Source organism: Eretmochelys imbricata, chromosome 5 (genome assembly GCF_965152235.1).
Source record: "Eretmochelys imbricata isolate rEreImb1 chromosome 5, rEreImb1.hap1, whole genome shotgun sequence".
Classification (NCBI taxonomy): Eukaryota; Metazoa; Chordata; order Testudines; family Cheloniidae; genus Eretmochelys; species Eretmochelys imbricata.
The window spans coordinates 63,123,436-63,195,524 of NC_135576.1; positions in this window are offsets into that span (position 1 = coordinate 63,123,436).

Below are 72,089 nucleotides of genomic sequence, written 5' to 3' on the forward strand. Positions count from 1 at the left end.
CTGATGTGATTAGGTCCTATAATGGTGTCCCTTGAATAGATATATGGACAGAGTTGGCAACGGGCTTTGTTGCAAGGATAGGTTCCTGGGTAAGTGTTTTTGTTGTATGGTGTGTGGTTGCAGGTGAGTATTTGCTTCAGGTTGGGGGGGCTGTCTGTATGCGAGGACTAGCCTGTCTCCCAAGATCTGTGAGAGTGGTGGGTCGTCCTTCAGGATAGGTTGTAGATCCTTGATGATGCGTTGGAGAGGTTTAAGTTGGGGGCTGACGGTGATGGCTAGTGGCGTTCTGTTACTTTCTTTGTTGGGCCTGCCCTGGAGTAGGTGATATCTGGGTATTCTTCTGGCTCTGTCAATCTGTTTCTTCACTTCAGCAGGTGGGTATTGTAGTTGTAAGAATGCTTGATAGAGATCTTGTAGGTGTTTGTCTCTGTCTGAGGGATTGGATCAAATACAGTTGTATCTTAGAGCTTGGCTGTAGACAATGGATCATGTGATGTGGACTGGAGGCATGTAGGGAAGTATAGCGGTCAGCAAATTTCCGGTATAGGGTGGTGTTTATGTGACCATCGCTTGTTAGCACTGTAATGTCCAAGAAGTGGATCTCTTGTGTGGACTGGACCAGGCTGAGGTTGATGGTGGGATGGAAATTGTTGAAATCATGGTGGAATTCCTCAAGGGCTTCTTTTCCATGGGTCCAGATGATGAAGACTGATCCAGACTAACATGGCTACCACTCTGAAATCTCTCAGGAAGAAAACCCATGTTTCTGTTTGTGAAATAAAACTGGGGTTAAGCAGATTGTCCTTTTGTATATTATCCACTTGTTTCCCCCCTTGAACTAGCTAGTGGCCTTGAGTATTCCGGTCTCTTCTTTCAAAAACTAGGAATATGGAAGTAAGACCAATCTATGTAGGTTAGCCTATTGGGATTTCAAAAGTACTTAGGGTGACCAGATAGTAAGTGTGAAAAATTGGGACACTTTTTTTCAGGGGGTAGTTGCACATATAAGACAAAGCCCCTAATATTGGGATGGTCCCGATAATATGTAGATGTTTGGTCACCCTAAAAGTACTCAGCATTGGCCTAACTCTACCCCCATTCAAGTCAATGATAAAACTCCTATTGACTTTAACAGGGACAGAATTAGGCTAGCACTGAGCACTTTTGAAGCTTCCACCCCCTTAGTCGATACCACATAAACCATTAGCAGGTGGATAAATTAAATGAGTTTGGCAGTCTCCAACCAGCTCCTAATGAACAGGTGTCCAAAGCGCAAAACCTGTATCCAAACTGACACTTATTAGTTCCTTTTATTGGCAGCCTCAACAGTGGAGCATGCAGATGGAACTGAATGGTCCATGAAGAATGAACTAGCCTCTCAGTCCTTCAGACGTGAGGTGCATCAGCAGGAATGTGTGGAAATGGAGCCCTGATTCTGATGCACAGCTTGTGCTGTATCTGCTCTGTGGACAGAGCACTTAATTCTTCTTCTCTATCAGTTCATCACCCTTCACATGTAGCACAGAAACAAAACCATTGACTAAACCAAGCATTTCCTAGTAGACAGAAGCCTATGCGTACTGATGAACATGGTAGAACAGTTACTGGGATGATTATTTATTCTTAAAGGAAAAAAATCTTCAATATACTTCCTTATCTCTAGGCTGAACAACTGCAATGCACTAACTAACGAACTGTGGTGCATCCGTCACACAGCAGTCCACTTTCTAAGGGGGAGAAGCTAAACACAGTCCATCTTGCCACTGCTCCCTACCATCCATTGAAACTCTACTCCATGCTGGTGGATGGCTTGCAGTCCTTCTGCACCGTCTGCTGCCAGCCAAAGATGTAGAAGATAGATGGAGTGGATCAAAACAAGAAATAGACCAAATTTGTTTTGTATTCATTTCCTCCCCCCTCTCTCTCTCCCTCCCTCCCTCCATGAAGTCCTGCCTGAAATACCAGAGGGAGGGATAGCTTAGTGGGTTGAGCATTGGCCTGCTAAACCCAGGGTTTTGAGTTCAATCCTTCAGGGGGCCATTCTGTGTGACAGTTGTTTTTGTTTCTCCTTGATGTAAAGCCACCTCCTTTGTCGATTTTAATTCCCTATAAGCCAATCCTGTAAGCCATGTCGTCAGTCACCCCTCCCTCCATCAGAGCAACGGCAGACAATTGTTCAGCGCCTTTTTTCTGTGTTGACGCCATACCACAGCAAGCATGGAGCCCGCTCAGATCACTTTGGCAATTAGGAGCACATTAAACACCACACACATTATCCAGCAGTATATGCAGCACCAGAACCTGGCAAAGTGAAACCGGGCGAGTAGGCGACGTCAGTGCGGTGACAAGAGTGATGTGGACATGGACACAGACTTCTCTCAAAGCACGGGCCCTGGCAATGCGGGCATCCTGGTGCTAATGGGGCAGGTTCATCCAGTGGAACACCGATTCTGGGCCCGGGAAACAAGCACAGATTGGTGGGACAGCATAGTGTTGCAGGTCTGGGATGATTCCCAGTGGCTGCGAAACTTTCGCATGCGTAAGGGCACTTCCATGGAACTTTGTGACTTGCTTTCCCCTGCCCTGAAGCGCATGAATACCAAGATGAGAGCAGCCCTCACAGTTGAGAAGCGAGTGGCGATAGCCCTGTGGAAGCTTGCAACTCCAGACAGCTACTGGTCAGTTGGGAATCAATTTGGAGTGGGCAAATCTACTGTGGGGGCTGCTGTGATGCAAGTAGCCAACGCAATCAAAGATCTGCTGATATCAAGGGTAGTGACCCTGGGAAATGTGCAGGTCATAGTGGATGGCTTTCCTGCAATGGGATTCTCTAACTGTGGTGGGGCCATAGACGGAACCCATATCCCTATCTTGGCACCGGAGCACCAAGCCGCCGAGTACATAAACCGCAAGGGGGACTTTTCAATAGTGCTGCAAGCCCTGGTGGATCACAAGGGGTGTTTCACCAACATCAACGTGGGATGGCCAGGAAAGGTACATGACGCTCGCATCTTCAGGAACTCTGGTCTGTTTCAAAAGCTGCAGGAAGGGACTTTATTCCCAGACCAGAAAATAACTGTTGGAGATGTTGAAATGCCTATAGTTATCCTTGGGGACCCAGCCTACCTCTTAATGCCATGGCTCATGAACCCAGACACAGGCAGCCTGGACAGTAGTCAGGAGCTGTTCAACTACAGGCTGAGCAAGTGCAGAATGGTGGTAGAATGTGCATTTGGACATTTAAAAGCGCGCTGGGGCAGTTTACTGACTCACTTAGACCTCAGCGAAACCAATATTCCCACGGTTATTACTGCTTGCTGTGCACTCCACAATATCTGTGAGAGTAAGGGGGAGACACTTATGGCAGAGTGGGAGGTTGAGGCAAATCACCTGGCCACTGGTTATGCACAGCCAGACACCAGGGCTGTTAGAAGAGCACAGAAGGGCGCGGTGTGCATCAGAGAAGCTTTGAAAACCAGTTTCGTGACTGGCCAGTTTCATGACTGGCTACGGTGTGAAAGTTCGGTTTGTTTCTCCTTGATGAACCCCGCCCCCCCCCGCCCCTTGGTTCACTATACTTCCCTGTAAGCTAACCACTCTCCCCTCCTCCCTTCGAACACCATTTGCTGAGGCAATAAAGTCATTGTTGCTTCACATTCATGCATGCTTTATTAATTCATCACACAAATAGGGGGATAACTGCCAAGGTAGCCCAGGAGGGTGGTGGAAGAGAGAAGCACTGGGAGAAGTGGTGGAGGAGGGAAGGACAAGGCCACACAGCACTTTAAAAGTTTAAAACTTTAAAACATATTGAATGCCAGCCTTCTGTTGCTTGGGCAATCCTCTGGGGTGGAGTGGCTGGGTGGCCGGAGGCCCCCCCACCATGTTCTTGGGTGACTGGGTGAGGAGGCTATGGAACTTGGGGAGGAGGGCGGTTGGTTACACAGGGGCTGTAGCGGCAGTCTGTGGTCCAGCTGCCTTTCCTGCAGCTCATCCATATGCTGGAGCGTATAAGTTTGATCCTCCAGCAGCCTCAGCATTGAATCCTGCCTCCTCTCATCACACTGTTGCCACCTTTCAGCTCCAGCCCTCTCTTCAGCCCACCACTTACTCTCCTCAGCCCGCCACCTCTCCTCCCGGTCATTTTGTGCTTTCCTGCACTCTGACATTGTCTGCCTCCACGCATTCGTCTGTGCTATGTCAGTGTGGGAGGACAGCATGAGCTCAGAGAACATTTAATCGCGAGTGTGTTTTTTTCGTCTTCTAATCTTCACTAGCCTCTGGGAAGGAGAAGATCCTGTGATCCTTGAAACACATGAAGCTGGTGGAGGAAAAAAAAGGGACAGTGGTATTTAAAAAGACACATTTTACAGAACAATGGGTACACTCTTTCAGGGTAAACCTTGCTGTTAACATTACATACATAGCACATGTGCTTTCATTCCAAGGTCGAATTTTACCTCCCCGTGGCTAACAGCGGGGAACATTTCTGTCCAGCCACAGGCAAACAGCCCAGCAGGAACGGGCACCTCTGAATGTCCCCTTAAGAAAAGCCCCCTATTTCAACCAGGTGACCATGAATGATATCACTCTCCTGAGGATAACACAGAGAGATAAAGAACGGATGTTGTTTGAATGCCAGCAAACATGCACTGCAATGCTTTGTTCTACAATGATTCTCGAGTACGTGCTACTGGCCTGGAGTGGTAAAGTGTCCTACCATGGTGGGTGGAATAAGGCTGCCCTCCACAGAAACCTTTTGCAAAGGCTTTGGGAGTACATCCAGGAGAGCCGCAAAAGCCAGGGCAAATTAATCATTAAACATGCTTGCTTTTAAACCATGTATAGTATTTTAAAAGGTACAATCACCAGAGGTCCCTTCTCTGCCTGGCGGGTCCGGGATGCAGTCTTGGGTGGGTTTGGGGGGTACTGGCTCCAGGTCCAGGGTGAGAAACAGTTCCTGGCTGTTGGGAAAACCGGTTTCTCCCCTTCCTTGCTGTGAGCTTTCTACAACTTCATCATCATCATCTTCCTCGTCCTGAAAGCCTGATTCCGTGTTGCCTCCATCTCCATTGAAGGAGTCAAACAACACGGCTGGGGTAGTGGTGGCTGAACCCCCTAAAATGGCATGCAGCTTATCATAGAAGTGACATGTTTGGGGCTCTGACCCGGAGCGGCTGTTTGCCTCTCTGGTTTTCTGGTAGGCTTGCCTCAGCTCCTTAAGTTTCACGCGGCACTGCTTTGGGTCCCTGTTATGACCTCTGTCCTTCATGCCCTGGGAGATTTTGACAAATGTTTTGGCATTTTGAAAACTGGAACAAAGTTCTGATAGCACGGATTCCTCTCTCCATACAGCGATCAGATCCCGTACCTCCCGTTTGGTCCATGCTGGAGCTCTTTTGAGATTCTGGGACTCCATCATGGTCACCTCTGCTGATGAGCTCTGCATGGTCACCTGCAGCTTGCCGCGCTGGCCAAACAGGAAATTGAAATTCAAAAGTTCGCGGGCCTTTTCCTGTCTACCTGGCCAGTGCATCTGAGTTGAGAGTGCTGTCCAGAGCGGTCACAATGGAGCACTCTGGGATAGCTCCCGGAGGCCAATACTGTCTAATTGCATCCACAGTACCCCAAATTCGAACCAGCAAGGCCGATTTCAGCGCTAATCCCCTTGTTGGGGGTAGAGTAAGGAAATCGATTTTAGGAGCCCTTTAAGTCGAAAAAAAGGGTTTCGTCCTGTGGACAGATGCAGGATTAAATTGATTTAACGCTGCTAAGTTCGACCTCAACTCCTAGTGTAGACCAGGGCTGAGTAAAAAACAGAGTAAGAGACTCTAGATTTGGCCCTTTTCTGCTCTTGGTTATACCCAGGTTACCCTACTGAAGTCGGTTTCCATGTGGAGATTTGTGGGGTTACACAGGTATAACCAGGAACAGATCTTACCCTTTTATGAAATTATTTTACTAGCAGGACCTATTACTAGGCTTACTCCTTTTAGAGTGAAAAGAACAGGAGTACTTGTGGCACCTTAGAGACTAACAAATTTATTAGAGCATAAGCTTTTGTGGGCTACATACAGCTCACTTCATCGGATTCACAGAATGGAACAATATAGTAAGATAGATAGATAGATGATAGATACACACATGCAGATAAGTTGGAAGTTACCATACAAACTGTGAGAGGCTAATTAGTTAAGATGAGCTATTATCATCAGGAGAAAAAAACTTTTGTAGTGATAATTAAGATGGCCCATTTAGACAGTTGACAAGAAGGTGTGAGGATATTTAACTTAAGGAAATAGATTCAATATGTGTAATGACCCAGCCACTCCCAGTCTCTGTTCAAACCCAAGTTAATGGTATCTAGTTTGCATATTAATTCAAGCTCAGCAGTCCCTTGTTGGAGTCTGTTTTCGAAGCTTTTCCATTGCAAAATTGTTACCCTTAAATCTTTTACTGAGTGGGCACAGAGGTTGAAGTGTTCTCCTGTCAGTTTTTGAATGTTATGATTCCTGATGTCAGATTTGTGTCCATTTATTCTTTTGTGTAGCGACTGTCCGGTTTGGCCAATGTACATGGCAGAGGGGCATTGCTGGTACATGATGGCATATATCACATTGGTAGATGTGCAGGTGAACGAGCCCCTGATAGCATGGCTAATGTGATTAGGTCCTGTGATGGTGTCACTTGAATAAATATGTGGACAGAGCTGTCTAAATGGGCCATCTTGATTATCACTACAAAAGTTGTTTTTTTTCTCCTGCTGATAATAGCTCATCTTAACTAATTAGCCTCTCACAGTTTGTATGGTTTCAGAGTAGCAGCCGTGTTAGTCTGTATCCGCAAAAAGAAAAGGAGGACTTGTGGCACCTTAGAGACTAACAAATTTATTTGAGCATAAGCTTTTGTGAGCTATAGCTCACTTCATCAGATAGCTCATGAAAGTTCATGCTCAAATAAATTTGTTAGTCTCTAAGGTGCCACAAGTACTCCTTTTCTTTTTACAGTTTGTATGGTAACTTCCAACTTATCTGTATGTGTGTGTAATTAATATATATATATATATATATATATATATATCTTACTATATGTTCTATTCTATGCATCTGATGAAGTGAGCTGTAGCTCATGAAAGCTTATGCTCTAATAAATTTGTGAGTCTCTAAGGTGCCACAAGTCCTCCTGTTCTTTTTGTGGATACAGACTAACACAACTGCTACTCTGAAACCTCCTTTTAGAGTGGTGGTTGCTACTGCGACTGTATTGCTATTCTGTTCCAGCTCTTATTGTTTGACACTTTCCCATGAAAGAGGCCAAGACAGTTGGAGATGAATGATAGATCAGTGTAGTAGCCCAGTGAAAGATTACGTGAAGACTGCTGTCAGGATGGGTGCTCTCATCCAGAGACTGAAAACTATCTGAAGGCAACTCACTTCACTTGGCTAGAAGTGGCTCTCCCAGAAGGGTGATGGCTGGGGGTAGGAGGGAAAAGGGTTGTCTTTTGCTCTTCATTTTGCTCACTTCTCTGTCACTCCTATTCTTTATTCTGCCTGCTCACTTCTGCTGCATGAAGCCCCCTGATGCAGGAGCACCTACTTCTCTGAGTAATAGGATACATACTTCCGGTGGCATGGTTCAGAACCACAGCATGTGACAACCACACCTGTAAGAGAGGTTCAGTCAGGTTGGAATGGGTGTTTTGTGAGTTACACTGGACTAGAACTCAGGAGAGCTACATTTTGTTCCTGACTGTTTCACAGACTTGGCACATCAAGTAACCATTTTGGACTTCAGTTTCCTAGTTTGTAAAATGGGTATATTTGTACAGGATTCTATGAGACTTGATTAATGTTTGCACTTTTCACCCCAGGAACTGAATGTGTTATGCAATTTCAGGATAACCTACTCAGCCAAACACACATGTTAAAGACATGAAGGTCGCTATCTTAAAACAAAAAAACTTCAAATCCAGACTCCAGCGAGAAACTGCTGAATTGGAATTCATTTGCAAATTGGATACTATTAATTTAGGCTTAAATAGAGACTGGGAGTGGCTAAGTCATTATGCAAGGTAGCCTATTTCCTCTTGTTTTTTCCTACCCCCCCCTCCCCCGATGTTCTGGTTTAACTTGGATTTAAACTTGGAGAGTGGTCAGTTTGGATGAGCTATTACCAGCAGGAGAGTGAGTTTGTGTGTGTATGGGGGTGGGTTTTTGGAGGGGGGTGAGGGAGTGAGAGAACCTGGATTTGTGCAGGAGATGGCCTAACTTGATTATCATGCACATTGTGTAAAGAGTTGTCACTTTGGATGGGCTATCACCAGCAGGAGAGTGAATTTGTGTGGGGGGGTGGAGGGTGAGAAAACCTGGATTTGTGCTGGAAATGGCTTTTAGATAAGCTATTACCAGCAGGACAGTGGGGTGGGAGGAGGTATTGTTTCATATTCTCTGTGTATATATAAAGTCTGCTGCAGTTTCCACGGTATGCATCTGATGAAGTGAGCTGTAGCTCACGAAAGCTCATGCTCAAATAAATTGGTTAGTCTCTAAGGTGCCACAAGTATTCCTTTTCTTTTTGCGAATACAGACTAACACGGCTGTTACTCTGAATTCTGAACATGGTCGTATTCACCCTCTTTGCTGTGGTATTGGAGCATCTTCTAGTAGTTCCATAAGCATAGTGACTAACTTCGTATGTGATTCATTCCCTCTCATCTTCTCTCCGGGGGGGTTGGGGGGGGATATGCATGGGCAATGGAGTGTTTTGTTTTGGCAGGGATTTCATTTGGGGTTTTTCACTTTTTTTTTTAATGTACATGTGTCCATTTAAACTACTACACAACAACGTGTAAAATGAGATGTTAGAATATCAGGAATTGGAATACCAGCTCCCTGCTACTAAAAGGAGGCGACTTTTATCATGGAAGCTTCTATGCCCAGTGTCAGTTGGTCACCGGCTCTAGATGTATGAGGTTGTCCTGTGCCATGGTATCTGTATTGTGAGTGTGCGGGATATTCCCTGCCCCTCATAACCGAAACATTGATCTCTGTGCAGGATAGAACCACTTTTGGAAAAAAATAAAAAATGTAATCAGAGCCTAATATATAATATAGGTACTATGTGTCGGCCCCGGGAACAGTGCTGGGACTCATGCGATAAATGCAACCATCTACATGCACAGGGTGCACTGTGCAAGGTACGCTAAGTGAAGAAGCAGAGCAGCGCTGCACCTGAAACAGGATGGCTAGTGTGGATGGATGTAGTGTACCACTGCAAGTGCAAGCAGCAATTGTGCAGTCGATGGGTGAATGCCCATTAGAATACCCACTAAATATTCCCCTTTTCACCTAGGAGCTGCTTGTTTTGAGAACCCATGAGGCTAACCATAGATTTCAGTGATAGGTATAAAATAGCCACCATTAATATGTCAGAATTTTTCAACAGTTCCTACACATTGGACTGACGTTATCATCTACCTTTCTAAGCAGAGAGGGAAAACTGCAGTAGCTGTTATCTTTTGGAAAATGTTGACTTTTTAATAGCGACCACTTTACGACAGAAAATTGAAAATTGTATACAGAAAGGTGGTTATCCTTCCCTTTATATTTATGGCACGGCTTGATGCAGGAGTAAGTGTAAAGTTCTAAAAAGACTGGTGTTATGCAAGAGGTCACACTAGATGGTTTCTCCTAGCCTTAAAATCTGTGAAACACAGTTTCTGCAGGGTTGAAAACAGAGGCATTTACAACAACTAAATTGTGCTCTCAGTTATGAATACAATCTCACACTGAAATCAGGGGGCAAGAGAGTGTGTTAGCCCTTAGGCAAGGAAGCAAAGTGAATAATCATTGTTTGTAGAAGGCTATCAAGACCTCAGCACACTCACATGCACCCAGAAGTGTCTTTCCACCCAGGTGTTCCCATACAGATAGTTGTTTTGAATGCCCTTGAGGCTGGCCCTTTTTTTAAGCCATAGATGCATTATTGAAAATTGGAGTTTTGTCTGTCAAATTATTTTTGGAGGCTTTGGGGATGCTTTGCAGAGAGAGAGAGAGAGAGAGAGAGAGAGAGAAAGCAAGATTACACAATTTTATTTTAGTAAAAAGAAAAGGAGGACTTGTGGCACCTTAGAGACTAACCAATTTATTTGAGCATAAGCTTTCGTGAGCTACTGCTCACTTCATCGGATGCATTCAGTGGAAAATCTGAAACCTTTCATTTTAGTACAACTTGAAAGGTCAGAAATGGAAGGTTAAAAGTCGGGGGGGGGGGGAAGAGGTGGACGAAGAGCTTCAGCAGCAAGATCTAACAGATAGCAGGATGCCATAATAATATAGATGGAAATGTACATAATCCCTTCTGAATTAGTGACCAATATTGATCATTTCTTTTTAAACAGCATTTGTACTGTTTGATGCAACTGGATTCAAGTTACTGAAAGGAACTTTATTCATCCCAAAATGCCAGAACGGTATCAAAATTTAAAACTAAATAAAAAGGGAGTTTCTTTAGATTATTTAAATCCAGGTGCATTGAACAGTAAAAGATGACCGAAATAAATAAATTTATAAAGTGACCCATTGGTCATTTAGTCAAACTGATTTCAGGAGGGAATATCTATGTTTCCTTCAATATTACTCTGACACTCTGCTAATCTGGTAGCTATCACCGCTACAATTCAAAGACCCACCCCCACCCATGCATACCCCACACCCATGCTTTGGCCTTCCGTTTCTGACCTTTAAAGTTCTGAAATTAAACTGCAAAAATTTCTCTCTCACCAAAGCATCCTCCAAAGGTCCAAACATCATTGCTAAGGACACATATGCTGCCACCACCAAATGATTTAGACAAAGAACAGGGAAAGGACCACTTGGAGTTCCTATTTCCCCAAAATATTCCCCCAAGCCCTTACACCCCCTTTCCTGGGGAGGCTTGAGAATAAACAAGATGAGCACAAACCAGCCTTGGGTTTTTAAGACCCAAAAAACCCAATCAGATTCTTAAAAAACAGAACTTTATTAGAAGAACAAAAAAAGATAAGAGAACAACTCTGTAAGATCAGAATGGAAGATAATCTTACAGGCAGTCAAATTCAAAACAGAGAATCTCTCTAGGCAAAACCTTAAGTTACAAAAAGACACAAAAACAGGAATACACATTTCCTCAAGCACAACGAATTTCACAAGCCAAAACAAAGAACACCTAATGTATTTTCTAGTTACTTACTAACTTTACAGGAGTTGGAGGGCTTGCATCCTGGATCTGTTCCCAGCAAAGGTATCACACAGACAGACAAAAGCTTTTCCCCCGCCTCCAGATTTGAAAGTATCTTGTCCCCTCATTGGTCATTTTGGGTCAGGTGCCAGCCAGGTTACCTGAGCTTCTTAACCCTTTACAGGTAAAAGGACTTTGCCTCTGGCCAGGAGGGATTTTACAGCACTGTATACAGAAAGGTAGTTACCCTTCCCTTTATATTTATGACAAGCCCAACAGCCTGTATTTAATCTAGGGCACATCTTTTAGAAAGATCTTGATTTTTGCATACTTCCAGTGATAGAGCATTTGCCATTTCTGTTGGTAACCAAGTACAGTGGTTAATCACCCTCAATGTTTAATATTTGTTCCTTATTTCCAGTCTGCCAAGTAGCGCTCTGATGCAACTAATGATTGCCCAGGGATCGGCAACCTTTGGCATGCGGCCCATCAGGGAAAGCCACTGGCATAGAATCATAGAATCATAGAATATCAGGGTTGAAAGGGACCTCAGGAGGTCATCTAGTCCAACCCCCTGCTGAAAAGCAGGACCCATCCCCAATTAAATCATCCCAGCCAGGGCTTTGTCAAGCCTGACCTTAAAAACTTCTAAGGAAGGAGATTCCACCACCTCCTTAGGCAACGCATTCCAGTGTTTCACCACCCTCCTAGTGAAAAAGTTTTTCCTAATATCCAACCTAAACCTCCCCCACTTCAACTTGAGACCATTACTCCTTGTCCTGTCCTCTTCCACCACCGAGAATAGTCTAGAACCATCCTCTCTGGAATCACCTCCAGGTAGTTGAAAGCAGCTATCAAATCCCCCCTCATTCTTCTCTTCCGCAGACTAAACAATCCCAGTTCCCTCAGCCTCTCCTCATAAGTCATGTGTTCCAGACCCCTAATCATTTTTGTTGCCCTTCACTGGACTCTTTCCAATTTATCCACATCCTTCTTGTAGTGTGGGGCCCAAAACTGGACACAGTACTCCAGATGAGGCCTCACCAATGTTGAATAGAGGGGGATGATCACGTCCCTCGATCTGCTCGCTATGCCCCTACTTATACATCCCAAAATGCCATTGGCCTTCTTGGCAACAAGGGCACACTGCTGACTCATATCCAGCTTCTCGTCCACTGTCACCCCTAGGTCCTTTTCTGCAGAACTGCTGCCTAGCCATTCGGTCCCTAGTCTGTAGCTGTGCATTGGGTTCTTCCGTCCTAAGTGCAGGACCCTGCACTTATCCTTATTGAACCTCATCAGATTTCTTTTGGCCCAATCCTCCAATTTGTCTAAGTCCCTCTGTATCCCATCCCTGCCCTCCAGTGTATCTACCACTCCTCCCACTTTAGTATCATCCACAAATTTGCTGAGAGTGCAATCCACACCATCCTCCAGATCATTTATGAAGATATTGAACAAAACCGGCCCCAGGACTGATCCCTGGGGCACTCCACTTGACAAGTGCAAGTTCAACTGATTGCAGCTCCCACTGGCCCCAGTTCACCATTCCAGGCCATTGGGGGATGCGGGAAGTGGTGGCCAGCACATCCCTTGGCCCACGCCGCTTCCCGCAGCCCCCATTGGCCTGGAATGGTGAACAGCCAAACAGTGCGATCGGCCAAACCAGCGGATTTCCCTGATGGGCCGCGTGCCAAAGGTTGCCAATCCCTGATCTAGCCCAATGGGGAAAGGTGTCTTATTGGCATCTTCTCTTTGTACTGAAGTGAAACCTTAAAACTTTAATTTTATTAGTGAAAATCTCTGCTTAAAAATCCCCCCTATAATTGGCTGCCTTCTCTTTCAGGTGCTCTAATCTAGTCTCATTTGAGCTCTCAGATGCTCTGAAAAGTCTTCATTAAAAGGTATAATAGAATCCCTTTTATTTCTGCAGTGCCACTAAGTCAGTGGGTTAACAACAATAAACCATGAGTTCACCCGTATCATAAACAGTCTTCAGAGATCATTAGTCTACCACAACCTTTAGAAGCTGGCCAACCCTGAAGCTGAATCATTTAGTATTGAGGATCATGTACAGCTTCATTGAATTCAACCTCAGCATTTACCAGGCCCTGGGATAGAAAGTACTACAGTATATAGCATATTAAAATCTCAGTAGAGGAGGAATATTTTGGAAATAGTGCTGATTTACACCTGGAAGCTAAATGTTTATTCTAATAAAGACCTTGATGTTTCTAGTATAACTGAGAATTTTTTCAGTTCAAATCATTTTTGTTTTCTTCTAAAATAGATGGGATTTTAACAGCAAACCACCAAGGCTTTGATCCTGGGAATCATTGTATCGTATGGAGGAGGCAGAGCAAGGTGGTTGCACTCCAGGGTAAGTGTGAATGGAAGCTGTTTGTTTGGGTGCAATTAAACTAAAGTGCTAGGGCCTGATCCTGCACCCACTGAAGTGTGTGTTTTAAAAAAAAAAACAAATCCCTTCCAGTGGGCAGTTTTCAGGGCTGAGCAGAAATATGCCCCAAGGTCCTGGCACACCCATTTCCTCTCTCTAAGAGCACAGGGTAAAAAAAGGGGAGGGTGTGCCTGAAGAGACAGGGGCTTACATGTGAGTGTCAGCTTGCAAATGGAGGGCCCTGTTGTAAATCAGTGACTCATTCCTTTCCGTGGAGCTACATCAATTTATACCAGCTGAGAATATGATTCTCTTTTATTACACTCCTGCCCTGTAACAGGGGAATAACTTGGTGGCCATGCAGCAAAACGCTCATCATTGCACTCCCTGTCTTGCTCATCACTTTTTACCTTGCATTTATATGTACAGTGCTCTGTACCAGCACAATGCCAGTCACTTCCATGATATGAAGCATTTTGCTTTGTGTGCTGTGTGTATACTATGCATATTCTCCATGTTTCTGACTACCTAGGTTGAATCAGCTATGTACATTCCAAGAATGTAGGCATGCAATACTCTATTAATTTCCTCTTGGCCAGAGCAGCTTTCTTTGTCTTACCAAAACAGTATCAATTATTGTAAAGGTCTTTGAACAGATGTAACAATATTCCCTAATGTCCCCTGAATGAAAGGCTTAACAAAGGCAATACAGTTGCACTGTGTGTCTGTTTTTTCCCTTCCTCCAATCTAATGAGTAATTTTCTTCCCTCTCCATCTGGGTGCCCGGCCGCAATCAATGCAGATAATGATGGGCGCATGTAACATACAATTTTTTAAATAAGTAGCTCTGTGCATCTCAGCTGTCATGTAACAGACAGCACAAGAGTCTGAAAATGCCAGTTTGGACCCTTTTCCTGAAAACATGCAGTCAACAGTCAAAACAGCAGCAATAACCCCCTCTGGCTCCCTACCGTTTGATATTCATTTCATGTCACAAGATTTCTTTATAGCCACAGCGAGTTCCTCCAGATTTATAAATAAAACAAAAATAAAATACACGTCTGCAAAAGAAAAAAATCCGTTGGGCTGTTTCTTACCTACACGTTACAAAAGAAGAGTCCTCTACCTGGTGGTTGCTGTGGCATTTGCAGCTCTGAAAGGCAATACATAGATATGGCCTTAAGAGATGAAATATTCCTTTCTTATGAAAGGCTTGAAAATAGCTACTTGGTTGGCTAGAAGATTAGTAGATCAGATTTTTTTAAAGGTTAAGCAGCTGAAATTGGAGATTGTATGATAATCGTAGCTTTCTGATGTTGGTAGTTCTGCTGGAAATCCCTGGTGTTTTGAAGATGCTTGATTCAATATAATACTGTAATTTCTAAAAGCTTAAGTTTTACTTTAAATATGTCTTGACAGATAAACCTTCAGGATGCTTGGTTTAATGGTATAGCATGTCAGAAAATCTTATCAAGCACTCATCATGGTCTGAGGTGTGCGATATGTATTTAGTGGGACCAGTCAGCAGAGCACTAGTCTGCAGAGTTAAGTTATTTAACTTGTCAGTAGCCAATGCCTTGAACCCATAAAAAGACAACAGTGCTTGTGCTAAATCTTTGAATAAACTTTACTTACCTACAGTATACCGTATTCCGCTTCTTTTAGTGGCTTTTATTACATTGTTATTAATTCAAAACAAAAAAAAACCCACTTCATCTCTTCCTATTAAGAAAGGATTTATTTTCAGTTTTCTTCCTTCAAAGTCTATGTAATGAACTTCAAATACTTTGTAATATTTTTAGTGCAGAAAACAATTAAAAATTAAACCAGCACAAACAATGAAATACTTCGTCAGAGCAGCAGCAGGTATTTGGCTCTGTAGGGTAGCAAAAAGGTAGTACCATAATAGAATAGTGTTCCTTTGGCGATGAACTCTTTTGGTTCTGCATAAGCTATGGTGTGCTCCTCCAACCCATAGTAATGCAAGGAATTCTTACTCAAATATATGGTGCTATTGACTTTAATGGTACTACTTGCTTGATTGCTCACCGTTTTAAAGCTGGAAAGAGTAGAGGAATCATGTTCATCAGTGATCTGTTTGGTTTGCCTGAGATCATGTTCAGACAGACTGAGTGGAGTTCTAATAAACACTGTGCTCTCTGCTAAAAGCCCCTCCAACATGGGAACCACTGAACCTTATCCCTCTGTACAGCCTTTAGCCTTCAGGATCTCGTTTCCCTACACTCGGAATCTGCTGTTACAGCTGGTCAACCTTTTTCATTCAAGATCTTTTTTCCTAAGAAAACTGACTTTTTTGTCTTAATGGAAACTTCCATGGGAAATCTCTGCTTTAGATGAAATTGCCGGGCTTTTGTCGAACTCAAACTTTTGAAGGAAAAAACTTCAGTGAAAATAAAAATGTTTTTGTATTTGTCAAAAATTTTAATAGGAACAAATACCCTTTCCTAACCAGCTCTGTATGCTACATTTATTCTGCAAATCAATGTGCCCAGCCCTCTGGTGCCACCACCACTTTGGTAACTGCTCGAGTGGAGCCCTGGGAGTCAATGGGCTCTGCAGGAGTCAGGCAAGCAGATGTCATTCAGGAATGAGGCCTAGGAAGTAGAAGAAAAGGAGCACTGTCTGTGTGAAATTGATGGGCCAGGTTCTCAGCTGGTGTAAATTGGCATAGCTCCATTGACTTCAATGATGTTACAGTGATTTACACCAACTATGGATCTGACCCACTATTTTTCTAAATGTTCATTTTAGTGGTGCTGTTAATGTATTAGTTGTAGTAATCTTAAGGGGTTTTTAAATTACAGCTAATGCACTTCTTTGGTTTGTTTCCTTTTCACATTTCAATCACTTTGGACAATTATACTTGATTGAGTTTCACTTTTGTTTTGTCATCAGTTTCACGTTTGAACTTCAGTGTTCCAACGCTTGTGGGAAATGTTCAAAGTAAATCATAATAAGTCTGTTGTCACTGAAACTTTAATGAAAATATTATAATTTATGTAGGGCCCAACTTTGTCATGCTTACTCATGTTGAGTAGTACCTTACTGTGGTGGCTTATGTAGGTAAGGATGGCCGAATCAAGGCCCATTATGTTCTGTAAAACCTTCTTCTTAAACATCAGCATGTTGGCCGATTGTCTATATTACTGTTGCACCCAGAAGCACATTGTACTATTTGTATACAAAACTAAAATAAAGACAGCGCCTGCCCCCAAAGAGTTTACAAACTAAATATTTGAGGTTATACCTTTCATGAGGTCACTGAGGACACAAGTGAAATAAACCGTGGATTGATTTCTATCCTTATCAGAGATATCTGTCTGCCCTGTATCTTTAAAGTCATTGGGATAATTTCAGAAATGTGATATCTTGGCATCTTCTTGCAGTCCTTGGCCGTTTGACCATCCAGTTCTAATCTGTGATATGTGCAGTCTTCAAAAAGAGGGTGGAGAAGCAGGTCATGTTGCTGATCTTTGTGATGAAGTTCTAAAGATCCTTTCTGGAAATAACCTGGGATGATTCTTTCCCTGTCATAATTTGCTAGTGTTTTCTCTCTCAACTGTTTAAGGCCTGTAATACTACGCAGTACAATAGCAACTGGAGTAGCTTGAAATGATATAATCCCATTAGAGAAGGAAGGCTAACAAAAAAAAAGTAGTCAAGTATCTGAATGTGTCAGGAAGAACCTTCAGCATCTTTCAACTGAGGTTTTAGAAATCTTTTTTTTTTCTCCCCTGGAGAGAGGCCCTTTGCACTATTGAATAGTAAAGACTGATGATATTAAAGAGATTCTGAGTATTAAAAATATCAAATGTTCATCTTCAAAGTTACCACAAAAAAAAAAAAATCAGATCCACATCTCCTTACAGCTTTCTTAGGCTAGGAAGGCTCACTCAGTAGTGTAACAAATAGCCTTTGCTAGGGGACAAGGGCTTGAGACACTACATTTGTATTCCTTAGTGGCTTCCTGACAACATAGTACTAGCTTTAGCTTGTCAACATTGGTTTCTACTAAGTAATACAAAGAAGATTGCATGATATTCTCCTCCTTCAGTAGATCTGATTCTTATTGCTGTTTAATGCCCCGTTTTGTACTTCTGTATTCACCACTCTTTAATGTGTGATGATTTCAAGAGAGTAATACCAAAATAAACTTGAAATAGCAATAAATAAAAGCTAGACTCTTTGACTTCCTCATATGGGGACTGAGATAAATGGATATGACAGTTCTAAATTATTTTTCTTTAATATTTCCGGATGCTAGCCTAGACTGTAAGAAATTTCATGAGCATTAAACTCATGCAAAAATTAATAGATGTGGGGAGGGAGAAGAAATTTATGGTACGGAAATGAAAAGCATTCAAACATTTTTGAGGGGTGTAAGTGTGCAACCCATAGGTGTAGTTTGATGCTTTTTGTTAACTCTTGCTCACAAATGTTTGAACATTTTGTTAACAACAGTATTTCACTGACTAATAACCCAGAAGATAAGAAATTGTTCACCTTGTTTATGAGCTTGGGGAAACTGAAATGTGCAGATACCTGAATTCCTGAAAACATCTGAAACATCTTTCTTTGACCCATATATCATTTTATTTCAGTGATATTGTGATTCACTGTAAAGGCTCACATGCAGATGTGGAGGACAGAAGGAACTACTGGACAACAAAAGGCCATTTGGTCCAACATACTATTTATTCTATTCATATTTACTGTAATCCCTTTTCTCTTCTCCTTTTTCAATGTACCTTCAGTTCTCTCTCTCTCTCTTCCCCATAAAATGTCTTGCTACCTTTAAACTCACGTATGTTATTTTCTTTCATGGTCTTCCTTGACAACTAATTTCATATGTTCCTTTATGAACACCATGTTGATTTTTCACATGTCTGACAATAATAAACAATGGCAATTATATTTTTCAATTAAATGTAAGTGTCCCTCTGGCCTTCCTGGTGTTGTCTGAATGTCAGCTAGAAGAGGTGGGATAAACATTAATTGCCTGAAGGTAAATCCTTGAGAGACAGAAGCTTTTGCAATTGGGCTCATCCGCTGGTAACGTTTTTTTGTTCCTATTGCTTAGTTTTCTTGAACTCAATTAAAAGTATTGCAATTCTTATTCAGAATTCAGACCTGATTCTTAAACCTAATCAGCTTTGAATACATCACATTTTACTTAGAAATATAGTAAGACCAATCCTGCAATCCCTTACTAAAGTACATGGTCTTTACACTCATGAGTCACTGAGGTTACTTACATGAGAAAGGGGCTACTTGTGTGATTAGGAGTTTGAACGACTGAGTCATTGTCTCTTTATGTGATACTGTAAGCCACCTTCATGGTTGTGTTCAGGTCCGTTTATCCCATATTAAGGAAAGTTTACGCCAGTAAACTTCATTTAGCAGCTTGGCGGTGATAAGTGTGTGCTGAATCAATCTCCACCTCTATAGACCACCCTTAGTATGGTCTACATGATGGGGCAGTGCAGCAGATAGAGCTGCTGAGAAAAGGGGCGTGGCCAAAGGGAAAGGAGACATCACAAGCAGGGCCAACCCTGGACCAAATGGCACCCCAGGCAAGGAGTGTCTTCAGCACCTTCCCTCCATTTGTTAAACTTTTGAATGCCTTAATTTATTGCATTTGAAGCCCATTTCATTACTTTGATGCACAATTTGCATGCATGATTTAACCCTGTCAAATAAGACAATAAATTTGCATGCTAGGATCTGTGCATCTGTATTTATCCATGCCATATATAAGCAAATAAAAAAACAAAGTTTCCTCTAAGCTTATGGAAACTTTTTAAATTTTAAGAATAATTGAAATGTACTAACATCAAGACGTTGAACTGTGCACCAATATTGGGTGGACCAGTATTAAATAGCATTACAGTAGGTGACAACCTTAGAATGTTAAGCCTAGTCCTTCAGTTCAAAAGGTCGCTTTTCTCGCCTTTGCCCTTGCGAACTGAAGCACAGCATCAGACAGATCCAAAGACTGGTCTTTATCATTGATGTCCAAACATTTCCCATGTGTCAGCATCTGGTAAAGGTCCATACAATTGTTCTGGAGTGTTTTCCCGTCCTCCGGCAGTTTACTAAGGTCATACAAAAAACCCCAGGTCTTTTCGTGGTGCTTCATTTGTCCGAACCTTTCTTTGATGGACACTTGAGCAGTGTCAATGAGCAAGCAAAAAGCCCACCCTCTTGAATTTTTCTTCTGAACTTCCCATCACCTCATCTTCCCCTCATAACCAAACTGTCTCTTCTTCCAATGACTGAGTTTCATTGAAGACAGACTCAACTCTTAAATTTTCCATCATTTCTTTGGCAACAGTGATGGCATCTTCAAATCTGCTGTCTCTATAGGCCACAACAAAATCAAGGCAGCTTTTCATCAAAGTTGTAGTGGTTGCAATGTCCATCCACTGAGTTTGTAATGCCTTGCTTACAATGTTTACGTAGAACAGGTTATCATGCCAAACTACAATTGAGACCAGAAATCTGAAGTCAGCAGGCTTTGCACCTCATGTCGAATTCCGGCCTTGGTATTGCCCAAGTCCAGCACCCAGGTGGTTGCCTGGGTCGCCTGCTCCTAAATCCGGCCCTGATTGCCAGGGTATTGCTTAAGTTATGGAAAACCTTGTCATTGATCTGCCCATAATCAAGGTGTAGAATAGAGTGCCCGAAAGCTTCTCTGTGTGGCTACAGAGCAGGCTCCGAAGGAAGGCAGTCAGACAGATAGGCAGTGAGCACCCATAACATAAGAAAATTGTTATTCCTTTTTTTACCTGAATGGCTAGTCAAAGTTTGGGGCCTTGAGGGTGTTCCAATTGGTGGTACAAATTGATAATGGAGTCTGGTATTTTCTTTGACGCAAAGTTGTCTATATACAAGGACTGTACAAAGACCTACTTCTCAGAATGCAGGGGAAATCAAAACAAAATGAGATGTATTTCCTTATAGCTGCATGCCTGTTCAGCCAGCAGCAGATCCAAACACTCCATCGCTAGCTTTTTCCAGAATCATGCACCATGCTTGTCTAGTCTGTCTCAGCCTGTCCCTCTCAGTATATCTTGTTTCAGTTTGTCTGTCCCTGTATCTCTCCTTGTGCTCTTTGCACTTCAGCTGTCTCACTTGCACATGCACCCTGATCAAACTCTACCTAAATGACGCTAGTTTCTGGGAAGACTGCATTTTGCTTTGTTTTAAATGAGCTCCTTAACTGTCCTACAGCTATTGTAAATGAAGGTCATGTTCACACCCATCAATTTCAATGAGGTTTTAACCCAAACCATAACAATACAATGGAGGTGGAGTGAGTTGCCTATCACTTCATGGTGACAAAGCACATTTAAAGCCTTGCCGAGGGTTGACCATGATCAACTACACATTTTTAAAGGTCTTAGAGCCTGTTTACACTAGGTACTAAGCTTTTAAATAGCACATAAATAAAACACGTTAGCTAATACTTCTTTTTTCTTTTTTTGGTAGTCTGGACTAGCCTTAAAAAGGGGAAATGAGACAAGATGAGACTGGAGGGAGGAATTTTTCCATGCATGAAGAAGTGGCTGATGGCTAAGAGAGCATGACTGGGGAGTAAAATTAAGCAGAACTCCCCATTCAAGACCACTTGCTATCAGAGGCCAGTGAAGGAGTGATGTAGCAACACACATTTGAAAATGGGGTTGATTCTTTGTCTGTGTCCTACCCTGCATGCTGTTCTGGAATATAGAAGTGAACAGGAGACTCCAGTGTCTGACTGGGTAGAAATGAAGGGAAATTCTTGTTATACAGATTAGAAGAAAGCTAGAGGGAAAATTTTAATCAGTGCTGTAATGGAGAAATCTTCTTTGGAAAGGGACTGTGGCATTGCGTAAGAGCTATGCAGGCACCAAGTATCTACTATACAGATATAGGGTGAAATTCACCTAGGCTTGGTTTATTCGAGAAGTCCTCACATTGATTATGTGCCATTGGGAGCCAGTACTACCGAAAATGTGGGTAGCATTGACCAGGAGTGAAGCATAGCCAGGTTAATTGAAGTATGGTTCAGCACGTCCCTTTAGCAACCTCCTCTGGCAGGACTCTTCTGGAGCCCCTTCTGCAATCTCAAGATGCACCTGTCCAGCAAGAACCCTGATGAAGGGCAGCCATGGAAACACCTCTTGCCTTCTGTGTGGATCAACCACCAAGCTGTGCAAGGGGCCTCAACAGTGAAGGGAGGTGGAGAGCTCGAAAGGGGACTGACTGGCTTTCCCTGAATTCCAAACTTCTGCAGCTTAGTTTGACCCGAGGAAATAAAGTAGTAAGAAGAGGGAAAAAAGGGAACTTAGTATCCAGGGCATCAGGATCACTTTGTTAAACCAGTAAGGTACTGTCTCTGTCATTTCTTGAATGCCACAGATGTCTTTATAAAATAATGGCAGCTGGAAGCCCAGAAAGCATAGATCAGTGCTGGTGGAAGGGTTTAACTTTAATTATTTTCATTATATGCTCTGGCTCATCAGTTCTAGGTATAAAACAGGCACTTTTAGCCTCTGCTCCAATTAGAGGCAACAGAAGAACAAGTGATTTGCTTAGATTCAACATATTTACTAACTCAATTTATGAACAGTATTTTCCCCCTTGTAATGTGGCTTTATTATTGGATTTATAAGAGGACAAAACTGGTTAGACAAGTCTTGATTATCTATGGGGAGACAAACAGATAGTTTGCAGGTAATAAGGATATTTCAATTTAGTGGGCTCATTCCATCCCACTGGCTGTTAGTGAGTAGTCCAAGCACATGGACTAGTCCAAAGCAACCTAGAAGAGCACAATGGGAGGAGAGACACTGACATAATGGCTTCCTTTTGCCTTAACGGTTTTTCCTTGTCTCTGGTTTTATTTGTTTCTTTTTGTTTTGAGGTTTGTTTTGTATTTGGGGGATGGGCTTGGTGGTGAAATCTGGCCCTTTTGAAGTCAATGGGAGTGTAACCATTGACTTTAGTGGAGCCACGATTTTACCCCTGCTTTCTGTCTGATTCTTCAGTTGTGCTAGCCGCCACTTGAGATTTTCTTAGGGTTAGGTTTTAAAAAAATGGGATCTGGAATATAAAAAAGACAGTTCTTTAGTTCGTGATTTCTGTAAAATAAACTGAGGACTTAAAACATTTATATTAGATTTTATAAAAGTCTCCAGAGACAGCATGTGTAAAGTTTAAGAAAATCCACCTAAAAACTATACCACCCAACTCCATATTACTGCTACCAAAAATACAGCTGGATAGTTAGTATTTCATCATAAGCCTCTCTAATCTAATTGAAACATTATAAAAGTTTATGCTGTGGTAATATGAAGACTGTGACACAGACAAATGGAAGCAATATATTCAAAGCTAGCTTTGTCTCTTCCCTAACACCTTTATATTCTAGGGATCTGATATTAGTGTATGATGTTACATATGCCATGTGGTGCGATAGCTGAGTACAAAGGAATACAGTAAAGATAAAGGGCCATAGCACCGTCTGTGCTGTAGTGTAAAGCATGAAGAAAAGGAAAGTAGTGAGAGCTGTTGGGAGGGAGGGCTTGGAGCTACTGGGGGATTGACTATCTTGGGGGAGCCATTTTTTACAGAGACCAAAGATAAGCAGGATTTTGGGAATTTCAGACCATATTAAACCTTTTTCTATCTGAGCTTCACAGGTCTTGCCCAAGCATCTTATCTTCAAAAAAAAAAAAAAAGAAAAAGAAAAAATGAGGCTACTGTATTAAAAAATATTGGTTAGGTACAGTTTCAGTTTAAACTTCCCACCTCCATATTCACACAAAGGGTGTGCTGGAGGTGGGGTAAGGTTTGGAGGAGGGTGGTTCATAGTTGCAAATAGCATGGTCAGATCCTTGTCTGGCTCATGTTAGTTGCTTTCTGTTTCAGGATGCTGATGTAGGTTTTTGGCAACTATATACCCCTGCTGTGTCAAGCTGTGATCCATCTCAGGTAAAATATACCAGTTCTGACACACATGCTAGAGGAGGGGTGAGCAAACTATGGCCACTGGGCCGGAACCAGCTCACCAGCCATTTTAATCCAGCCCTCGAGCTCCCGCTGGGGAGCAGGGTCTGGGGTTAGCCGTGCTCCAATCAGGGCAGCATCCAGAGTCACCTGGCTGCACCTCCGTGTAGGAGTGGAGAAGGGACATGCCGCTGCTTCTGGGAGATGCTTGAGATAAGCGCTGCCCGGAGCCTGCACCCCGAGCTCCCTGCACCCCAGCCACTTACCCCCAGCCTGAGCCCACAATCCCAGCCAAAGTCCTTACCCTCCCACACACATACTCCCTCCTAGCCTGGGATTCCCCACTGCCCCCCGCACCTTGAACTCCTCATTTCTTGCCCCACCCCAGAGCCCGTACCCCCAACCAGAGCCCTCACCCCCCTCCTGCACCCCAACCCCAATTTTGTGAGTATTCATGGCTCGCCATACAATTTCTGTTCTCAGATGTGGCCCTTGGGCCAAAAAGTTGTCCTGTGCTAGAGCATGCAAGCTTCAGATGCACTTTAAAAGCACATACATATGAATAGGGCCCTTCCAAATTCACGGTCCATTTTGGTCAATTTCAGTCATAGGAGTTTAAAAATCATAATTTTCATTATTTCAGCTATTTAAATCTGAAATTTCACGGTGTTGTAATTGTAGGAGTCCTGACCCAACAAGGAGTTGTAGGGGATTGGAAAAGTTATTGTAGCAGTACTGCTCCCCTTACTTCTGTGCTGCCTTCAGAGCTGGGCGGCTGGAGAGTGGCAGCTGCTGACTGCGGACCCAGCTCTGCAGACAGAAATAAGGATGGCTGGTATGGTATTGCCACCCTTACTTCTGCCCTGCTGCTGGCTGGGCACTACCTTCAGAGCTGGGCGCCCAGCCACCAGCTTCTGCTCTCTGGTCACCCAGCTCTGAAGGCAGCACAGAAGTAAGAGTGACAATACCACGACCCCTGTAAAATTACCTTGTGACACTACTGCAACTCCATTTTGGGTCAGAACCCCCAAATTTCAGAAACACTGGTCTCCACCATGAAATCTGTACAGTATAGGGTAAAAGCACACAAAAGACCAGATTTCACAGTGGGAGACCAGAATTTCACAGTTCTTAATATGTTTTTCATTAGTGTGAATTTGGTAGGGCCCTACATGTGAATAAATCTCAAAGTTTTTACATACTCAGAGAACTAACACAAACAGTGCATGAGCACTACCTAAACAAATTTATGTTTTATAAATTCAAGCAAATACTGATGGACATGCTTTGTAGTATTCACCATGATCATCCTCACTTTTCTGAAATGCAAAGGTTAGCAAAAAAACCCCAAAACTCACTTCAGATAATTTTGCACAAATTCTGATCCTGCCCTGCCTTTCACCTTGTGTAGTCATTTATACCTGTGGTTCAGAGGGTGTCTGATCAGATCTGGTAAAATTTTACTCCTATTTAGCACAAGTGTAAAGGATTACACAAGGTGTAAGGTATTAGAGAACCAGGCCCATAGTCTTGGATTATATAAACATCAGATCATAGCCCCCTTTACCTTACAAAGTCTGTAAGAACCTTTGCCTCTGCTCATACATGCTTTACAAGATCCACAGGAGCTCTTCCACCAGTCCCAGGTTCACAGGAATACATGTGACTAGATTTACCAATAAACACCCCTACTTGCTTAGATGCATGCCTCAAAAACCCAACAAAACCATCTACTGCACATATTCAATGCATAATTTTCAAAGTCTCTTGGTTGAATCAAAGTCAATTTATTTCTAAAAAATTCTTCAGTGGGGTCTGTTATCATAGCAAACGTTACCTGTCTATTCCCAGAAGTTTCACGTAGCGGGCTGTTCAAAACAAGGACATAAGATTTTTTTTGTAAATGATTTCTTTTACACTTTCTTCTCTTAAAGAAGTCTTTTCTGTAATTTACCAAAAACAACCCATAACAACCAATGTTGAGCCAAAACCAAAGACAAAAAAGTACAGCCCAAAAGTAAAGGTTTCAGAAGGGTGTGACTTGATTTACTTAAAATGGGATTAGAATGGATATTCCTATGCAGCTTTAGGTATAGTGGTCATGTCTATTGCAACTAAAAAATACCATATATAATATTATTTGTGGACTAGATCATTTAGTGAGCTCTTTGTGTGTGTGGATGGTAACTGGTCAGGTTACTTTGTATTTTCTTAACATAACCTCAGTAAAGATGTTTCAAAACATGCATGTAAGAAAACACTAAAGTAATACTGAGCTCTTAGAACAAAAATCACCATAATTGGAGAGACAATGTGGGTGAGGTAATCTCTTTTATTGGGCCAAGTTCTGTTGGTGAAAGAGACAAGATTTTGAGCCCTACAGACCTCTTCTTCAAATCCAGGAAAGGTAATCAGAGTGTCTTCATTAAATTCAAGGTGGAACAAATTGTTAAGCATAAGGAGTTAATACATGTTGCAACAAGCCATTCAAGGTGAAGTGGGCAGTTAATCTTGCTGCAGTCCTAGGGCAAAGGATGGTTAGTGGATTACAGATTATTGTAATGAGTCATAAATCCAATGTCTCTTCTGAGTCAATGGTTTTCAGTGTGTAGCAAAGTTCTGAATTTAAGCTCCCAGGCTTGTCTTTCGAAGCTATTGTGCAGGTTTTCTTTAAGGCTGAGGACTGAGTGGTCAGATATAGAGTGCCCATTTTGTGCCCACAGATGTGTGTTTTATCTTTTATCATTTTACTATGTGAGTTCATTTGAGAGTGTAGGACACAGGGATACTACATGGCACCCCATCATCCACTTATCAAGACTGCCTCTAATCAGAGCCTAATCTGTACTCTCTAAGAGACTGAACTTCTACCATACTAATATGTGGAGAGCCTCAAAGAATTATTTCACAACAAAGACAACATCACCCATAACTACCACATCCCCACCAACAGTCATACAAAAAAGAACATCTGACTGGACACTCCACAGTGGATAAACTACACGCTTGATCATTACATTATTACTTCAGGAAAAATATTGAGTGAAATCCTTGACTAACATCATATCCACCACACTCTCTCCAGCACCAGAAGGACAACTATTCAGTCCCTGAAATTCAGTGACAGATAGAGATCAAACTAGCAGACAAAGGGGGCACCACTGTAGTCCTCAGCAGGGATGACTGTGTCTACAAGGCCAACTGACAACTCTACACCACCATCTACTATAAATAACTCAAAGAAGACCCTACACCACAATTCACCTGAGGATTTAGGGTGATTCAAATCCTTCCCCAAATAACTGCAAGAGAAACTCTACAAATTCATCCCCCACGAGCCCACCCCAGGGACCTTCTATATGCTTTCCAAGATGCACAAACAAGGGAGCCTCGGAAGACACGCACTATCTGGCCACAGCACTCTTACTGAAGGAATATTGGGACTCACAGAAACCATCCTCAAACCACTCACCGCACAAAAGGCCAGTTTCCTAGAGGACCACAATGACTTCCTCAAGAAACTCTGCTACATTAACAACCTCTCTCAGAATACCATCCTTGATACCATGCATGTCACTTCCCTATACACCAACATCCCTCCCAATGATGGAATTGCTGCCTGTATCAAATATTTACAAGATGATGGATAATTCTCAATACCAGCCCAAACACATTTTCAAACTCATCCATTTCATCCTCACCTAAAACAGTTTTACATTCAACAACAAACACTGTCCAAATCATGGGAACAGCCAGGGGTACTAGGATGAATCCCCAGTAAGCCAATCTCTTCTTGGGCCGCCTTGAGGAAAAATTTCTGAACAAATGCATCACAAAGCCAATGATATATCTGAGATACATTGGTTTATTTTTTTAAATTCTCTGGACAGATGTAAACTTCCTTTATAGATATCCACCACAACTTCAAATACCACCACCTATCCATCAAACCCTCTCTAGAACATTCCTGGACACTACAATCAACTTCAACAATGGAACTCTAGAGACAAACTATATACAAGAAACCAACTGATCACCACACCTACCTTCGTAGATCCAGTAACCACCCCAAACACAGCAAGCACACAAACACCACAGAATATGCTCCAGGGAGAAAGTACGGGCTACACACCTTAACACACTTAAAACTACTTTCACCAAACAAGGACACTCCACCAGCAAAGTAGAATACCCTGAGAGACCCTGCTGCAACACCGAGAAGAAGGGGGGTGGGGGAATCTCTGACTGCACATCCCTTGTCACCCATTATCAAAGTAGCACCAGACTCTGCAATGATAGTTGCAAAACCTGCAGACATCACTCCACCGATACAATGATCAATACTTCCTACAACATGCCTTTCATGGTCCTACACATGCCCATCACAACATGCAGTGTATCTCATCCGGTGCACTAAACGCACCAATAACTATGAGGGTGAAACCAGACAGTCACTATGCTCTCAAATGAACTCACACAGGAAAATAACAGACAAAAAACACCACATTGCCCCAAGTGAACACTTTTCACAAAGTGGTCTCTCTGTATCTGACCTCTCAGCCCTCATCCTCAAAGGAAACACCTTCCAAAGCCAAGCCTGGGAGCTTAAACCTGGGAGCATAACTCTCTGTGAGACAGCAAAATTCATGGACTCAGTAGAGACTCTGGTTTTATGGCTTATTACAACAAGCTGTAACCCTCCTTTGTCCTAACACCTGCAGAGGTGGTAACTGCCCACTTCACTTTGAATGATCTCTTGCAACAAGTTGCAACTCCTTATGCTAAACAAGGTGGAACAGATTGTATTTACCTGTGATACTCTGAGTTCCTTTCCCTGACCTGATTAAGAGCTCTGTATGGCTCCAAAGCTTGTCTCTTTCACCAACAAGTGAGTGTTAGGGCTTGTCTACACTTACATTTTATAGCACTCTAACTTGCTGGCTCAGGGGTGTGAAAAATCACCCCTCTGAGTGCAGCAAGTCTGAGCGCTTTAAAGCGCTAGTGTAGACAGGCTCCGAGCGCTGGGGGCCGGGTTCCCAGCACTCTCAGCTAATCCCCTCATGGAGGTGGCTTACCAGGAGCGACCACACTCGCACTTCAAAGCGTTGCCACAGGAGCGCTCCCGCAGCAGCCCTTTGAAGTTCCCAGTGTAGCCATGCCCTTCGTCCGATAAAGGATATTATCTCACCTACCGTGGCTCTCAAATATCCTGGGACCAACAGGGCTACAACACTGCAAACATGCTAACTGACTCCTTTGTTGCTAAGCAGAGAGGTCAACAAGTGGCTTGGGTGTGGAGAATACACTACTTTGTCCCTCTCCTCACATTGCCAAAGAGTAACTCTGTAGATTAGGGTTAAGGAACATCCTCAATGCATCGTATGACATCTAGAACTACTGCTATATTTAGTGTGTGGATAAATGGAAGATTTTGGCATCCATTGCTGACACTCTGACACACGTGAAGCACAATTCAAACAAAAATTTTAAAACTTAAATAAGGCCCCAAACCATATCATCTTATACCTTGACTGGTGTCATTCAGTGCCTAGGCACAACAGAGTGAGAGTACCATTAACGCTGAGTCTTTGGAACATTCAGCTTATTTCATGTGGCTCTATTTAACAGCTCAAGTTTGTTATTGGCATGCGACAGTAGCACTGAAAGAATCATTCACTGATGAATACAATGAGAGAGAAGCATGCTTAATCGTATTTTCAAGAAAATCTCTCCTTAGGTAAGTCTCCTCTTCTCATAGTCCTCCTCTTCTTTCCAACCAAAGACAACGATTTTAGAAAAAAAAACATGTATGTATTTCACCTGCCAATTCTCCTACTGTCAGGAAGACAAAAGACTTTCCCACAGGGAGTAAATATTGTCTATAAAAAGTCTTTTAAAAAAATAAACTTGTTTTTTTAAAAAAGCACATTCTGCACAGTTTGGCCTTTTGTTTGTTTGCTGTCTTCCCACAAGAGTTCCCCTTGGCATCTCCCTAATCACCAGCATTAATTTCTCCTTGTGCCACACTGGAATGCAGACCTGCAAGTCAGACAAGGTTAATCTGGCCAGCTGCCTCTGTGTCAGCACTCATTCGATGACAGTTAGCTTGCATCAGCCCAATTCAAAGCATTCAACATCAACCAAAATACCTTTCCTCTGTTTTTCTTTTTCATTCCTTTCTGCTTTTTTTTCCTCCTTTTCTTTCCTTTGGAAAGATGCTTCCAATTACTCATTTTCGACGACATAATTGTCATGTTTTGCAGATTTGGAGGCGGAGAACTGATATAAGCAGCCATGCACCCCATACACAATTGCATGCTATGTTTTAGTTCCAGGGAGAATAGTTTTCATGACATACGTTCCTGGCAGGGATTCTTCAGTTGTCATCAGTCTTCTTATTAACACGCTGTTGGTGGGTAAGCAGTAAAATAATACCTGCTGGAATCCACTGAAGAATTGTCTGCTGGCACTTCAGTTATCATGATTCTAGCTGCTGTTGCTGTGTATCGTTTATATTATGGTTTGCAGCTAGAATTCAGCCAGTTTGCACACCCTTTGTGCTATGCTCTGCACAAACACCATAGAAAATGACAATCCTTGCCCCAAAGAGCTTGCAGTTCCTTAGACCAGCTAACAGGAGAGTAACAAGAAGGTCAGGGTGGAGGAGGCAGAGACAGGGTAATAAAAATAATAGGGTGTGTGTAATTAGTAATCACAATTCACTACCTAACTGGCCATTATTGGGTTGCAGTTTACTCTATTCATTATGGGAAAAAGTGAATTTGAAGAAAGATAAGGTAATAGTTTTACAGGTTTTTTGTTTTGGAGTTTTTCCTCTAATAAGGGATGGGAGGGGAGAAAGGGCAAAATGTGTTTGTGGTCTTTATGTTGGGGGTGGGGGTGAGGTTGGGTAGCATAGATCTTGGGTGATCAAGGCTGCCATCACCCATGACCTTGTAATAAAATAAGAGAACACATAGGTAGGGAGGAATGAAACTGTGGAGGGCTTTGAAAGTCAGGGAAAGAAGTTTGTGTTTAATGAGGTGGAAAAATGAGAGCTTCTGCAGAGATTTAAAAAGGAGAGGAGGGGTGACATAGTGAGAATAATGAGCCAGGAAGATGCTCTTAGCCACAGCAGTTTGAATGGATGTGAGCGGGGTGAGATTAAAGGCATCAAGGACAGAAAGGAGAAGATTATAGTAGTCAAGGCACAATATCAGTTTGACTGTCCTGTCTCTGGGCAAAAAACAAGATGCACAGGTAGAGATTATAAGAACATGATCAGAGAGCAAATGAGAGCCCACACCGAACCTGATAGGAAGAGGGAACAAGGGGAAGGGATATTACATAACTGGCTAGCAGAAAAAAGTAAGAGATCCAGATGAGAGAGGAAGAGGGAAGGCAATGTAGAACCAGAGGAGAAGGAAAGACAACTCAAAGAAGAAGATATGAGGCGTAGTATCTCCAAAGTCAAAAACTTTCAAATGTGACCTCTGATTTTGCCTGAACTTGCTCATCACCTCTGAAAATCAGGTCCAAGGCATCTCAAGCTGGGCACCCAAGAACTAAGTGATCAGAAATGTAAGGCTTGAGTCCTAACTGTCAGAGTTAAAAAACTGAGATAAAACTGTCTTTTTATCCATGTGCCATCATAGCAGTTCAGATCATCTGGGACACCTGAGTTAACAGACAGCTGAAGGACAGTGGAATGATGGTTTAGGTGGAGACCTTCCTTCCACTATTGTTTCAGCAAAGTCTGAGATTGTTGACATTTAGGTCACAGCAAAGGGTCAATCTCTTTTTTCAAGGGGTTGTTGGATGGGAGGTCTTAGGGTTGTCCTAATCTTTTGCTTTTATAGAAAGAGCATACATACATTACTTTCATTAAATTCTGTGTATGTGACCTAAAATACGTACAGGAGGGGCACCTGATACAAATGATTCAATAGGTATTATGTCATCACTTTGAATTCCCTCATCTAAGATGAGAAGGGCCATCAGTTAAGTATTTAAGCTTTGTCTTGCTATATACTGTTCCTTTGAGGGGACTGGATAGCTCAGCAAATTAGTAAGGGGCTATATATGCCCTTTCACCACCAGGTCACTGGTTTGAATCCTAGAATGATAGCAACTGGAAATCATTACCATTTGTTAGGTGTGCTATAGCCAACATGTCATGAGTTAATGGTTTCAGTCCAGGTCCCCATGTACAAGTGTCTACATAATAAAAGACACCATTACTGTTAGTCTTTGCTGGCAGCCTCAGCAGAGAGCTCTACTATGAAAGACTGAATTACCATTTCACTCTGTGATGGGGTTTACAAACCCCCACACTAAGCCAAGGCAGAGGCAGGACTGGAGTAGTACTGGGCCTGGAAGGCCCTGCTGAGCATACACCTGCAGAGAGATCCAGAGTAAAGGGAGCTTCAGCAGCCACAGGCCAGTTTGGGGGGAGAGAGGCCATTTCCTGGAAGAGCACCACTCTATAGCAGCAGGGGCAGAAGCTTCTACTGAGGGGGTCAAGCTGTGAGTGTCTCTCTCTCTCTTCTTTCTCACCCCCCCACCCACCACTTCCCAAGAGGGAGAGAGAACCATGGGCTAGGGGCACAAGAAGGCTTCAGGAAATGGTCATAGACTGGGCGGGTGGGGAGTTCATGTAAAAACTTGCAGTCAGCTATGAACACACCTAAACTGAGATTCAGGGTGTAGTAGAAAGTGGCCCAACCCAGAGGAAGGTGAGCAAGGGGCTAGCCAAACCTAGGCTGTCTCACAGTGTTGCACTTTCAGGGCTGTGGGCCAGGACGCAGTGGAGAGGGAGAGCCTGGATCCCGCTACCCACCCTGAAGCTATTCCTCCTGGCCCCAAGGATAGCAAATATAGGGGTTGCCAGCAAAGAGGCCAGTCCAGCTGGAACCTCATCCAGAGGGCTGGGACACCCTGAACTAATTGAAAGACTGGAGTCGGAGGCTTAGACCACTAGGTCTGCTGACCAACCAAACGACCCCGCTACACACCCATAGAGGGCTACTGTCTGGGAAATGACTGCACTGCTGCTGCTCATGCTACACCTCATCTGTGGATACCTAGGAGACATCAGACTCCAGGCCTGTCAGGCTGGTCTCCTACATCAACTGTAGTTTACTTTTAAATTATTTTAAGACATAATAATAAAATGCCTATTTGTATATTGCCTTTTATGAGCATAGCTATTACTTTTCCAAGTGAAGCTCTTGAAAACTTCAAAGAAGGCCACAGGGGATTTGTGTCTAAGATAGTCTGCAGATGGCTCAACTGTGGCAATCGTACAGCTGTGCAGAGCTGACAATGCAGGCTCTAGATTTTCCATCTGCAGATGTGGGGGTGGGGGGAGAGTTGTAGCAGAAATAGAGAGAGAAAAAGGTTGCAATGGACTATACTAGCCTTATTCCTTAACAGGAAGAACACTTAAACCAGAGCTACTGACTACTCTTGCTTCCTTTCCTTAGACCATCATTCATTATCCCTCTGAATCAAACTATGCACATCTCCAGAGAAGATCATTTTCACTGGACTTAAACACCACTACCAACAGATGAACACTAACTACAAGTAGATTAGCCTCCTTCACTTGGCCCCTTCAGTCTGTAGTAGGTACTTATGTGAACGTGAGCACCAAGGACTGCAGGGTGGGCTGAGAATTCCATTCCTCTGCCCTGGGCCTTTGGAGCTCTGGTGTCTAGTACACTGCCCAGTGTACTGTGCACTCTTTCCCAGAATCTGGCCCCATGTGCTGCTTGGTGTATGTTTTATTAGAAGGTGCACTTAAGCAGATGTTTATTTGTCTCTGTTGCTCACAAAGTCTCTTCGTTTTCCCTCCTGAATGGTCAAAGATATAACAATTAAAATAAATCTCAAAGGAATAGTACTTTTGAAGTAGTCTTTTAGAGTTTAGTCTGTATTCCCATTCTTTACATTCTGTCTCTAATTCTCATAGGGTAAGGATGAGGGGTCAGAGAGACACTAAAAGAATACTGTAGTGGTGAATGATCCCTGCCTTCTTTCTCTGTCGCTGAAACACTTCGTTTCTCTCTCTCTTTCATACATACACTCACTACCCTCGGTTGTCTTCTTCGGATCTGTAAGTTTCTGTGTTTGAATCTGTTGGGATATTGCTGTAGCTGGAGACTTTTGTATTATGCTGTCCCCTGGGTGACCGCAGCGGTGTACAGTATCACACTCTAGTTATAATGGTGGGGTACAGTAGTGAATAATCCTAGTAACAGTGGTGGTGTACAGATTGTATTTTCATGTTCCTTTGGGATGGTGGCTTCGGTTTTTCTTAGTGAGGGGCAAATCTGAAATGGTTTGAATGTGTATTTCAATCTGGATAGGCACCCCAAAGTCAGATTGCTCATCCAATTTATTCAACCTAATTTGGTCTTCATTGTTGAGCTGTGAATCATAGGGAACAGGTTTTCTCTTGGGGTTTTATATGCTTTCAGTCAGTCCAGAAATATTACGAGCTGGGTGAACAATGGATTTAGTGGTTCACTGGCAGTTCTGAAAAAAAAATGTTTTGGATTAACCCACAAACAAAATTTTTCTGAATTTCTGGCAAATCAAAAAGTTGGGGAAAAATCAAAACAGTTGGGTCACACAAAATGTCTTGTTCAGCCTGAAACAAAACACTTTTATTTTTATTTTGAGCTTGTTTTCATTTTTTTAATTTACAATATCAAATTACATTAAGGTAATTTTGAAATGAAAAGTTGTTTCAAATCAAAGTTGAAACGTTTCATTTCAATAATGTCAAAGTGAAACGTTACAGCTTTTTTGGAACTTATTTTTTAAATCCAAAACCATTTGCAGAAATTAACATAGATCTATGAAATATTTCAATCAATTTGCATCTACATTTTTCATTGGGGAAAAAAAATTGATCAAAAATTTCACCCAGCTCTAAATATGAGTGCAGCCTTTTCTCAGTGATACTATGTCTCTAGTCTTGGCCCAAACTAGGAAGTATGGAGTCATGTGAAAATTTAAAAATAACAGGAGAAACTGTTAGTGGAACACTTTCAAATATCAAAAATTTTCTGTTCAAACTTAAGGTGAAGGTTTTGATAGATTTTTATTTTATTCTAGCCTGTTTGCTCATCTCTAGTTTTGATCAGTATTTTTGACAAGCTATATTTAGAGTATCAGGTGAATGACTCATTAAAAATTGAATTCATGAACTTAGGGGGGAAACCCCCTAGCTAACAACCTTGCTGTGGCTCTGTTAAAACCATCTCACTTCATACTTGCAATGAAATGTTAATGTAAAGAGAAGCACTGACATTTTTTAACCAATCATTTTCTAAGTTGCCTTCAGAACTGATCATGCTGAGGGTGACAGCATGTTCTAAAGAAATTGTTTAGAATGGAGTTCAGCGTAAGGGCACAATAAGCAGCAGTATTCTTTATTGAAGATAACCTTATAGGAGAGAATTTAATAGCAACAATGCAGAATCTTTTATTTTTTTAAATGGGTCCTCTTCAGCCGTACAGCACAATAAATGGCAAACGGCAGTGATAACTTTCAGGATTTGTGTCAAATCGATGTCATTTCTTGGACTGGAGGAATAAGTACTACTTCTTGGAATATGACCTTAAAGCTATTTGGGCTTCAAAAATCTAAATATCTGAAGTCTATAAAATGCACACTTTGTGCTTTTGAATGAATCCTCTTTCTCTGATGTGAACTGCCATTCCTCCATTATCAATTTTATGGCTTCCTATAAAATAGAAGCCTGTCAGCAGCATGCATAATACTTCTGTGGTTACTTAAATGCTACCTAACAACCGCACTGTATAGATAAGTATAGTAATGTTTGTTGTCTACGCTAAATAATGGGCCAAATCTCGATGTCCTTAATTAGTTATTTTTTTACTTAAGACTTACACAGGCAAAACTGCCACTGGCTTCATTAGATTTTGTCTGCATAAGGAATAAGTAACAAATGAATAAGGATGTCTGTATTTGTCTCCACTGAGTCTTGATCAAAAAAATAATCTTGGTTGTGGTGTGATTGTCTTACATCGCCTGCCTGCACAAAGTGGTCCTAAGGACACTGCAGGAATCCCCCCCTCTTGCCCCCTCCCTCCGCCCACACACACACAGTGTAGGGAATTTAGGTAGGTGTCTAAATGAATCAGCTGGGGATGAGCTTAAAGGAGTTTAGAAGGCAGCATGGCCCTGTGGAGAAGGCACTAGATTGAGACTCATGGAGATTTTTAAGAATAGGTTAGACAAACACCTGTCAGGGATGGTCTAGAGAATACTTAGTCCTGCCATGAGTGCAGGGGACTGGACTAGATGACTGCTCAAGGTCCCTTCCAGTCCTATGATTCTATGACTCTGTGAAATGGTTGAAGGGGCTACACCCTGAGTACACCTGACTGCACCCCTAGGGTACATATTCAGGAGACTAGCCAAGCTGCTGCCCACGCTAATGCAGGTGCACACTTGTAGCACACTAGTTTTGTAGCACACTAGTGCTACAAATTTGTAGCACACTAGTTTGTTGAGAGCTACCATCAGTATGTCTCCTTGAGCTAGGAATCACACCTGGATTTTATGTCAAAAGAAATTACATTAAATAAAAATACGCTGTTTTGTCTGTGTTAAAGCATTCTAGTGATCTTTTCTTTGAGAAGCTCTATTGCCCTCCCATGCTTTGGAGTAGGGACTTCAAATTTGACAGAGGTTGGTCTTTGTGTCATGAATGTACTTTTTGCTGTCCCTGGGACAGCAAATTAAAAGCCTTTAAGAAAAGTGTAGTTCTCACATGCTCAGTAGAGGTTTCTTAGATTTTAACAGATCAAAATCTCCAAAGATTCCATCCTCTCTAAGCACACTTGAGCTTCTTACAGCTGCTACATGTGACCAAACTGCACATGCACCATGCCCACCAAGTGACTGAGCATGCTGAAGTCCAGGGCTACACTGGCAAAGCTGGACTTTCCCTGTAATGGCTGCTCCAGGTCAGACTGGGGCTGGCATCAGGCATAATGGAGGTGGAAGTTGTCTGATTCAAATGCATAGGGAACAAAAGCCAGACCATGGGGTGCGGTGAGGGGAATAAAGAGTAGACTGGGACAAGAATTTTGGTGAGAATGGGACTAAAAGGGGGGAGAAACTGACTGGCAGTTGAAGGAGTGACTGGGACTGACTGGGCAAGGAGACTAGGATTCCTACTTCATTCAGTGCATAGGATGGACCTGCTCTATGGATGAATCAGGGTTGTGCTCTGAAAGGAGCTTGGTTTCTGTTGCATAAGTTGGTAGATTTGTTGTCAATGAGGCAGGTGCTTACATGAAAAGAAATGACTGTCTGATGGTTAAGGCAGTTGAATGCTCTGGAGAACTGGATTGTATCTTTCCCTGTGCTACAGTGTTCTTATGTGATGCTGGGCAAGTCGCTTAAACAAAACTTTTCTCAGGTGGTTGTTAATTGTGTGTTCCTCATTTTCTGGGTGCCTGACTTGAGATCCTGGGGCCTGATTTGCAAAAGTGCTGAATAATCACAGCTGCAACTGAAATCAGTGGAGCTGGCTGGAGAGCAACAATTCTGTTTTGCAACAACTTTTGAGGTTTCAAAATGTTATTGTTCCACACTGGAATGAAAACAAAACCTTTCAAACATTTTTGCAAATCAGAAATGTGTCAAAACATCTCTTTGCAGTTCAAAAAGTCAGGTTTTCAATTTGTGCATTTCTTTCTCTCTGTCCACCTGTCTGTCTGTCTCTAACTGGAGAGTCTACCCTAGACCTCAAAAACCTTACTGGCAAAATTGGTAAATTTCCATGAAATATTTCAGCTTTGACAAGAGCATTACACAGCATGTTAAGCATGTGCTAAATAATGCTAAGTACTCTGGAAAATCAGGTCCTAGGCATCTCAAATTGGTCACCGAAAATCAGTGAAAACTTTTAATCTTAATCTCCTCGTGCCTCAGTTTCTCATCTGTACAATGGGGATAATACCACTCCCTCATCTCCCAGAGTGTTATGAAAATAAATGCATTAACATTTCTGAAGCACTCAGATAGTAAAGTGAAGAGTGCCATAGAAATTAATAATTCTGTATCAGAGCAGGATTTCAGTAGTGTACAGTAAATAAACCTGATGCCATATATTGAACAAGGAGGATAGAACAAAATATTGAATAGCTGCTCATTAAATGAACACCATCCATCCTGTGCACTGACTGAAGCAGGGGTTCTGTGGAAAAATATGTGATCATGTCATTAAGGACTGTCTCATAATGCCTATGCAGAAAGGTGCTGAATTAAGGTTGCCGGGCAAATATTGACTTTGCAACCTTAATAATCTTTTCATGTGAAGAGGCAGGGGAGAGGGGATTGTCTGTAATTACAGTAGAACCTCAGAGTTACAAACACAAGAGTTACAAACTGACTCGTCAGCCACACACCTCATTTGGAACCAGAAATACAAAATCAGGCAGTAGTATAGACAAAAAACAGAGTACAGTACTGTGTTAAACATAAACTTCTAAGAAAAAAGAGAAAACAGCATTTTTCTTCTGCATAGTAAAGTTTCAAAGCTGTATTAAGTCAATGATCAGTTGTAAACTTTTGAAAGAACAACCATAGTGTTTGGTTCAGAGTTATGAACTTTTCAGAGTTACAAACAACCTCCAATTTAAATACCTCCACGGTATTTGTAACTCTGAGGTTCTACTGTAATTTTAAATTTAATTACCATTACAATCTTTTCATAAAAGGTTTGCCTTTAAAAATATAGACATCATAAACAGATTTTAAACGGCCATCAGTGTTGAGTAATAATCTAGGGAGAGGGAAAGCTATAAACATATCTATCAAATTTTCCTTTCATCAGGGTTCCATGATGAGATACAGGTCACTGGAAAAGAAATGTGATTGGGTTTATTTTCTCTGAAAGCATATTATGCCACCTCCTATATATTATGCTCTCACTTTCATCCTTTCATTCATTTATTACCACTCCCACCTCTTCTAGTCTATAATCTTTATACTGTTTTCAGAATGTCCTGTGTGAAAAATCATGCTGACCTGGAGAGAGATTGATGCTCTATAGTCTCTCTCCCCATCAAACATAGCTATTCTATTTCTAGAGCTTTATTTATAAATCCTGGTTCTCCATTAAAGATACCCAGGGAAGTGCGGGAGGGGACACCTTTTCCATTTCAAAGTATAGAATTGAGTGAGTCCCTTGAGTCTCTGAACTGATTTCCATCCCAACGCAGGTGTTAAAACCATTTCTGTAGGTAGTGACTTGGGTAAAATCAAAGGCAACGCATACTAGCTCTTAATCCCAAAGCTGACATCTTCCTTCGAAATGAAGCTTTGATGTGCTGCAGGGTGTGAAACCTCAGTAAGGAATGATATGGATTAGTCTCCCTGGAAAAGAATAGTCATTCTGCATTTGTTTTCAGTAGATGACCTGTTCTCTCTTAGACAGCATCTGTACCAAGGCATAGTGTCTGCTGAGCTGATTTATAGCTTCTAAAGAGACACAAGTCAACAAGGAAATACGGAATTCACCATAAAAGAAAATATTCTCAGCCATGCACGCACATAAAAAGCTGATGAAAGCCAGGCTTAAAAGTTTGCTAGAGTAGTCTGGGATATTAAAAAAGGAAAAGAAGAAAAAACTTTTGTAAGTACAGTCTAAAACAACAGACAAAAGCTAAGGAATGTCAGGCCTCACTGAGAGTTTATGCAACCCACAGTGTGGGATAATCAATGTGTGGACTTTGTATGTCCTACATAATGACTAACACAGCCTAAATGACAGTGTTTTCTAGATTTGTGTCATGCATGGATGTAAACAAAACTTTAAAATATAGCAAGCAATAATAATAAATAAAGTACAACAGGCCACACTACTAGAGCTGGTAAAACACATGAACACAAAACAAGTGGTGGCAGAAAATTAGCCAAAATAACTGAATTCAAACAATTTTGATCAGCTGAGAGCTGGTCAAAATCTAGGAGGTAATAAACCCCTAGCACAATCAGGTCATGATTGTGACTTGAGCTCTTAAGTGCTAATATAATACAAATAATGATAATTGTGAATATTTCATCTAATTTCTCCTCCATTTTTTTAAATCAAATTTCACACATAGACAATTAAGGAGTAAGGAAACCCTTGTCAAAGAGCTGTTGACAAAAAAGCAGCTAAGGTTATATATTAAAGAAATTGAACATAAGCAAATCAGCAAGTCTGGCTGGTATGTCTCTGAAGGACTTCAGAGAACAGCAAGCAAACTAGTGAGACACTTGCAGTTATATTTTTAAAGTCAGGTGGGATGGGGAAGTACCCAACCATTGAGGGGGAAATTGTGATAATGCTCTTCAGAAAAGGGGGGGGGGGAGAGGAAACCACAGGCATTGCTGTCTTGTAAATCTAACTTTAAAACTGTATAAAAATGGAACAAATGTAACTCAATACTATATATGTAACTTGATCTATCAGTCTGCCCCTCTATCTATGTAGCTTGATCTATTAGCCTGCCCCTCTGCTGGACCAGGAGTTACATAAGATTCTACAAGATAAGAAACCATCATCATCATGATCAATTAACTGCATGTCTTTGTAAAGAACAATTTAGGTCAGGCAAGTATGATTAACATTTGTGAATGAATTATGGGCCCAATCCTTGCAATTCTCAACCATCTTCAACACCAATGGATATGCCCCTCGAAACAATTGAGGGTGCTCATCACCTCTAAGTGCTCAGCTCTTTATGGAGTTTGGTACTTCATCAGCGAAGAGAATGAATCAGATTAACTATCTAGATTCTACTAAATTGTTTTGTATGATGTTTAACAACATGTTACATTAAAAAATTATTCGAATAGCTTTGGAAATGACTGAGCACAGTCAGATGGATTGAAAACCAGCTGAAGGACTGTAAGCACAGTGTAATGATAAATAGCAATGTGTGTGTTTGTTAGGTATCAAGTAGATGCTGCAGCGATTGATTTGAAGCCCAGTTTTATTTAATCTCCATATTAGAGATAAAGAAGAGGTAAACAGAATATTAAATTAAATTCACTAAATTGGAAAATGTAGTAAACCATGACTTTGGAGAGCTACTACAAGGGTTCCTAGAAAGGTTATTATTATGGAAAAGATGTTTTTAAAAATGCAGGCTGGCTGGGGAATAACCATCTGAAATAGAGTACTTGTGGCAGCTTAGAGACTAACCAATTTATTTGAGCATAAGCTTTCATGAGCTACAGCTCACTTCATTGGATGCATTTGATGAAGTGAGCTGTAGCTCACAAAAGCTTATGCTCAAATAAATTGGTTAGTCTCTAAGGTGCCACAAGTCCTCCTTTTCTTTTTGTGGATACAGACTAACACGGCTGCTACTCTGAAACCTGTCATCTGAAATAGATATTTAATGGGAGAGACATAATTCAACAGCAGTAATACTGATGGAGATTTTGGAGGAGTTGTGAATAGCAAATTACCTACGTACTTCCTGTTTTGCTACCCTATTGCATTGCACTATGAGTTTTGGCCAGTTTAAATGAAAGTCTTGCAAATGACAGGAAGAATGATTAAAGGACTAAAGACACTGACATATGAGGAAAGATTTAATATAATGTCATTCTTGGCCAAAAAAATGGATGACAACTGTTTACAAGAATTTAAAGAGTATAAACATCAAGGAAGGCAGGAATTGTTTAAGTTGGTCTAAGAAAAAGAAATATGTAGGCTGAACACCAGAAAATGTTTCTAACAGTATTAGATTACAGTTCACGAAGGAAGAGGTAGAATCACCATTGCTTGAGTTTTATAAACCTAGCCTGGACAAATCACTGAAAGATACACTAAAAGGAATAGCAGCATGTTGGACTATGGGATGAAATTGTTCTTTTCTAGAACTGGTCAAAAGTTTTACACCCAATGTTTTCTCATTGAAAAATTTGGGGAAAAAAACCCCCAAAACTTTTCATTAAATTTTCACCATTATTGAACTTAATTTTTTTTTGTGGAAAATAAGGATACTTTCAATCAAAATTATCACAATTTTTTGTTTATTGAAAACTGAGATTTCTTACTGAAAACTGGGTTTTCAGTAAAGGAAAATTTTCTGTAATTTCAATTTAAAAGTTTATATTAAAAAGTTTTGATAAAAAATATCATGGCAAATGGACACATTTCAAACCCTGCAACATGGACACGACTTCAAATTTTCTAAATTTGTTGCCAAAGTGCATTTTATAACTACTACTTTCTTGTTCCTCTATAAGTTCTGTGATCCTCCATAGTATTCTCCATTTATAAGGATAAATGGGGATCAGTGTGGCAACCACAAATGACTCTTGACCCAGTACTTTATGTATTTATTTTATTTTATTTTATTTTTGTAGATCTGTAAGATGCCCAATGACTTAATGAGCCATGAAAGCTCTTTGAGCTTTCCCCAGTAAAAATGAGAAGTGGCATAGGGCTTGTAATCAAGTGAAGCTCACATCTTACTTTGAACAGAGTGCAACACACACCATGTATATCATCCAATTTATCCCCTTAGTTGGGTATGACTTTATTGGTAATTCAAATAACAAAACGTAAACCTCTCCCCAAACTTTCTCCCAAAACTTGGCTGCTGTTAGGGATTCACTGCAACACTTCCTGTGCCCTAGGACCTAGTAACTTTTGTCCCATTTTTTTCAATTAACTTTGGGACAATATGGTCCTCTGATTGAACCAAAAATATAGAGTTCTTCTTGCCCACTCCAACTTGATCGTGATGTAAATACAGCTGTGCACATTTTAAAAAGTACACTAATATATGGGATAGTGAAAACAACAACAGTATCTCGGTGTGAGGTATTCTGCCTTTCTGCACCCTGGTAGACTTCCGAGTAACCTGGCATGGGTCACCCAAGTAGGTCCAAAGCCCACAGCCCAGTTTTCCTGATAAATCTGCAGGGGCTGAGGACCAGATCAGGAAGGATTAAGTGACAACAGCTGGGGGTCATTAACTACGGGGCCTACTGCCAAGAATAGAAAGGACAAACAGGTAAAAACGGATTTGGTTGTGAAGGAAAGTCTGGTCTCCATCTGAGGAGATGTTGATCTTTTATTTTTGTACCTGTTTATACCCTGGATATGGAGGAAAATCTGTGGTTTTATTTTTGTTTGTTCATTCAATGATAACTGGTGAGGGAGATTTCAGAGTAGCAGCTGGGTTAGTCTGTATTTGCAAAAAGAATAGGAGTACTTGTGGCACCTTAGAGACTAACAAATTTATTTGAGCATATTTATTTGAGGGAGAGTCCATCCAGTGACATACAGCCACTAGTCTGCTTACCCACCTATCATATCCTACATACTCATTTCCTGTATAGGAGGGACAGATATTGGACCAGATGCTCAGCTGCTGTAAATCAACATAGCTCCAATGAAACCTACTGACCCATTGTATTTACATGATGTTTTATATCCTGCATAAATGTCCTGGGTACTTACTGTTCTGAAAACTAGTTAGAATAGAAAGTGCATCTAAATGTATTTCCTGAGCTATTACAAATAACAAGGTAAACTATCTGTAGAGAGTTTCCAGGCTGTAGTAAAGATATTGCACACCCCATGCATAGTAACAGTCCTGAGCATAGTCCAGGCACAAACTAGGCATCATCAGAGCCCTGAGGTGGAAGAACTTTAGTGGTTCAATTTACCTGATGCAGTGCTTGGTTTTAATTTGTTTTGTTCATGTGTCTTTTCTTCTCTTGCCAGTATTTTAACATTTTTAATATTCATGTTTTAAAAAATAAGAACATAAGAATGGCCATACTGCATTAGACCAATGGTCCATCTAGCCCAGTATCCTGTCTTCTGATAGTAGCCAGTGCCAGATGCTTTGGAGGGAATGAACAGAATAGGGCAATTTTGAGTGAGCCATTCCCTGTCATCCTGTCCCAGCTCTGGCAAATAGAGGATTGGGACAGCAAGAGCAAGGAGTTGTGTCCCTGGCCATCTTAACTAATAACCATTGATGGACCTATTCTCCATGAACTTATCTAAATCTTTTTGAACCCCATTTTTTTTTCAAGCATGCATCGCTTTGCACTTATCAACACTGAATTTCATCTGCCATTGTGTTGCCCAATCACCCAGTTTTCTGAGATCACTTTGTAATTCTTCAGTCACCTATGGACTTAATTCAGAGTACCAGCTGTGTTAGTCTGTATCCGCAAAAAGAACAGGAGTATTTGTGGCACCTTAGAGACTAACAAATTTATCTGAGCATAAGCTTTCATGGGCTACAACCCACTTCATCGGATGCATGCAGTGGAAAATACAGTAGGACGATTTTATATACACAGAGAACGTGAAACAATGGGTGTTACCATACACACTATAACGAGAGTGATCAGTTCAGGTGAGCTATTATCAGCAGGAGAGGGGGAAAAAAACCTTTTGTAGTGATAATCAAAATGGTCCATTTCCAGCAGTTGACAAGAATGTGTGAGGAACAGTAGGGGGAAAAAATAAACAAGGGGAAATAGTTTTACTTTGTGTAATGACACATCCACTCCCAGTCTTTATTCAAGCCTTATTTAATGGTGTCCAGTTTCCAAATTAATTCCAATTCAGCAGTCTCTCGTTGGAGTCTGTTTTTGAAGGTTTTTTGTTGTAATATTGCAACTTTTAGGTCTGTAATCGAGTGACCAGAGAGATCGAAGTGTTCTCCGACTGGTTTATGAATGTTATAATTCTTGACGTCTGATTTGTGTCCATTTATCGTTTTACATAGAAACTGTCCGGTTTGGCCAATGTACATGGCAGAGGGGCATTGCTGGCACATGATGGCATATATCCCATTGGTAGATGTGCAGGTGAATGAATCTCTTACGGTGTGGCTGATGTGATTAGGCCCTATGATGGTGTCCCCTGAATGGATATGTGGACAAAGTTAGCAATGGGCTTTGTTGCAAGGATAGGTTCCTGGGTTAGTGTTTTTGTTGTGTGGTGTGGTATGTGGTTGCTGGTGAGTATTTGCTTCAGGTTGGGGGGCTGTCTGTAAGCGAGGACTGGCCTGTCTTTCAAGATCTGTGAGAGTGGTGGGTCGTCCTTCAGGATAGGTTGTAGATCCTTGATGATGCACTGAAGAGGTTTTAGTTGGGGACTGAAGGTGATGGCTAGTGGGTTTCTGTTACTTTCTTTGTTGGGCCTGTCCTGGAGTAGGTGACTTCTGGGTACTCTTCTGGCACTGTCAATTTGGTTTTTTTTTTTTCACTTCAGCAGATGGGTATTGTAGTTGTAAGAATGCTTGGTAGAGATCTTGTAGGTGTTTGTCTCTGTCTGAGGGATTGCAGCAAATAAGGTTGTATCGTAGAGCTTGGCTGTAGACAATGGATCGTGTGGTGTGGTCTGGATGAAAGCTGGAGGCATGTAGGTAAGTATAGCGGTCAGTAGGTTTCCCGTATAGGGTGGTGTTTATGTGACCATCGCTTATTAGCACTGTAGTGTCCAGGACTATTATCAGCAGGAGGAAAAAAACCTTTTGCAGTGATAATCAGGATAGCCCATTTCAAATAGTTGACAAGAAGGTGTGAGTAACAGTAGGGGGGAAAATTAGCATGGGGAAATAGTTTTTACTTTGTGAAATGACCCATCCACTCCCAGTCTTTCTTCAAGCCTATTTTAATGGTGTCCAGTTTGCAAATTAATTCCAATTCTGCAGTTTCTCATTGGAGTCTGTTTTTGAAGGGTTTTTTTGTTGGAGAATTGCTACTTTTAGGTCTGAAATTGAGTGACCAGGGAGGTTGAAGTGTTCTCCGACTGGATTTTGAATGTTATAATTCTTGATGTCTGATTTGTGTCCGTTTATTCTTTTGCGTAGAGATTGTCCGGTTTGGCCAATGTACATGGCAGAGGGGCATTATTGGCACATCCTGGAGTAGGTGACTTCTGGGTATTCTTCTGGCTGTCAATCTGTTTCTTCACTTCAGCAGTTGGGTACTGTAGTTGTAAGAACGCTTGACAGAGATCTTGTATGTGTTTGTGTCTTTCTGAGGGATTGGAGCAAATGCAGTTGTATCTTAGAGCTTGGCTATAGACAATGGATCATGTGATGTGGGCTGGAGGCATGTAGGGATGTATAGCGGTCAGTAGGTTTCCGATATAGGATGGTGTTTATGTGGCCATCGCTTATTAGCACTGTAGTGTCCAGGAAGTGGATCTCTTGTGTGGACTGGTCCATGCTGAGGTTGATGGTGGGATGGAAATTGTTGAAATCATGGTAGAATTTCTCAAGGGCTTCTTTTCTATGGGTCCAGATGATGAAGATGTCATAAATGTAGCGCAAGTGGAGTAGGAGCATTAGGGGACGAGAGCTGAGGAAGCGTTGTTCTAAGTCAGCCATAAAAATGCTGGCATACTGTGAGGCCATGCGGGTACCCATAGCAGTGCCGCTGATTTGAAGGTATACATTGTTCCCAAATGTGAAATAGTTATGGGTGAGGACAAAGTCACAAAGTTCAGCCACCAGGTTTGCCGTGACATTATCAGGGATACTGTTCCTGACGGCTTGTAGTCCATCTTTGTGTGGAATGTTGGTGTAGAGGGCTTCTACATCCATAGTGGCCAGGATGGTGTTTTCAGGAAGATCACCAATGGATTGTAGTTTCCTCAGGAAGTCAGTGGTGTCTCGAAGATAGCTAGGAGTGCTGGTAGCGTAGAGCCTGAGGAGGGAGTCTACATAGCCAGACAATCCTGCTGTCAGGGTGCCAATGCCTGAGATGATGGGGTATCCAGGATTTCCAGGTTTATGGATCTTGAGTAGCAGATAGAATACCCCTGACTGGGGTTCTAAGGGTGTGTCTGTGCTTATTTGCTCTTGTGCTTTTTCAGGGAGTTTCTTGAGCAGATGGTGTAGTTTCTTTTGGTAACCCTCAGTGGGATCAGAGGGTAATGGCTTGTAGAATGTGGTGCTGGAGAGCAGCCTAGCAGCCTCTTGTTCATTACAATTTGATTGTAAGATATGGCAAGATCATAGCTAAGGTGGCGTGGCTGTAAAAATTTGAAATAAATTGTCCTGCATTTTCATTGTTGTTTCTTCACAGATATGAAAAGTTTCCTCCCCAGTTTTCATGTTTGTGTTCTCACCAGAAACATTTCAACTCAAAGGAAAGGAAAGTACAGAAATGAAAAACTATTTTTTCTCTATTTGTACATGAGCCAATGGAGAGTGTATCAAAATTCACAGACTTTGGTTCCCAGGGAAAGACTACTATGAATCAGATGATTCAGTAAATTTCAAGCACTTTTTTCCATATGGGTTGGTTAAAACTTAACGGGTTATGAAAGATCATCACCTTGTGTTCCAGAAGTCCAGCAAATCATTTTCAAATATCATAACAGTGCTTGGTTGGAACCCTTCACATGTGTTCTGGCAAAAGAGTCTATGAAAAGCTTTTGAAAAGTCAGTTGTGATTCATGGGAAAGTTTTAGTCCCGAAGCAGAGAAGTCAGAGTGGTAACAATGAAGTGGTGCAGGCAGCATTTTCCACTGTCGGTGGAAAAATTTACTAGGGGAGTGACCAAGAGAGATTGATGGCATGAAAAAGGGTAGGTGTTTAGGGTCCTGACTGATTCGATCCACTTAACAGTGAAATAAAGCTTTTTGTGTTTTCCAGCCAAAAATCAACAAAAACTGGACACCCTTCCATGAAATTCAAGGTACTAATAGGCTCCATGCTGAGAACACACATGTACATTTAGAAATAAAGACTAAGTCTTTAAGCTTTAAAATAACACATTGTTCAATTAAGCAATAACTGAATAGCCTCACTGCCTCATCCAAACATTCTCACTTCAGTTATTAACTCTTCCTCCCCCCGTCCATCCACTCAAAGGATGAAACAAAACAATACAAAACAATAGAAATGTAAGACTTGAAGGTGGAATAGATGTTATAGTGCAGCAGAAAGAGAAACAGAGGGAAAGCAAGGGAAAAGGACACATAAGCCCTAAAGCCAACATTTGCATGTATAAGTGCCCACATTTAGGCACCTGCATCCATATGTAGGCAGCTAACTAAGCAGCCTGATTTTTCGTTGTGTGTTTTGTTACTATGAGTTTACATCTGTGCCTGCTGAAGACAATGGTCAGATTCCTGCCAACTTCAATAGGAGCAGAATTGGGCTCCTTTAGGCCCCATGTATATGACAACTTTTAACCCATTGTAATCAGTTATTAACACTGTTTGCTGTCAATATAGGTTGCATCAGCACATTATATGGTAAGAGCTTGTTTAGTAACTGTGGTGGCTGGGCATCTTCTGCATGGGCATCTTCCTCAAAATAGTTCAACACATTGGGGTTTTTTTTGCTGAGCAGACAGGATCCCATAACCATGTTTGTGTAACTGGTTTGACCAGTCCTGCTGCCTCAGAGCTGTCTGTATGGTAGGGTATTCCAGAGTGCATCACTGCACATGCTTTTGTTGCAAGTTCTCAGTTGTATCCTCTGCTAAGGCAGAGTGAGAGAGCTGCCCAGGTTTTCCCAGTATGCACTGATAAAGCCACTGTTAGGCTGCATAGTAACAGTGGTTGCTATGGCAGAAAACCTACTGGGTGGACACAAATTGAAGCATGTTGCTTATAGCTGATTAAGGTGATCATACATCCTACCAGTTATAAATGCGTGATTAAAAATTGTAGTCAGGACAGGGTCTTAAAGTAAACAAACTTAGTGCCTATAAGAGTGTTGTGTCAAGCTCTTCAAAGCCTCTTGAATTTTTGCAGCCAAGGACTTTGGATAATTTTCATTGCTAATGGAGTTTTCAATGAAAATCATCATAGAAAACTCAAAATTTGTAAAGCTCTGGTGTCAAAATGGCAGTCAAGGGAGGAAACTGCACTTCTGGATTTACCCATAGATTGGGCACGTTATGGCAGCAGCATTATCAGTATCACTACACCCTCTTGCCCATGTGTCTCAAACCTGGCTTACAGAGACCACTGCTGGAGTTACGAAAGCAGTTTAGTCTCCGTGCCTAATAGGCTCCCTGCTGAGAGAGCCAGGGAGACTGTCAATAATGGTGGTGTGGTTTGTGATTCAAACAACTGTCCACAAGGTATAGAACAGAGACCACCCACTCTTTTCTGACAGGCCTCCGAACAGTCATTTGGTGGCAGTGTGTTTCCGCCAGTTATAGTATGTATTTATTTTATTTATTTCATTTACTTCCTTCCTGATTTCCTAGTGATCTTGAAGCATTTGGAATAAGATTGCCAGCCTACTAGGCTTTAGCAGTGGATGCTATTTGCTTAGGGTTGCCAACTCTGACTGAAGCTATTCTGGGAGATTTATTTTTTTCAACATGACATAATGTATTTTCTTAAAATATCCTATTAAAATCTCTTGGATTGTTTTCACCATTAGATTGATGCTGATTCTGGGAGACTCCAGGCCAGTCCTGGAGGGCTGGCAACCCTATCTTTTGCTTCTTGTGTCATGGACTTAAAAAGGGAGCCCTTTCTCTTGGAGCTTCAGTACCTAGCAGTGGGGAATATGTACAAGATCGCCTTGAGTGAGAAATGACAGACAAGAAAAGCCTATTGTATAAAAGAAAGAGGGATAATTTCCTATTCTAATGTGGCACTATACTCACAAATGCTGCTGAATTATTTTAAAACAAACAACATGCATTGAATCGTTCCCTTTTATGCAGGTGCACTTTTGGCCATGAGTGATACCCAGATGATGAACGAATAATCAAGCTGTGATGAGGTACAACAAAGGGTGTGTGATTCTAATGAAATAAACCCTTCCCATGGGTTTTTAAAGCATCAGCTGCAGATGAGGCCCCCAGTCAATCAGACGTGTGATTGCATCATGTAAACGACACCCTCTAGACTTGCCTTATTTGCTCTTATGAAATTCCTGTCAGTTTTTGCAATAAATAATTCAGGTAAATGGCTCTGGTCACTGCAAGCTGCCAATTATTACAATGCCACCACTCGCCATCACTCATTACCATTGTGTCAGCTATGCTATTACAAGTCCTCTCACTTCCAGATGAGGAAAAGGTTACGCAGATTTTAGCTTGGGGGTAGGGGGAACACTTATTTTCAAAATTTCCCCAAAATAAATGAATGAATGAATTTAATTGAAATAAATACATTGGTTTGGGTCTCTTAAATTTATAGAAATTTTAAAATATCTGGAAGTCTATAACTGAAGATGCTTTTTATGGGCCCAATCCTCAGGCATAAATCGACAACTGAAGCCAATTGAGTTATGCCAGTTTATACCAGCTGAGGATCTTTCTATGCTTCTGTGGAGCAAGTCTTCACATTTTAATGAGATAAAATTAATTTTGGCTTCTGGTTGTTATTATTATTATTATTAATTTGTATTGTGGTACCCACCTAGGAGCACTAGATCAGGCACTGTGTAGACACAGAACAAAAAGACTTGTCCCTGCCCCAGTGAGGTTACAATGTATGGAGATGACCTATTTATCTACCATGGGTACTTATGTGGACCCCATCACTATAGTGTCTGAGCAGCTCACACTCTTTAATGTTTTTACCCTCACAACACCCCTGTGAGGTAGGGAATATTATTATCCTCATTTTACAAATGGAAACTGAGGCACAGAGAAGATAAATGACCTACCAAAGGTCATGCAAGGCAGTCTGTGGCCAAGCAAGTTCTTGAACCCAGCTCTCCCAGCTAGAGCCCTAATGACTGTGCAACCCTTACTCTCAAAGGTATTATGGCATAAGCCACATCTGATATTTTGTATTTTAATCTTTGATTTTCAGAGAATGATAAATCTCTTTGGACACTGGGGGGCTCACGGAAATTGCCTGCTTTAACTCAGAAGTGAAATGATCTGGCATTTCCATTTTAAAGGAACTCATCCAACAAGAACATGTAGATTAAATGAAAGCAGACAGTGGCTAGAAGAGCTGTATTTTGGGAGTGAACATGGTGGTTTTGCCTGAAGACTAAAGTCAGCTTGGATAGACCTAAAAGATGCATGACATGTTGCTAAGTCATGTTGCTGACATTGAGCTAGTCCCCCTGCCACAAGCAGTGAGCATAAACTGTGGCATTAGTGCAGTTTCACCAGTTTGATATACAGCTCATTTCATGTTATACTAGCTCTCTCGCTCTCTCTCTCTCTCTTCCCCAGTACACGCATTCTGACATTGAGACAAGCTTTTAAAATAATAATCAGTAAGCATTTCTTTTAAGACTCTCTTGTCTCTCACACACACCGCTGGCAGCTTAAAGTGTTGATCTTTATGGAAAAGTTCAGTGTAAATTATTGGCTTTAATAAACCTTATTGGATCAAGTGTACAGTTTCTGTTATTAAAACACCTGGGTACAATAATCCTGATACTTTGTTTCACTTTGTGTGCCTTCGTGGACAAGAAAGTGTTCTGGGCTCTGAATTAGTCATTGACCTTTGTTCAGTAGCTTGAATGGCTATTCTTTGGTGATTAAATGATGCTTCACAGACTACTCAGCCAGAGCCAGTCAATAAGCTATTAGTGCCATCGTCACTATTGTGTCACAGCTCAGACCTGAATAGTGTGATTAGTTCTATTATCAAAGCCTTAGCAACCCCATGGTAAAAGCACACTCAGTGGTTTTGAAAAACTTACACAGTATTCAAAAGAATCATGGAGCCTTCCCAGTGTCCAATATGTAGAAATCTAGCAAACTTGGCCCACCGGTTCAAGCCTTTAGGTTTTTCATCTGTTGGATGAACTGTACATTGAAATCAATACGTCCATGCAGGGTGGGGAAGGGAGGAGAGATTGTAGTGGGGCAAGAAGGTCACTTTGCTAGGAAAAGCAAAATTGTGGAGTGACTGATCCCCAGGCAGAGTGATGAAAGAGAACAACAAAGGTCTTTGCAGTACTGATTTGTCCCATGCTGGTGGAGGCATGGTTGGTTATTAGCAGAATATTGCTGTGAAGTGGCCTTGTGGCCCCCTGTATTAGTGTTTTGTCGAAGGATTAATGATGTGGTACAGGAAGATGCGTGGAATGAAGGGACTGTAAAATATTGCCGTTCACTTGGTTGTATACTCATCCATAGTCCATCTGCTATCTTCAGTTTGATTACTGCTTTTAACAATACAATAGCCATTAGAACTGTAAAGCTAAAACATAAAAAGATACCAGAATTTGTGTTACAAGGTGGGCATCCTCACTGAGAAAGAACCTTCTAGGTTTCTTCAAACTAGTAGTTTCTTTGTCAGAACATTCTCATTTTCTGTGTCATTGTGAAATACAAACTGTACTTGCAAACTCAGTGAGTTCCTCTCCAGTGACTTCTCTGGCAATGCCCTTAGCAATAAGCTACACTATGTCTCATGTAAGACAACTTTAAACTAAGACTCCTGAGGGAAAAAAAGAACTCGGCTAACGTGTATTGCTTTATGGATTTGAAATACTGGAGAGTCACGTAAAGAATCTCTTATGTCTACACTACAAAATTAGGTTGAATTTATAGAAGTCTGTTTTTTAGAAATCATAGAAGGTTAGGGTTGGAAGGGACCTCAGGAGGTCATCTAGTCCAACCCCATGCTTGAAGCAGGACCAATCCCTAATTTTTGCCCCAGATCCCTAAATGGCCCCCTCAAGGATTGAACTCACAACCCTGGGTTTAGCAGGCCAATGCTCAAACCACTGAGCTATCCCTCCCCCCAAATTGTTTTTATATAGTCAATTGTGTGTGACCCAAACACAAAATGCTCTAAGTGCATTAAGTGTATTAACTCAGCGGAGTGCTTCCACAGTACCGAGGCTAATGTCGACTTCCAGAGTGTTGCACTATGGGTAACTATCCCACAGTTCCCGCAGTCTCCGCTGCCCATTGGAATTTTGGGTTGAGATCCCAATGCCTGATGGGGCAAAAAACATTGTCGCGGTTGGTTCTGGGTACATATCATCAGGCCCTCCCTCCCTCTGTGAAAGCAATGGCAGATAATCATTTTGCGCCTTTTTTCCTGAGTTACTTGTGCAGACGCCATACCACGGCAAGCATGGAGCCCGCTCAGCTCACTGTCACCGTATGTCTCCTGTGTGTTAGCAGACATGGTACTGCATTTCTACAAAGCAACAGCAACCCATTGCCTTGTGGCAGCAGATGGTGTCATAGGCGTGAAAACCATCCTCATCGTATCCGAGGTACTCCAGGCCACCTCGGTAAGGTCGGTCAGGAGCGCCTGGGCAGACATGGGTGCAGGGACTAAATTAGGAGTGACTCGACCAGGTCATTCTCTTTAGTCCTGCAGACAGTCCTATTGTACCATCTTACGGTGAGCAGGCAGGAGATGAGGATGGCTAGCAATCCTATTGCACCATCTTCTGCCGAGCAGCCAGGAGATGTGGATGGCTTGCAGTCCTGCTGCCCCATCTGCTGCTAGCCAAAGATGTAAAAGATAGCTGGAGTGGATCAAAACAAGAAATAGACCAGAATTGTTTTGTATTCATTTGCTCCCCGCTCCCTCCCTCCCTCCATGAAATCAACTGCCGACAATTGTTTCGGTGAGGTCTGTCAGGGGCACCTTGAAAACTTTAATGGAGATTCAGTCCTGCCTGAAATACCAGAGGGAGGGATAGCTTAGTGGGTTGAGCATTGGCCTGCTAAACCCAGGGTTTTGAGTTCAATCCTTGAGGGGGCCATTCTGTGTGACAGTTGTTTTTGTTTCTCCTTGATGTAAAGCCACTTACTTTGTTGATTTTAATTCCCTGTAAGCCAACCCTGTGAGTCTTGTCATCAGTCGCCCCTCCCTCCGTCAGAGCAATGGCAGACAATCGTTCCGCGCCTTTTTTCTGTGCGGACGCCATACTACGGCAAGCATGGAGCCCGCTCAGCTCACTTTGTCAATTAGGAGCACATTAAACAACACACACATTATCCAGCAGTATATGCAGCACCAGAACCTGGCAAAGTAAAACCAGGCAAGTAGGCAACATCAGCGCGGTGACAAGAGTGATGAGAACATGGACACAGACTTCTCTCAAAGCACGGACCCTGGCAATGCGGGCATCCTGGTGCTAATGGGGCAGGTTCATGCGGTGGAACGCCGATTCTGGGCCCAGGAAACAAGCACAGACTGGTGGGACCACATAGTGTTGCAGGTCTGGGACGTTCAGAGGTGCCAGTTCCTGCTGGGCTGTTTGCCTGTGGCTGAACAGAAAGCACATGTGCTATGTATGTAATGTTAACAGCAAGCTTTACCATGAAAGAGTGTACCCATTGTTCTATAAAATGTGTCTTTTTAAATACCACTGTCCCTTTTTTTTTCCTCCACCAGCTGCATGTGTTTCAAGGATCACAGGATCTTCTCCTTCCCAGAGGCTAGTGAAGATTAGAAGGTGAAAAAAAATGCACTCGCGATGAAATGTTCTCTGAGCTCATGTTGTCCTCCCACACAGACAGAGCACAGACGAATGCGTGGAGGCAGACAATGTCAGAGTGCAGAAAAGCACAAAATAACCGGGAGGAGAGGTGGCGGGCTGAAGAGAGTAAGTGACGGGCTGAAGCTGAAAGGTGGCGGCAGCATGATGAGAGGAGGCAGGATTCAATGCTGAGGCTGCTGGAGGATCAAACTAATGTGCTCCAGCATATGGTTGAGCTGCAGGAAAGGCAGCTGGAGCACAGACCACCGCGACAGCCCCTCTGTAACCAACTGCCCTCCTCCCCAAGTTCCATAGCTTCCTCACCCAGACGCCCAAGAACGCGGTGGGGGGGCCTCCGGCCACCCAGCCACTCCACCCCAGAGGATTGCCCAAGCAACAGAAGGCTGGCATTCAATATGTTTTAAAGTTTTAAACTTTTAAAGTGCTGTGTGGCCTTGTCCTTCCCTCCTCCACCACTTCTCCCAGTGCTTCTCTCTTCCACCACCCTCCTGGGCTACCTTGGCAGTTATCCCCCTATTTGTGTGATGAATGAATAAAGAATGCATGAATGTGAAGCAACAATGACTTTATTGCCTCTGCAAGTGGTGATCAAAGGGAGGAGGGGAGGACGGTTAGCTTACAGGGAAGTAGAGTGAACCAAGGGGCGGGGGGTTTCATCAAGGAGAAACAAATAGAACTTTCACACCGTAGCCTGGCCAGTCATGAAACTAGTTTTCAAAGCTTCTCTGATGCGCACCGCTCGCTCCTGTGCTCTTCTACAGCCCTGGTGTCTGGCTGCGCGTAACCAGCGGCCTGGCGATTTGCCTCAACCTCCCACCCCACCATAAACGTCTCCCCCTTACTCTCACAGATATTGTGGAGCGCACAGCAAGCAGTAGTAACAGTGGGGATATTGGTTTTGCTGAGGTCTAAGCGAGTCAGTAATCTGCGCCAGCGCGCCTTTAAACATCCAAATGCACATTCTACCACCATTCTGCACTTGCTCAGCCTGTAGTTGAACAGCTCCTGACTACTGTCTAGGCTGCCTGTGTATGGCTTCATGAGCCATGGCATTAAGGGGTAAGCTGGGTCTCCAAGGATAACTACAGGTATTTCAACATCCGCAACGCTTATTTTCTGGTCTGGGAATAAAGTCCCTTCCTTCAGCTTTTGAAACAGACCAGAGTTCCTGAAGATGCGAGCGTCATGTATCTTTCCCGGTCATCCCACGTTGATGTTGGTGAAATGTCCCTTATGATCCACCAGAGCTTGCAGCACTATTGAAAAGTACTCCTTGCGGTTTATGTACTCGCCGGCTTGGTGCTCTTGCCGGTGCTTGGTGCCAAGATAGGGATATGGGTTCCAGCTATGGCCCCACCACAGATAGGGAATCCCATTGCAGCAGAGCCATCCACTATGACCTGCACATTTCCAAGGGTCACTACCCTTGATATCAGCAGATCTTTGATTGCGCTGGCTACTTGCATCACAGCAGCCCCCACAGTCAATTTGCCCACTCCAAATTGATTCCCGACTGACCGGTAGCTGTCTGGCGTTGCAAGCTTCCACAGGGCTATTCCCACTCACTTCTCAACTGTGAGGGCTGCTCTCATCTTGGTATTCATGTGCTTCAGGGCAGGGGAAAGCAAGTCACAAAGTTCCATAAAAGTACCCTTACACATGCAAAAGTTTCGGAGCCACTGAGAATCGTCCCAGAACTGGCACCTCTGAATGTCCCCTTAAGAAAAGCACCCTATTTCAACCAGGTGACCATGAATTATATCACTCTCCTGAGGATAACACAGAGAGATAAAGAATGGATGTTGTTTGAATGCCAGCAAACATACACTGCAATGCTTTGTTCTACAATGATTCCCGTGTACGTGCTACTGGCCTGGAGTGGTAAAGTGTCCTACCATGGTGGACAGAATAAGGCTGCCCTCTACAGAAACCTTTTGCAGAGGCTTTGGGAGTACATCCAGGAGAGCCGCGAATGCCAGGACAAATTAATCATTAAACATGCTTGCTTTTAAACCATGTATACTGTTTTAAAAGGTACACTCACCAGAGGTCCCTTCTCCGCCTGGTGGGTCTGGGAGGCAGCCTTGGGTGGGTTCGGGGAGTACTGGCTCCAGGTCCAGGGTGAGAAACAGTTCCTGGCTGTCGGGAAAACCGGTTTCTCCGCTTGCTTGCTGTGAGCTATCTACAACTTCATCATCATCATCTTCCTCGTCCGCAAAACCTGATTCCATGTTGCCTCCATCTCCATTGAAGGAGTCAAACAACACGGCTGGGATAGTGGTGGCTGAACCCCTAAAATGGCATGCAGCTCATCATAGAAGCGGCATGTTTGGGGCTCTGACCCGGAGCGGCCGTGTGCCTCTCTGGTTTTCTGATAGGCTTGCCTCAGCTCCTTAAGTTTCACGCGGCACTGCTTTGGGTCCCTGTTATGGCCTCTGTCCTTCATGCCCTGGGAGATTTTGACAAATGTTTTGGCATTTTGAAAACTGGAACGGAGTTCTGATAGCACGGATTCCTCTCCCCATACAGTGATCAGATTCCGTACCTCCCGTTCGGTCCATGCTGGAGCTCTTTTGCGATTCTGGGACTCCATCATGGTCACCTCTGCTGACGAGCTCTGCATGGTCACCTCTGCTGATGAGCTCTGCACTCACCTGCAGCTTGCCATGCTGGCCAAACAGGAAATTGAAATTCAAAAGTTCACGGGCCTTTTCCTGTCTACCTGGCCAGTGCATCTGAGTTGAAAGTGATGTCCAAAGCGGTCACAATGGAGCACTCTGGGATAGCTCCCGGAGGCCAATACCATCTAATTGCGTCCACAGTACCCCAAATTCGACCTGGCAAGGCCGATTTCAGCGCTAATCCCTTGTCGGGGGTGGAGTAAGGAAATCGATTTTAAGAGCCCTTTAAGTCGAAAAAAAGGGCTTTGTCGTGTGGATGGGTGCAGGATTAAATCGATTTAACACTGCTAACTTCAACCTCAACTCTTAGTGTAGAGAGTTTTTGAGAACAGGATGTGGTCGTGATGTTTGAATTATGCTGGGTTGTTGTTGTTGTTGTTGTTTCCTTTATAGTTTTACTTTCATTTCAGTAGCTGACAGTCTGACAGGACAGTTTTGACAGGGAAGCTGTCCATAAAAATTGTGAAGAAAGGACATTTACCTTGCGGACAGTGAGTGCAGTTATTTTTTTATATGTGTGATTAAGCATACTGCTACATGGGCTAAAAGTCTTTGGGATTGCCATTTTCTTCTAATTTAATTGGTTGTCATGGCCTACTGTGCGTGTGCCCACGTGTTCATGTTCAGACACCTTGAATCTTAAGAGAATGAAACAATATATTAATGCACCCATCAGAAACATCAGTTTTGCCACCAAACCAGCTGATATATAATAATTGTAAACTTTGCTATATTAAAAAACATTGATTTTTACTTTTAAAGCTGATTTCCTAGCAAAAACTTCATCACTTTGATCCACAGGACCTTGACTACAGTACATGGCTCATGAATCCAGCTATATTTCCTCCAGACAAAAAGGTCTATTGTTATTTCTTTTGAATCAGTTGTTAGTAAAAATATGGAATTCAAAAATACAATGTTGTGTTTTTTTATCCAATTCACTAATCATATGATTTATCATCCAAACGAACATACGGAAGTATGCCACTAAAGAATATGTATTTCCCTCGATCTTTTTATAAAATTCTCATTGGCATCAGTGTTCCGATGTGTCTTTTTCTCATCTTTCCATTCTTGAACAAATGCATGGGTTTTTTTTCATCTTAACACTAAAACAAAGAACTAAGATTAAAAAGAAAGTAAAACATAGAGGAAGAAAGGCCTTGTCAGAAGGCAGTTTAACATAAAGAAGAAAAACATTGAGAGGGATTTGCAGCTACACTGGCACTTCAGTGGAAAGGATGGTACAGAGCAAAATGTACGGTTTCCCAGTCCCACCCATCCACTGCACAATCGCTCAGCCTTCTACAGTATGCAAACCTTTGTTCTCTCAATGAGAATGGGGTCAAAGCAATGTCATTTCAGAAAATGGCCAGTATTGAACTGTCTGTTCCTGATAGAATCAAGGTGATTTGGAATCTGTCTGGGCTTGATTCAGCTATCAATAAATATGTTGCCATCTGCACATCTAATTTAGAAACTAAGTCCTTATAATACTGCAATAAAATTTCTGCATCCAGGTTATAACCAGACATGCCAAACCCGCAACAACAACAACAACAAAACACAAAAAAACAAACAGAAATTGGGCTTGTTTTTGGCTTAATTGGCTTGTGAGTTGCTTGTTAGCTAGTTTTTGGCTTGTAGTTTGTTGCTTATTTGGCTTGTTGCTTGTTGTAACTTTTGCTTCTTTTTTTTGATCGGCTCCCGGCAAGCAGGGGTAAGGCGGGGAGAGAGTCAGGGGTGCACAGAGGGCCCACCACAGTCGCAGACTGCACGCCGGGGGGATCTAGTCACAAGGAGTGTTGGGGTTCTTGGGGATTGACTTGTTTTGGCCTTGTTTTGAAATGGGATTAGCTTGATTTTTGGCTTATTGTAAAAGTTGGGGTGTTTATTTACCAAGTGAAAGTTGGCAACTGTGGTTATAACTGGCAGTGGCCCTTCAGTTTAAAATAAATAAATAAACAAAATCTGAAGAAGGGTTGCATAAAACACTGCAGCAACCAGATAAAGAAGAGATCCAACCAGTGCTGTGAAAAACCCTTGCAGGAAGAAATAGAGGATTCGGGGCCAGGGAGGGGTGGCGTGGGAGGGGGAAATCCCAGTGAGGATTTTCTGATTTGTTTGGATTTGCTGATGGGATTTTTTTAAACTTTTTTTCCCCAAACTTTTGAACTGTATGTCACTACATACAAAATAGAACATATATATTTGAAAGTTTCAACCTAGAAACAGTAGGGTCTAATTTCAACAGGTAAATTAAAAAATTAACTGTTGAATATAAAATGATGAGAACATCAGCATGCTTGTTATGCTTATTAAGTCTATTAGGAAAGCACAAAAAAGGTTTAGAACTCTCTCTGGAGTGGAACTGTGTATTGACATAGAAGAGCTGAATATTGATGGCACTGCAAGTGAGACAATGTCAATGCTATTGCCATCATCAAAGCACAAACTTTAGAGATAATCCCTGTTCCGGACCTTCCTGTAGCTCTTTAGCATCAGTTTCGTTCAAAGACATCCAAAAATGCCAAAGGTCAGTCTGTGACTGTGATATAAATACAAATAGAAAGCATATAGTTGAATTTGAAAGTTGCAGCCTTCTTTTATGTGATCACTTTCAATATAGCACAAAATGAACAAATTTAAAGAAATTCTTCCAGTTTGCCCTGGTAATACTCTTCCAAACAGGTTTAAACTCACAGGTCCACTACTACATGCTGCAAATGCAAAAAGAGAGGAAAAAATAAATGAATGATATCAATACAAGATGCCTTATTAAACGAAATAACAGATACAGGCATCTATGCAGGGAAAATTAATTTCCACTTAATGCAATTAAATCTGCATCTCAAAGGAAAACTGCAGAGTAATGCAAGTTGTTGAAGATGCAATCCAAGAAGGAAGATTAATGTATGGCAATGAGATCTTTGTCATGTGCTCAGCAAAGACACAATGAAAAAGATGGGAGAACTACTCAGGTGTAATCAGCCTAAACTTCTGATAAATAGATAGCTCACAATTAAACCTTGTTTAGAAAGAAGTTAATACATAACACAGTCTTAAAGTATATCATGGGAATTCAAAAACACCTCCACAATTACCATCATGATTGGCTCAAAAAAGAGGGCTGATGCCCCAGCTTTCCAATGCCATTCAGTGGAACTCTCAAAGATTTTGGTCCAGGTCCTGGACTGTGCTGCATCTGCTTTGTGCTGCCAGGGCAGAGAGGCCCTACAATTAGTGCAGCTAGCCACAGGAAGATCACTCGAAACTAGAGTGATGGTACGAAGCTAAAGTATCAGCCTCTGCACCGTCAACTTTCTCTGAGGAGACATAGAGGGCATGGCCAGGGTTCCCTGTGCCATGCTGAGCGATTGCCACCATATTAGGCCCTCTCAAGCTCTAGCAGCCAGTCCAAATTAAAACAGCTTGAGAGCTTCTCTTAACTTACTCAAAGGAACTGTCTCAGTACACCGCCAGACCAGTAAAGGACAAAGATGGCTTACAGCTACCATTCTACTGAACTGCATTGTGCACTTCTTGGCGAGAGCTAAGAACCTGGATCTGAGTCTTGGTTTGTACCCAGCTTCCATAAGAATGCTGATATTTGCACTGAGCTTGAGGAGAAACTTGACCAAAACAGGAAACACATTATCCATAACAAGGAATGGTGCTGAAGCACTAAACTTACAAAAGCAACTGAAGGAAGCTTCACAGGAACTTCATAGATTACAGTCTGGTTACTAGAGCTGGTTGGGAACTGCAGATTCATCAAAAATGAAAACATTTGTGGAAATATGGGGTTTTTTTGTTTTTGTTTTTGTTTGGGTTTTTTTAGGGGAAAAAAGGAAACTTCTTGGAACAGAATGTTCCAATTTTCCATTTAAAAATGACTTTTCATTTCAATTTTTAAATGTTAACTTTTATTTTATATTATATAAATATGAAATTGGAATGAAAGGTTTTGATCATCCAGGTTTCTACCTTAAATCTGTGTTTGTGAAGTGGATTGTATCACAGTTTGTTGCATCGGAATGGTGGGAAATTGCACAAGAAAAACAGAGAAAACAAAATAGTTCAATTCATCCTTTTGTCCATTTTAAAAAGACTGGGCTGCCCCCCAGAAAAATCAGCATCAATTGAGTGTGTTTTTATCACTGTTATATTCGTTGGGCAGAGCTTCATAATGGTATCTAGGTCCTAAAAAAGCAATACATTGTTATGTGTATTGGTGTTTAAGGGCAAATACAAAAGGGTGTTAGGCCTTACTAGCTTAAAAGAGTGAAAACTCAATTGTGTTCTTGTGTTTTATTTGTAGAACCAGACAAAACAAACCAGGTCAGCATTAATTTACATTAATTGCCCCTCTCTGCACAATGAATCCCCAACACTAACAGGGCTGTAAGTGGCCAGTGGAGGTAGCTTGGAATCATGGCTCCTAACAGATCATACTGTCATGGGAGGACAAAGTGGTGAAGGAAGCTGTGGGAGGCACTGGGCCCCGAGCAGATCACTCTGCCCCTGAGTGTGTATGCAGCTTTGGAGAGCTTAACCCTATCTCATCCCTGTCCTCCCAATGGAAAGATTAGATGGAAACTCTGCAATTCGAGGTGTGTGGAGTTTCCTGAGTATACACAGGTTTTACCTTTGTAGGAGAGCATCTGGCCCTGTGTTGTTTTTTGTTTGTTAAAAATATATATCATAAAACTTGCATCTGATCTGACCACTTTTATGGCAAGTTTCAAAATGGTGTGAGTTGAAAAGGGTTAATTTACAAGGTCAAATTCTGGCCTTTGAAATACATCAAGAACTTTGAGGACAGAATTTAGCCTTATATCCCTTAAAATGTAGGATCAATTCAATGTATGATATACTTTCTTTACCAGTTGACTGTATGTTATTCTGCCAGAGGGGTGGACGCTCTGATCTAAAGAGGTCTTTTTTCATCTTTGATGCTAAGTGAGTGTATAAATGGGGGAATACAGCCATGTTATTTTTCACACATCTCTAATTAGTTTGTTCTTTAAATAATGCCAGGTGAAGAGAGCTGAATTTCACATCCTTGAAAAAACTGTTAAAGAGCCCTATAAATAGGCATTAGCTTCCTATCATCACTGTTTTTTAAATCAAACAGAGACTAAAATGCCTGGAATATAATTATATTTTACTGTTCCCAAAAAAGGAATTTTAAACAGCAAACTGCACACAAATACTTTTGTTGGGGACACTGGGGCATGGCCACTAGGTAACTCGAGGGGATGGAAGACCACGAGTGTCGATGAAGCCCCCTCGCACTAGGCCCAGGTGTCCTTGGCCCCCCCTCCCGCCTGGAGGCACTCACAGCAGCTCTGCGTACTAGGCCAAAGTGTCCTTGGCCCCCCCGCCTGGAGGCACACACAGCAGTTATGCTGAGGATCTGCAACAATATGCTGCAGAGTCAGACTGCCTGAAACTAAGCAAGGCCAAACAGGGCAGATATGGAAGAACAATGCTGAATAAAGCAGCTTTATGTATAGTTTAACAAATGATACAGAGAACCAGGGAACTAGCTGGGAACTGGATTGGCTAGCTATATGGATACTTGGGGCAGCTTGCTATTGGATAAGTATGCTGGGAAAAAGGATGTATAAACGCCTGTGTAACTTCCTGCTCTGTGTACAGGATTTGAGATTCAAATCTCCCTGTACCTATTTGAAGCTTCAAATAAACTTTTCTGCTTCTCCACCCCGTTGTGATTATTGGGTGTAGCACACCGGGTAACGAACCACTCAAGCTGTTGTTCAGCCTCTCGGCACTGGGTGCCGGCAACACTTTTATAGCAGATTTGTAACACTATCATAAACAAAGCCAGAAGAACTGATGTACAAATGTCAATAAAGAGCAAAGTGTCAACCCATGTGGAAAAAAAAGTCTTAGTTCCTTAATCTAAGGTGAATGAATTATTCTTAAAATCAAAGGTTTTAAAATGCTACCTGATAGCCATTACAAGTGGTTCTACTTAAATGCAATGTTTATGATACAAGAGGATGTAATGTAATTTGATCATTTGGGGGTGATGTGCCAGAAGAAGAGCTTTAGAGTTTTAATTATGGTCTTAATTAAATTGAGTGAGTGTGGGGGGGGTCATCTCTAAGGCCCCTATCCTGCAAGCTTATTTACACTGAAGGAACCCTGCAACCAGATGAAGTTCTAATGAAGTCGACAGAGCTTTGATGAAGATCTGGCCCACCATTTAGATCTGGCCCACCAGTGTCCCTTTAAGGCATAAAGCCACATAAAGACATTTGGAGTTATAGGTCAGAATCTTGATTTCAGATATGATTGTGAAAATTCACAGTAATTGAGATTTTGGCCCATGGTGTAGTTGTGGTCAGAAAAGTATATTTGTATCAATGACAATGTAGTGCTCCATATATCTATGGGTTCCTAGCAAATGTACTCAGATTACAGTATGCTTCTGAAGCTAAAGCATAGGACTGAGGGGTCAACACGAATCAGAGCTCTGTCACAGACTTCCTTTGTAATTGCTGTGTGCCTCAGTTTTCTCACCTGTAGCATGGACATAATAATCATGTTGATGCCTTGCAGGGGTTAGGTGAGGTTTAATTACTGGATTTTTTAAAGCACTTTGAGATGAATCATTAGAAGAAGCTCTAGAAAGGTTAATACTAGAGATGAAGACAAGATTTTTCTAACTACTAGCCATGCCAAATCAATCTGGTGTCTGAAAATCAAGCTCAGTAAAAACCTGCATATAGGAGCTCAGGATTTGTCTCTATTATAAATTAATAATAATCATAATTAGCTTTTTATACTGCTCTATTTTCAAAGCCAAACACAAACTTTAGCTACGATAATTAAGTCAAAACAACAACAAAAAGGATGAAGGCTTTGAAAGAAGAAAGTCTGTTTTTCAAAATTTCTTTCCACCATCACAGTGACTCTTCCACATGAAGTGTGTGGTAAGACTTTTATCCTGAACTATCACAGCACTCTGCTTTTATTCGGTTGACAAGTAGCAAAGGTGTAACCAGTATTGTTTGGTAAGCTATTTATTGTCTGCTATGATATTGTAAATGATCTCACTTGCAGTACAGTTTTTTAAAGCTTGATTGATGTGTATTCTTTATGCATTTTGTCCATCCTCCTAACTAGTCCCTATGGACCATTTGATGGTGGCCCTTTGAACAGCTGGAGAGACTTCGAACAAAGCTGTTGTCTGATCCCTAACTTGAATGAAAATCTGTTTATAGAATTAGTTTAATTAAATAGGAGATTATAAGTGATGAAATACAGGGAAGTCCTGCTGCATGGAAAGCCATTGGTACTGAATACCAATAGAAGCATTGCACACAGTTAAAACGCTGATGTTAATTGTATTTGAGGTTTCCTCATTAACCCTAAAAATAATCCCAAAAAAGTTTTGGAAATATTTTTCTACTTCCCCTTTTGTATATTTTGTATATATTGTTTGGAAGGGGTCCCATATGAGGAAAGATTAAAGAGGCTAGGACTTTTCATCTTGGAAAAGAGGAGACTAAGGGGGGATATGATAGAGGTATATAAAATCATGAGTGGTGTGGAGAAAGTGAATAAGGAAACATTATTTACTTGTTCCCATAATATAAGAACTAGGGGCCACCAAATGAAATGAATGGGTAGCAGCTTTAAAACAAATAAAAGGAAGTTCTTCTTCACTCAGCACACAGTCAACCTGTGGAACTCCTTGCCTGAGGAGGTTGTGAAGGCTAGGACTAGAACAGGGTTTAAAAGAAAACTGGATAAATTCATGGAGGTTAAGTCCATTAATGGCTATTAGCCAGGATGGGTAAGGAATGGCATCCCTAGCCTCTGTTTGTCAGAAGGTGGAGATGGATGGCAGGAGAGAGATCACTTGATCATTACCTGTTAGGTTCACTCCCTCTGGAGCACCTGGCAATGGCCACTGTTGGTAGACAGGATACTGGGCTAGATGGACCTTTGGTCTGACCCAGTATGGCCTTTCTTATGTTCTTATATAAAATAGAAGTATATAAGGAACTTGGACAATATAATTTTTAGAGGGGCACAGAAAGATAGCTATGGCTCTGATCCTGCAAAGACCTTACACAAATGATTACATGCATGTACTGTGAGTAGTCCCACTGTTTTCGATGTCACTATTCCGTGTGTAAAGTTAAGCACATATAAGTCTTTGGAGAGCCTCTGCTAGTGTCACATTTCACAAAATAAAACTCAGCTTTGCAAATGTAAGAAGACTTCCTGGTGTTCCAGAGGAATTTGTTCAAAGTTAATTTAATGCATGGGGGAAAAGAATAAATGTGGGCTCATGTTTTAGATATAAGGAGCTTGGACAATCATGTTTCACATTTCCAGTGTAAATTAAAAATGGTAATTGGTAGTAGAGAAAACCTTTTAAGGAGAATGTGACACACAGAAATGCATTTAAAATCAGAGATTCATGCTCCAAGGAGGGAGGTGTCTCCTTTTCAGATCATTTAAGGAGATTGAAGTTGGACATTTTCTGATTGATAGACCTATGGTCAGATCCTTGCTTCCCCTGCAGCCACTTTATGGCATGCAAAAGAGCCAGGGTAGCATACATTGGCTCTAAAAAAGTCCCAGATCCAGGTGAGGCCGAATTCGCGTTATATCGGACTGCATTATATCGGGGTAGAGGTGTATGTATATCATTAGTGCATATGAAGTTATGAGAATTGTGTTGTATGGTGGTCACTAAAACATACTGTAAGATGGGGAAACAGTCAGATATTAGCTCCCCAGAGGCAACAGCAAGGAAAGTAACCAACGCCCGGGCAGGGTGTCAAACAACCTATCAACAGCCATCGTCCACCAAAGGAGCTACAGTGAAATGACTCACCTGCATGAGGCCGCACTAGAGGAATTGCTCAACCTTGCTGGGACAGACTCAGCAATGCCCTCCAGACATGGCTGACTCGTGCTCCCCAAGCACATGGACTAAGGGTATAAAACAGACAGAGTTGACACATACAGTGCCCGTCTCCTGCCCCACCTTCGCTGCAAGCAACTAAGATTCTGAGAAGAAGACAAGACTCCAACAGAGGAGATTGGCCCAGGTTTAAGGAACAAACCTGTATGTTAAGGACTGCAATATCCAGTGGGGTGAGAAAAACTGCTTAATCTAGATGTTGCCCAGTCTACTAGGGTTAAGAGTTTAGACTGCTTGCTTATATTTTATTTTATTTTGGTTACCACTCTGACTTTTTGCCTATCACTTAATATCACTAAAAATCTATCTTTGTAGTTAATACATTTATTTGTTTATTCCACCTAAAGCAATGCGTTTGGTTTGAAGTGTGACAGAGACTCCTCTTGGGATAACAAGCCTGGTACATATCAGTTTCTTTGTTAAATTGATGAAGTCATATATGCTTGCAGCATCTGGCAGGCATAACGGACACTGCAAGATGGAGGTTCCTAGGGTTGTGTCTGGGACCGGAGATATTGGCTAGTGTCATTTGGTTGCACATTCCAAGGAGCAGCTTACATGCCAGAGACCGTGCGTAAACAGCCCAGGAGTAGGGGTTCTCACGGCAGAGTAGGGTAAGGCTGGCTCCCAGAGTCAAGGATTGGAGTGACCCAGCAGATCACCGGTCTGCATAACACCAGTGGAACGTCACATGGGGGGTCTTGATGGACCACCAACACTCAAAAGTGAAGGGTGTTGAGAAAAGCTATTACTTGTATAATAGTGAAGAAGCTCTAACATCTACTATTTTATTTATTTATTTATTGTCATCGCTTATTGCTATACCTAACATAGATCCGATCCACTTTGTTAGATTAACCTTGTTACTATAGTTACAACATAGTAGTCCCCTGACGTAATGAAAACATGATTCAGTCTGGAGGTACAAATCGGGCTGAAACATGTTTAACCATGTTCCCTCGCCATGTTACAGACTTGGCATCCCTAGCTACAGCATGGTTCAGGGATATGTTTAAATCATGGCTTACTCCTATTCAGGCTATGAGACTGAACCCCATTTTCAACATGTCTTGAAAACTACAGTTTTTAACAGCGTTCCCTGACATAGCTGTTGTTAGGAGTTTATCTTGTAATCTATTTAAGTCAAGGGCCTGTCACTTTCATTCATCTGTAAAGTGATATACCCACTTCTAGCACAGTATGAAAAATAACAGGTACAAATGGAGAAGAAAAATTTTAATTTTAAAAGACAGCAATGAGAATCATTATCACTATTATGCTATAACTTACATTGTTAGGAAATAAAATTATACCTCCTGATTCCTCACTGCTCCTGGATAAAAGGACTTTCTCTACATTTTAAGCGAAGAATTATAGTTGCTATATATTACTATATGAGATTTTTTTTTTTCCTTTGAAAGACTTACCCTTTTGATTCCTGCTGGAAACCGTAACTTTTAAAAATCAATCCTTCAAGTGGTGATGAATTAAAAAGAAAATCTGACTTTTCTACGTCCAAGCATAAACAATATTGTGCATGCATGCTCTGACAAACAGAGCACATGTCACTGTATTTATCCTAAGAACTAAATAATGTCAGGCCTTTGCTTTTTAAATAGAAATTATTACTGCTTGAAGGATCATTTTAAAAAAACCCAACAACACTACATTGAAGATACGCCTACAAAGAAAATAGCTGTTAAGGGAAGTAAAAAATATGGATTTAAAATCTTCACACTGTCCTGTTAAGTTCAACATTGGAATTAATAATTTTGAAATATTTTACTGCATTCTTTTGGCCCCAGAGTTTAATGAGCTGAGTGCATTTCTGCCAAGCAAAGGCAGATAGGAGCCTCTACAAAAGAGAAAAAAAAAAAAAAACCTTCATTCATCCCAGGTGTGAAATAGCGAATGTTGTTACTTTTTAAAAATTGTACTCTCTTTACAAACATTACTATATTCTACAATAATGACTCAAATGATTTCAGCATCACTTATGTAATCTGTCCTGTTTGGGAATATTACTGTAAAATTATTATACTTTTTGGATAAGGAAAAATATGATTAATTACAGCAATCCATTGTATAGAGGTACCAGTCAGAGTTGTTTCTATATATGGTCATCTGTGAGTAAACAGAAGTCTTGAATCTTTTACTCTGGAGTTTATGAATCTGTGTTGTTGGGGGTGACGCTGTTACAAGCATCTCACCCTGTTGTAATAAAAGCGTCAAGAGCTAAATACACAAATACTTCCCTCCATGCTGTGATGTTGAAGAAGGGAGCTGGCAGACACTAGGTCAGCTCACACAAGGTAAGCATGGTCTATAGAACAGGGAATCAAAGTTTCAGGAGGCAGGGAAAAAATGTCCAGGAAGATCAGCCAGACCTGATCAAGAAGTGAAGTCCTGTTCCCATTCATTCGAAGTTTTGGAGTCTTTACTATATTATCAAAAAGAAAAGGAGTACTTGTGGCACCTTCGAGACTAACTAATTTATTTGAGCATAAGCTTTCATGAGCTACAGCTCACTTCAGCTGTAGGTCACGAAAGCTTATGCTCAAATAAATTGGTTAGTCTCTAAGGTGCCACAAGTCCTCCTTTTCTTTTTGCGAATACAGACTAACACGGCTGTTACTCTGAAACTTACTATATTATCATTTGCTAGCCCTGATGCTGTTGCCGTCCAAGAGAACTCCAGACTCTTCTGCTGATATCAGTCATTTGGAAGGCTTGAGAGTTCTCTCATCATGCAGATGGTCAAAGGCACTGAGGATTAGCGCTGTATTTGGGAGAGTTTATTCCTGATTTTCGGTTGTTGTTTTTCCCTTCAAACTCCAAATAACAACTGGAACTTGTGATGCACTTTGTTTCTTTTCTTTAAAGAAACCATAACTCCTTCTCTCTGTGTTCAATATGGTGTTATGTATAGTGTCAAAGAGGTGATTCATTAGGGCTCAGTATTCCTGCTAATCACTGAGAGTTTATTTAAGGCATTATAGTGGCTGTGATCTGCAAAGCAAGAATTGTTCCATATCAAAGGGAAACACATTAACCCAGATATTGAATGAACCAGGCAAGGTTGTATAAAATAATCTGCAGCTCCGTTATATTTGTGGCACACACAGGCATGGCAATAGGCACAGTAGGTGTATGCATGGCAAAAAAAAAAAGAAAAGGGCTAGTGTGATCCTTGGATGTATAAACAGGGGAATAGTGAGTTGGAGTAGGGAGATGATTTTACTTTAGTCTATACCATTGCTGAGACTGGTAATGGAATACTGCATCCAGTTCTGGTATTCACATTTTGAAAAAGATGTTGAAAAATTGGAGAGGGTGCAGAAAAGAACCACAAAAATGACTGGATGGTTGGAGGAAATACCTTACATTGAGAGACTTAAAGTGCTCAGTCTTTGTAAGTGTATCAAAAAGCAGATTTAGGCGTGAAGTGATTACAATGCGTAAGTCCTTCATGGGGAGAAAACACTGGACTCTAAAAGGCTGTTTATTCCAGTGGAGAGAGGCAAAACAGGAACCACTGGCTGGAAGCTGAGGCCAGACAAATACAAACTGTAAATAAATCAGAAGTTTTTAACAGTGAGATTCATTAATCTTTGGAGCAAACTATCAAGTAAAGTGGCTTCTCTGTGTCTTGATGTTTTCATATCAAGACTGGATGCCTTTCTGGAAGTTATGCTTTAGTCAAACACAAGTTATTTGCCTTAAAATAGGAGTATAACAGAGTGAAATTTAAGGGCCTGATAAGAAGATTAGCTTTAAAACACCTTGGTGAACCTATATACTGGGGTCAGACAAGCACCTACCCTGCCCCAGTGAGGCTACTCTAACTTACATTCTACTTCCTACGGCCCTGGGAAGTATAGACTATCTCTAGTGAAGTGTACTCTGGTCACATGCCCAATCCACCTGCTGTGGTGATGGCTGTGAACAGAGGCATTGTAGAGCCCTTGTGCCAGTTCTACACAAGACAGACAGGCCCCTGCATGAAGGGTACTTTCTGTGTCATAATATGCCTTAGCATAACTGAGGATGGGCTGACAGTGTCTTTGGGAAGTATGTATTTCTGCTTGGTGATACAGATTCTCTGGAATCCAAACTTGCAAATCAGTTTGCAGAAGTTGGTCTTGTGCCAACCCATGCAAATACTCACAGAGTAAGTGGAGTACACGTACTCTTAGTTAGCTGCATATGTTTGCTTCAGATCATTGGAATTGGTAACTTTGGTATGCAATGTAACTCATAGACTGATAGACTTTAAGATCAGAAGGAACCATTATGATCATCTAGTTTGACACATTGCAGGCCACAGAACCTCACCCACCCATTCCTGTAATAGATCCATAACCTCTGAAGTAAGTAAACATGTCATTTAAATGAACTTCTGTACCCGAAGCTATAAGTAGATGGTGATTGCCTGTTCTGTCCATTCCCCCTGAAGCACCTGGCATTGGTCACAGTCGGAAGACAGGATACTGGGCTAGATGGACCTTTGGTCTGACCCGGTATGGCCATTCTTATTTTCTAATTGGAAAGATTTGTCTAGTAATTAGAATTGTGGTGTTGGGATTGGGGCAGGGAGAGAATTGTTTGCCATCTGGTATGCTGGTAGAATAGGCCTTTTTTCAGGGACAATAAAGACAATGTCCAGACTTTCAAAAGTGATTGGTAAGGCTAAGTGCTTTGGTGTTTTGGATGCCCAAGTTATGACACTTTGAGGGGGCCTGAAGGTCAGTCCCATTCCAGGTATCTCCAGTTGGACACCCGAAATATTAGACACCCTCCATATCACTGGCCATTTTTGAAAATGTTGCTATTGATTGTAAAATGCAGATCGTTTGGGCCTTCACTGGTAGTAAACTCAAGCCTTATGCCCATTGCTTTAGTATGTGCAGGAGGTTGGGGGAGGACGAGGAACTGCAGACACAAAGCTGCCTGTTTTCTTCTTCTTCCCAGATTGCTTTTGTAACACCTGTAGTAACTCTCATAATGTTGCATAGTAGATGTTTGGTAACTGAGTAGCATGCAGCGCCGAATCAGTAATGGTTCAATAATGTGCTTGACAGTGTTGCCTTGAAGTAACACATCACATTTGACAGAAACTGTTCTTTAGCTTGGATGAGCACATTTGTGATGCTTCCTTAGGCTTGTTTTTAATTCAGACTGCACTGTTCAACTCTGAGGAGAAAGTCTCGTCTCTGGTTCAGTCAGTGAATATTCGGTCCTTACTACCAGTACTTTCACATGAGTTTATGACCATCAGCATTAACTGGCTCACTTGTTATCAGGAGCTTCACTTAAAAGCTTGGAAGCGTGCAAAGTTTTATCTGTAGATTACGAATGTACAAGGACTTTGGTATTTGACTGGGTTGCTTCCACAGCCTTAACAGTGCGGCAAATATGTTTCAAAATCTGTTAAAACATGATAAGTAAAATGTATTCTTTCATTTTGAAGGGGAAAATAAATTTACTCTTGTATCTGAGATAGCTGCTTTCCTAGACAGGCCTTTCAGGCAATGCTGATATGGTGGTGCCACAATTCTAGTGCTCATGTTCTAGTGTTCATGCAAAGGCTCGATGTGTAACACAATAATTAGTTTTGTGTAAAGACCTAGGTGACAGAAATAGCAAGGTATGAAATGCCTTTACCTACCCTTTGTTTGCTCATGTCCTGGAGGATGGCAGTGTCAAAGTCAGATTCAGGACTCACATAATTTGTCAGACCACTCTGTTTATTAGCAAAGCACTTTGCCAATGCACCCAGATATGTGAGCCCCTCTCTGAGGCTCAAGATAACTTATTTATACAGCTAAGCCAAAGCCAATTTAACATAAGAGACAAAAGGAAGCAGAAACTGACAAATATACATACATATCTTATTTGCATACTAACGTTTACCAATCTCCTAGCTCAGTAGGAGCTCTAAGTTAATTAGTTTGAGGACCCATTGTCTCACACTCCTTAATGTTTCTCTTCCTGACAACTATATTTCAACAAACCCTTCAAGTAGCATTTCTTTAATGAATTATAATTTCAATATAATTCATTCTACTTTCACAGCAGTTTTGATAAAGACTAATCATTGTTCATTCTTCCCCCTAGCTTCCACAGCAGGTACATTTCTGCATTCTGAGGCTCTGTAGTGTCTACAGCAGCCCATGTAAAGGAAAAGGACAGAAAGGAAAGAGTGAATGAATGTTGCAAATGAGTCATTTCCAATGTGGGATAAGGGCCTAAAAGGAGAGAGCCACCAAAAGCCCAAGATGAAATCCTGCCCCATTGAAGTCAATGGGAATTTGCGATTGACTTTAGTGGGGACAGGATTTCACCCCCTGTGTTGAAG